This window comes from Rhinopithecus roxellana, chromosome 16 (genome assembly GCF_007565055.1).
Source record: "Rhinopithecus roxellana isolate Shanxi Qingling chromosome 16, ASM756505v1, whole genome shotgun sequence".
NCBI lineage: Eukaryota > Metazoa > Chordata > Mammalia > Primates > Cercopithecidae > Rhinopithecus > Rhinopithecus roxellana.
The window spans coordinates 22,954,983-23,015,930 of NC_044564.1; the positions used below are offsets into that span (position 1 = coordinate 22,954,983).

Here is a 60,948-nt window from a genome sequence, read left to right on the forward strand (position 1 = left end):
TGAGCACTCAAGGAGCTCTAAGTCCACTACAAAAAAAAAGTCTCTCTGATAAGACAGCAGGTTGAACACTTGCATATAGTGAAGTTAGCTAAGAAGAGAAGACACTATGTGATGCAGTTCAAGGGGAATGTGAGGGCAGACGAGGACTTTCTTTGGGGAGTAGTGGTGCAGATAAGAAAGGCTTAAAAGTGTTCAGAGAAGGAAATGCGGGGATTTGAATCCAACTCTAACTCCAAAGCCCATGCCCTTTTGTCTCTAGCAGTACTTTGCTAGGATCTGGTGGGGCCCAGAAACAAGTAAGAATAGAACTTGCTCACCTGGTATTTTAGAACAAACAGAGACAGAGCAAGCAGGTGAAGGTCAGTTATCCCATTCTTCTCCCAGAGGGGCTTTCACTGCCCAACACAGCTCGGTCCTCCTTTCACAAAACAAACTCTCAGGTGGACTCTGGCTGGCAGAGGTATATCTCAGTCCTGTTCTTTAAAAGTCGCTAAGTCAATAGCATTTTGGTAATTCCTACAGCAACTTCATGGAAGTACTAAAACTCTTCTCTACCCACACCCCATGTCCCTCAAGTCTGACTGAAAGAAAACAAGAGAGATTTGAGGCCCTGGGGCCCTTGGCAAAAAGCCTATGTGTGGCAGGTTTGTCTGCAGCTTCCCTGACTTTCGCCACACCTACTTCATAAAGACTTAACTCACTGTCTCAGAGTAAGACCCTAAGAAAAGAATTTGAGGTGTTGACTCTTTCTGACCCCTGTCATCTCAACTACATACTTATTCACATAATAACAGCTCAGTGACAACTTCTTGCCATTATGGCTTTGAAAGCTTCTACTACATCCCAGACAAGGACTCCTTTTTCTCCCCCAAGTGTAACAATGTTTTTACCCAATGACATATGCTACAAGAATATTCTGACTTTCTGATTTCAGGCAAAGACACACTCACCAACTTATTACTTGACACAGCAAGTCCCAGTCAGAGAATATCATATGAAACAAATAGGAATTATCTGCAAGAATCCAAAACATAGGCTGCATCCCCAGCCCACCGCCACGGCCACCTACAAGCTAGTATTGATCAGGTGTAGTGACAGCATGTGGAACCTGGAGAATCACTTCAGCAGCTGGTACGATGCCAACCTCATCCCAGTAGGCCATGAGGAGGCAAAGCCTGGTGGGTAGGCTCTGTGAGATGCTAGCTATGAGTTTGACATCTGCTTCCCCTCAGTGCAGAAGAGAGCGATCAAACCCTCTGGACAGTGCTAAATGCCATTGATCAGATGCAGCTGCCAGTATTGAGGACTTGGTGCCTCAAGGAATGACATTATGGGGGTCTGACTGGCCTCAATAAAGCAGAAACTGCTGCGAAGCATGGTGAGGCCCAGGTGAAGATCTGGAGGCGCTCCTATGATGTCCCACCACCTCCGATGGAGCCCAACCATCCTTTCTACAGCAACAACAGTAAGAATTGCAGGTATGCAGACCTCACTGAAGATCAGCTATCCTCCGGTGAGAGTCTGAAGGAAATAGTTCCTCAGATGAAAGAGGGGAAATGGGTATTGACTGAAGCCCATGGCAACAGCCTTTGGGGAATTGTCAAGCATCTGGAGGGTCTCTCTGAAGAGGCTATCTGGAGCTGAACCTGACGACTGGTATTCGCATTGTCTATGAACTGGAAAAGAACTTGAAGCCCATCAAGCCCATGCAGTTCCTGGGGGATGAAGCTACTGTGCATAAAGCCATGGAAGCTGTGGCTGCCCAGGGCAAGGCTAAGAAGTGAAGGCCAGCAGGCATGCTACTGTCCCTGGGAACACCCTCCCTGGCCATCCCTTCCTCTGCCCCCTGCACATGCCACACTGACCACATCTGTAGGCATCTTAAGTTGTAGCTGCAGATGGGAACCAGTGGCTCACATTTTCATTTTAGCCATTTGTCTCCTGCATCCACTCCTTTCATACAATCTAGTCAGAATAGCACTTCTAGGGCACAGGTTCTCAGTCCAAGCTGAGGAAAAGCTCCCCTTGTCCGAGAGAGTTGAAAGGTAGTGACCTGGGTTTTTGCCAGTGCTTTGTTTACTAAGGACTTGTGGAGAGGAACCATGCTAAACCACGACCAATGAGGAGACACAAGAGCGCCTGTCTGCCCCCAGGAGCCAGTTCTCTGCTCTTCTGCAGTCAGACCACTGCCTGGGGGCTCTAGTCATTCCAGTGGAAGATGAATGTAACTTGCGTGGTGATGTGACCAACAATGTTTCCTCCCTGACCCCAGAGGAGCTGGCTCTAGAAGGTTGGGATCAATCCTGAATTTAGTTTATGTGTTACATTTACTTTTCCCAAAAAAAAAAAAAAAAAAAAAAAAGTATAGCATATGTAAATAATACAAAACAATAACCCTTGTGGTGTTTCTTGTGGTGGTTGAAATAGTCCCACATGTGGTCATCAGAAAATAAGCCATCCCTCACACCAAGATGGGGTAAGCTCTGAGGGGTAGGAGCGCCTCCTGCTGTGTGTTTTAGAATCCTTCACCTGCCTTGTTTCATGGCAGTGAAATGCCTCTTCGTCCTATCCAAGTGTGTCTTTCACTGACTGATTTCTGAATCATGTTCTAGTTGCTTGGCCCTGCCACAAGGGCCCAGTGTTCATTTAAGCATAACTGTACTAAATCCTTTTTCTGCGCATGCCTGTAATCCCAGCTGCTGGGGAGGCTGAGGCAGGAGAAACGCTTGAACCCAGGAGGCGGAGGTTGCAGTGAGCCAAGATTGCACCATTGCCCTCCAGCTTAGGCAACAAGAGCAAAACTCCGTCTTCCAAAAAATAAAAATAAAAAATAAAGGAGTGATGTGCAATACAATTTTTTAAAAAAGAATCCCAAACATATTGCCATGCAAGGGGGATGAAGAGATAGGCAGCATCTTCTGTGATACGTCACTGGGCTGTGCATGTGCACTATTTTTTACATTGTTTGAAGCACTCACATACTTAGTTTTTATTTTGTCCTAAAAGTATTTTTTGTGCTGTGATATTATTTGTGGTGCCCTTTGAGTGCAAGATGATTATGAAGCCTCAAAATGTTGAAAAATCGTTGAAGAAAATAGTACAGAAAGAACACTGTACCTGCCAAAGAATGACCTCTCCAATCCCTTCTCTACCAGCCCACTCACATCTTTTCTTCCTCCCTTGAGAGTAAAATATGCTCCATTATAGTATCTTTCACATATAAATGCCTTCTACCTATGTACTTTGACCTATGTACTTTCTAACTATTGTTTCTTACATAGACTCGCTTTCATTGTTCAGTCAATAGATTTTTCTATATGTGAATATTGAGGATATCATTGGTCAAAATGAAATGCATCATACGTTTCCTGTTAAAATAAATGGAAATATTTTTCCATCTAATGATTTATTTTCCCCTGAGCAGCAGGGTTTTTCAGGAAAGAATTGACATCTTTAAGCAAAGGAAAGGTGTCTTATATTTTTTTGTATATATGATGCTCCCTACAGAGTAAAAGTGAAGTCACATTGCCCCCATGGAGCTCATGGCTACTATTTCCGGAATCAATTGAAGCAGCTGGAAAACTTAAGTCCCTGGGATGACTAGACATGTCCCTATTCCTTGCTGCAGGCAGGAAGACAGCATTCTCAACATGTTGCATTTGTGATCAGAGGGACCAAGATTTGGCCTCTCACCACTAAGAGGAAATGACCTACAGACCCACGGACTATGCCCCATGAAGTCAAGTTAACATAAGGGAAAAGGTGTGCATCAGCAAGGATTAGGCTTAACTGAAAATAATAGAGTCTCACAGAAGCGCTGTTTAAACCAGATAGCAGTTTATTTCTCTGTCCTGTGTAAAGACTGAAGCATAGGCAATCTGGGACTGTGGTAGCAGCTCTATTCCTTCAAGTCCTCAGGGTCTCAAACTCCTAGCTTACTTCTTAATCATCCCTATGATGTGGTCCTTACCTCACAGTCTAAGAAGGCAGCAAGAGCTCCAGCTCTCACACCACATTCCAAGCAGTAGGATAGAAAGAGTGACAATGAGGAAGGGATGCAAAGGCCATATACCAGCTGTTCTTTAAGAAAGGTTGCTAGAAGCCACCATGCTTTAATTCTGCTTGTAACTCATTGGCCTGAACTTATTCATGTGGCAGAAAATGCTGAAAAATAAAGCCTTAATTCTGGGCAACTATGTTTCTTAGTCAGCTTGGGCTGACTATAGGTTTAAACAACAGACACTTATTTCTCACCGTTCTGGAGGCCTAGGAAGTCCAAGATCAAGGTGCCAGCTGTTTCCATTTCTGGTGAGGGCTCTCTTCCTGGCTTGTAGATTTTGAGCTTCTTGCTGCATGCCTTTCCTGGGTGTGCAGGTGTGGGAGGAGAAAGGGAAAGAATGGTCTTGATCGGAGAGAAAGAGCATGATCAGCTCATTCTTTACCCTTGAGTCTCACTCAGGTTCTGATGAAGTGGACAACATAATTGTAATTTGGATAATGGGTACTATTTCCTTATGTGCATCTGAAATAATAAATTATGTATTTATATGTGGACTTGGATTCTTTGACTGTTTCCAGACAACGAGAATGTCTTTCATCTTTTTTTTTTTTTTTTTTTTTTTTTGAGACGGAGTCTCACCCTGTCGCCCGGGCTGGAGTGCAGTGGCTGGTTCTCAGCTCACTGCAAGCTCCGCCTCCCGGGTTTACGTCATTCTCCTGCCTCAGCCTCTGGAGTAGCTGGGACTACAGGCGCCCGCCACCTCGCCCGGCTAGTTTTTTTTTGTATTTTTTAGTAGAGACGGGGTTTCACCGTGTTAGCCAGGATGGTCTCGATCTCCTGACCTCGTGATCCGCCCGTCTCGGCCTCCCAAAGTGCTGGGATTACAGACTTGAGCCACCGCGCCCGGCCATGTCTTTCATCTTTTGTGACATGTTCCCAAAAGTTATGACAATAAAATTCTCACTTTTATATCTCTCAGAGAAGATGAGATGTTTTTACAATTGTTTTCACAATTCTCTATCCTAGGAAATGGGCTTTCTAAGATCTCACTGTGTGTTGTTCTGCATCCAACATGCAGCCAGATGACCCACGGCCTTACAAATAAGGCAGTATGCTGGTTTCATCCCCTGTTCTGCAAGCTAAGGATCAATAGTTATGACATATATTTGCACATTCATGTTTCAACTCAGGCCCAAAGCATCATTGCAGAATTCACACTATTAATTTCCTAAAACCTAAACACATAACAAATTCCAGTGAGAGAAATAGTGCAGGTACCAGTGGAAAGATACAGGCCATCGTGACACAGACAGAGATGCATGACCAACACTCCATAGCTAAAGTAGCCAGAATTCTCAGAAAACCTGCGTACAACTAAGAACTGCCTTTCCTCACAACTCTGTCAGCCCTTTGAGGGACAAACTGCCTCTTTGCAGCTGATCAGTGCACTCAAGGACAAACAGACCATCTGGAGGTTTGTTTTTTTTTTTTCAGATGGAATTTCGCTCTTGTTGCCCAAGCCGGAGTGCAATGGCACGATCTCGGCTCACTGCAACCTTGACCTCCTGGGTTCAAGAGATTCTCCTACCTTAGTCTCCCGAGTAGCTGCAATTACAGGCACATGCCACCACCCCCGGCTAATTTTGTACTTTTAGTAGAGACAGGGTTTCTCCATGTTGGTCAGGCTGGTCTCGAACTCCTGACCTCAGGTGATCCGCCCACCTCGGCCTCCCAAAGTGCTGCGATTACATGCATGAGCCACTGTGCCCGGCCAGGTTTTGTTTTCATATACTCTGCCTTTACCTTTGTCCAAAGAGATGATCTATGAAACCCTTGTCTTCTCCGTAGAGAAGTAAATCTTCAGCTGTACTCTAACTAAATGCCTGAGTTGCTTTCCTCCTCATAATGTTGCTATTGTAATAGCATAAAAAACACTTTGGAACAGAATCGATTTCACCACTAGTGAAACACTTGCATTCCTCCACTTCAGCAACCCTCACAAATAGTCTTCAAAGTGCACATTATGGCTCAACTGAATCTTCTGGTAGAAAATCCTGTTCTAAGAGACAGCTGGGCCTGAGGCTTTAATTAACCCCATTTCACCAAACTCACTGGGTAAGGGTGCTACAGGAACTACCAAGTGGTGGTTTTTGCTTGGATCACACAACTATCATCTGCACGAACCACTCTCATATTTTTTTATTACTGTGACAGTTAACCTGAACGATACAACTCCAGCAAAAACCTTGCAACATTGGGCCAGACAGCCACAGGCCCACATAATACACATGGTGGTACAAATCAACACCATCCATTTCAAAATACTGAGGATTGAGAAGAGGTTGACTCATCCCACAGGTGCTGAATGTCTGTAGTTATGGTCCACCAGCCTTACTAAGGGCTCCTATTCTATCTAGATTTATAATCCAGATTTAGTTTTAAAAGTCCCTAACCCTAAAGTACCTCCTTGATCTCTCCCAAATCCTCACCGCTAAGGGAACACAAAGTTCTCACCAAAAGTTTCCAGTGACTTCACCTTCCTGGACTGTAACAGGGATACTTGGGGGGCCAACCTTTGTTTCTCTTGGATGATCACAGGTTTTAATGCCCAAGTGACAGGCCCTGGAAAGTGCTGGGCCCTCCAAAATTCTTCTGTGGGTTGACCACACCTGGGATTTGACCTGTGGGGCAGGCAGACACTATGTTGCAACTTTAGGTGCGAGACAATAGCCCTGGCCCTACGTGCATCTGGGCTGGGGGACCCTGGGGCATGAGCACTGACAGCATCCTGCCCCTGCTTTTTACCGGAGCCGTTGACACACCTTGCTTGTGTGTTCTGTTTTTAACCATTCTGAACTGAATGAAATTTAAGAAGTTTTTAATAGCCAGCATCATCCTTGTTTAAATTAGTTTAAGGAAGTAGCTTTATGGTTTTATAGGATTTTTTTTTAACTCAGAGGAGGTCATGCATAAAAGCATTTTTTTTTTTTTTTTTTAAGACTAACAAGATTTCAGATACATAATGAGAAAGTCACTTTATTTTCTGGCTAAAATTTTCAGACAGTTTAAAGAAAACTTTTCATCTTGTGGGTTACATTGGAAACTGAGGCTTGGGAGGTTATCAGGTCGCCAGGGTCTTTTGTTTTGTTTGTTTGTTTGCTTGCTTCTACACAGAGATTAGTCATAGGAAGAAACTTAATTTTTTTATTTGTTTGTTTGTTTTTTGTTTTGTTTTGTTTGAGACAGTCTTGCTCTGTCGCCCAGGCTGGAATGCAGTGGTGCAATCTCGGCTCACTGCAAGCTCCACCTCCCAGGTTCACGCCATTCTCCTGCCTCAGCCTCCCAAGTAGCTGGGACTACAGGCGCCTGCCACCATGCCTGGCTAATTTTTTTTTGTATTTTTAGTAGAGACGGGGTTTCACCGTGTTAGTCAGGATGGTCTTGATCTCCTGGCCTCGTGATCCACCTGCCTCAGCCTCCCAAAGTGGAAACTTAATTTTTTAAACAATTTTTCATCTTCCTAAATTTCGTAGTCTGGTTACATTGACATCTGGGGCCAAAGTAGACAGTCCAAGGCATGTAGGCTGCGCTGCTCCCCAAGACTTGGGCGCCTCCTTCTTTCTTCCTGCTCCACCCTCCCCTATAGTGTTGTCCTCATGCAGATGATTAAATCCAGCTCACCACTTCCCTTCAAACTGACCAGCCCAAAGAAAGGGGGACAGGGAAAGAATGGATAGTTTTTCCTGAGGACTTGACTTGGAAGTTGAACACATTGTTTTTGCAAACATCTCATTATCCAGAAGTTAGTCATGTGGCTGTACCCAGATGCAAAGGATTGCAGGATGTATCATGTCTATCTGTGAGGTCATGTGCTCAGCTAAAATGTAGAGGATTTTATTTGTGAAATGAGGAAGTGAAAAATGGATATCGAAAGATTAATGGTCTCTGCCACAGTGACATTTGCTTCATGGATGATTGGTGGATCATGGCTAGTGGTTAACTTGGTGATTGGGAGTGCTTACGTGAAGAGGTATGATCAGTTTTGGGGGAATTGATTACTTTGTAGGATGTAATGGTTTCTAGGGGTTTAATTAGGTTTAGGGCTGTGTGTTAGTCCATTTTTCATTGCCATAAAGGAATATCTGAGACTGGGTAATCTATTTTCAAAAGAGATTTATTTGCCTTGTGGTTCTGCAGGCTGTACAAGCTTGGTACCAGCATCTGCTCAGCTTCTGGTGAGGCCTCAGGAAGTTTCCACTCATGGCAGAAGACAAAGAGGGACAGGCATGTCACATGGCAGGACAGGGAGTGAGAGAGAGGGCATGGAGATGTCAGGCTCTTTAAACCAGCTCTTACGTGAACTGACACAGCAAGAACTCATTCATTACCATGGGGATGGCACTAAGCCATTCATAAAGGATATGCCACCATGACCCAAACACCTCCCACTAGGCCCCACCTCCAACACTGGTGATCACATTTCAACCTGAGATTTGGAAAGGACAAAACATCTAAACCATATCAGGATGATTAGGCTTGAGGAGGGGACAACTGTTGAGTCTGGATTGAAAGTGATTGTATTAATATGTAGTGAGGCTGACTAAATTACATGATTATATTAGAATTTAAATAATATATATAACTCCTGGATTAATATCAAAATACAACAGGAAAGGTTCAGCTATAGTAAATTCGGTGATTTTGAGATACGACTTTTTGCTTTGCCAAATACTAAAACTTCTATGTAGAAATTAGTTAAGTTTAACAAATTAGTTTGTGTTTTTTTTAATAAAAGTGTCTAATTCTCCTCCTTCTCCCGGTGCACTATACTGCAGGGTAAATGTTCATTCCATTTAAGGCCCATTTGGTCTCCTGGAAAGCTGGCCACAAATAGCTTTCAATAGCACCTCTGGGCATACACCAAAGAAGTAAATCTGACTCTCAGTAAAATCTTGTAGCTTGCCAATATTTTCACCAGTTAGGAATTATAGGAATTCTACCATAGAATTTGAAAATAAATTGAAGTCTCCTTTTAGCCATTTTTTGTTTTTAGTAGAGACCAAGATCCCATTCATTGCCAAACGTTTTCATAGGCATGAATGCTTGTGTTTGATCCAGGAATAATAAATGATTGACTGTTACCCAGCAGCAGGGTGGGGTGGGATTCCTGGCACTTTTTTTTTTTTTTTTAAGTAAAGGAAAAAACAACTGAGCAGACATTTGCTCTTTCAACAGCATTTTGTGAAAATGTAGATTAAAGAGACTAGCTTTTAAAAATTATTTCCATAATTACAAATGTGACTGTGGAAAGTCAAGGGCAATGCTGTTTTAAGTCAATATGAGTTATCTGACCTAGACGTCGCCATTAGGGCTGTCAGCTAACAAGGCATCTTTAGTTTGCTAACTTTTTTATCTTAATGAATTCTGAATTCAAGTGTTTTCTTTTTAAATATAAATATTTGCTTTTGCTAAAGGTGAGTTGAAATTCTTGAGTGTTGACTTGAGTACGTACAGAAAAGATCAGTTTCACTGCCAGTAGCTGGAAAATCCATGGTTGGAATTTAAAAACAGCCAACGTATTATACATCATTACATCTCATTGTACACATTCCTATAATATAGAATACAATTTAAAATTATTTTTGAATGAAACCTTGATTCTAGGAATCACAAGAGAAAAGTTTGCCTCATTTAAGAAGTACTCTAAACTAATAGCTCTCAAACATTTTGCCCTGCAGGTTAGCAAAAATGAAAAGACTAGTCAGACCTGATATTGCTAAGTGTATAAGAAAATAAGTAGAGTTATGCATTGTTAGGCCGAGATACATTCTGAGAAATGCGTCATTAGACAATTTCATCATTGTGGGAATATCACAGACTGGACTTGCACAAACCTAGCCCAATATACACCTAAGCTATATAGTATGGCCTATGGTTGCTAAGCTAGAAACCTGACCAGCATGTTACTGTGCTGGACACTGTAGGCAATTGTCACACAATGGTAAGTATTTGTGTATCTAAACATAGAAAAGGAACAGTAAAAATATGGAATCATAAACTATGGACCATTGTCATATATGCAGACCACACATCATTGGCCAAAACATACATACTGATCAAAATATCACTGTGCAGTGCATGACTATATACTTACATTTGGTGCTAATTTAAACTGGGCCAATTGTTAAAATATAACGCTATAATGTTAGATAGATATACAAGAAAAGCAGGCTGAATAAGGAAAACTCAACCATATTCCAAGAAAGAAAACTAAGAGCCTAAAGGCCAAATAGTCCTCAGTTTTACAAGTTGAATCACCATGCATTTAATATATTTTTCAAATTTTTTATTATTTATTTATGTATTTATGTTGTTTTTTTTTTTTTTTTTTTTTTTTTTTTTTGAGACAGAGTCTTGCTCTGTCTCCCAAGCTGGAGTGCAATGGTGCAATCTCGGCTCACTGTGACCTCTGCCACCCGGGTTCAAGTGATTCTCCCGCCTCAGCCTCCCAAGTAGCTGGGATTACAAGCACTCGCCATCATGCCTGGCTAATTTTTTGTATTTTTTAGAGACAGGGTTTCATCATGTTGGCCAGGCTGGTCTCGAATTCCTGACCTTGTGATCCGCCCACCTCAGCTTCCCAAAGTGCTGGGATTACAGGCGTGAGCCACCACGCCTGGCCAAACAATACTTAATATAAGCATGTCTATATACTTTGTGTCATAGCTATACTTTAAAAAGTATTCATCATTTTTCTGAAATTCAGATTTTACTAAGCATCCTGTGTTTTCTCTGGCAATTCTAATTTAACATAAAACAATAATGATAACAAGATAGGAAAGTTTTATCTTAGATTGGTGGTAAAATTCCTGCCCCAAATCTCCTCTCACATTGTCCTTTACCCAGGGTATGATTTTCCAACTTTTGTTCTAGAAATTCGCTGACTAATCTTGTTATTTTATCCTTATCCTTAGATCCATCTTACAATGTCCTCCAGTATCTCTTATTCATTTTTTTCTTTCTTTTTCAGTCATAAGTCTTTTCATTTTCAAGTTGCTGTTAATAGTTCCAGGTTCATTCAAGAGACAATCTTCTTACCCATCTCAAAACTAGGCATTACTCAATTTTCCTGGAGAAGGGTAAGAAGAAGCCAAATCCAGAACAGAGAGTACAAGTAATTAACAGGCTTAATCTTTGGAGTGTCTCAACTGCAAAGGAGCAACTGTTTCACTACCTACTCTTGTTGCTTTTACAGGTAAGCAGACAGGCTGGAACAGACAGGCAAGGAAAAGATTGCTGAAAAGATTGTTTCAAGTACATGAAATTTAACTGGAGTCCGATTTTTACAAATTCTATTTATCTTGGTTTCAAACTACCCCGCTCTACTACTCAGCTCTTTGAAAGCTTAAATAGCTAGTTACATTTTTAAAAATACAATCAAATAAAAAAAACTATACAGGAATTTAGACACTGACTTGAGAGTTAATTATACTACAGACTCATTGTGAAATGTTTTGGGGCATAAAAATGGTATTGTCATTATGTTTTTAGTAAAAGCCTTTATCTTTTAGATACATCCTGAAATATTTGCAAATTAAATTATACTCCTGGAATTAGCTTTATAAGGTAGGGGATGGAGTGGATGGAAGTATAGATAAAGCGAGTTTATTGAAGCTGGAGAACGGGTATCTGGGAGTCCATTATACTATTCTGTGTTTTTATGTGTCTTTGACATTTTCCATAATAATAATTTTTAAAGTAAAAATTATTATATGTATATGATGGAATGTTATTCAACCTTAAAAGGTAGAAAATTCTGACATATGCTACAACATGGATGAACCTTGAGGACTTTATGCTAAGTGAAATAAGCCAGTCACAAAACAGCAAATACTGTATGATTCCACCTATATGAGGTACCTGGAGTTTTCAAAATCATAGGAACAGAAAGTAGAATGGTCGTTACTAGGGGCTAGGGGGAGAGGGAAGCGAGGAATTATTACAGTATTTGGTTGATACAGAGTTTCACTTTGGGAAGATGAAAAAAGTTCTGGAGATAGATAGTGATGATGGCTGCACAACAATGTGAATGGACTTAATGCCACTGAGCTATACACTGAAAGATGGTTAAGATGGTAAATGCTGCATTATGTATATTTTACCATGGTGAAAAAATATATCAATTTAATTTTATAAATAAAAAGTACTACTTTTATTATGGATAGCACAAATAAAAATGAAAAATAGCAATAAAATCTGAATACAGAGGATTAGAAACTAACTTTTATTCTTGAAGAAAAAGTACATCTTCTTTTCAAAAATAAAAAAAAAAATTAAAAAAGCTTATCCTCTTAGTCTTCCCTGATGGCAATTTTAGCTTTCTATTTTTTATTTATTTATTTATTTATTTATTTTTTTGAGACATAGTTTTACTCTGTCACCCAGGCTGGAAGTACTGGCATGATCATGGCTCACTGCAGCCTCCACCTCCTGGGCTCAAGTGATCCTTCCACCTTAGCCTCCCAAGTAGCTAGGACAACAGGCATGCATCACCACACCTAGCTGATTTTTTTCTTTTTTCTTTTTTTTTTTTTTTTTTGAGACAGAATTTCGCTCTTGTTGCCCAGGCTGGACTGCAATGGCACGATCTTGGCTCACCACACCCTCCGCCTCCCGGGTTCAAGTGATTCTCCTGCCTCAGCCTCCCGAGTAGCTGGGATTACAGGCATGTGCCACTATACTCGGCTAATTTTGTATTTTTAGTAGAGATGGTGTTTCTCCATGTTGGTCAGGCTGGTCTCAAACTCCCAACCTCAGGTGATCCACCCACCTTGGCCTCCCAAAGTGCTGGGACTACAGACGTGACCCACCACACCTAGACCTTTTTTTTGGGGGGGGGGGGGGGTAGAGACAAGGTCTTCCTATGTTGCTCAGGCTCATTTTGAACTCCTGGCCTTAAGCAATCCTCCTGCCGTGGCCTCCCAAAGTGCTGGGATTACAGGCATGAGCCACTGTACCCCATCTTTAAGTTTTGTTTTTTATTTTTTGGTTTTTTTTGAGATGGAGTCTCGCTCCGTGGCCCAGGCTGGAGTGCAGTGGCGTAATCTTGGCTCATTGCAAGCTCTGCCTCCCAGGTTCACACCATTCTGCTGCCTTAGCCTCCCCAGTAGCTGGGACTACAGGCACCCGCCACCACGTCCAGCTAATTTTTTTGTACTTTTAGTAGAGATGGGGTTTCACCGTGTTAGCCAGGATGGTCTCGATCTCCTGACCTTGTGATCAGCTGCCTCGGCCTCCCAAAGTGCTAGAATTACAGGTGTGAGCCAGCAAGCCTGGCTTAAGTTTCCTTTTAAATGTATTTTGTCTTTGAATTTACATAATAAAAAGAAAATAGAAAATGAATAAATATTATCATAGAAAATACAGCAAACACTACCATCAGACAACTTTTATTTGAACAGTTCAAGTGTGACAATTTCTGTAAGCCCACACGTCCTCCTGTTCCTAAGAACCAGGTCACAAAAGTGGGCTGTGATTTCAGCAGGGCGCCCTCCACAGCACATTCCAGTTGGTTTTCTACACTCATCTGGCATCCTAGGCACCATTGCATGTAATTCTAGCCCCTTTGGCCAAATCCCAGAAGCTTTCCCACAGAAAACAAAAACAGAAAGTGCATAAATTGACAGAGCAGCCACCCTTCAGCAATTCTAAGACAATCTAGGCTCAACGTGCCCTAGGTGGGTTCATAAACATTAGACATGTCATGTTTACATTCACTGTTTTTTCTTTTCTATTGCCTTGAAAAATAACTGGCAATACTTGGTTACTTCTAAAATGTCAAACCCCATAGAAGTAACCTAATTCTTGCACTGTTTCCCATGCACCAACCCACCACATATATCTCTAACCCAAAGCAAGCACCATGGGCTAAAAACTGAGGATTCTATGGGTCCTCTGACCTGGGCCTCCCAGGGTACCAACCTTCCAGGGACCTCACCCTTATATAGTGACCTGGCCATACTGACAGCCAACCCCTTCTGCATTCATATACCTAGGGCAAATTGTCTGGTCAATGAGCTACACACAGCACTATATGTAGCAGGCAAGACCCTGACTCGATGGGGCTGTAGCCAAGAAAAGAAGGTAGACACTGAAGATGTAAGTAACTGTCAGTGTGATGAGTTCCATGAAGGAGTGTATAGATCACTTTAGAAGCTTAGCATAGGCTATGTACTCTAGCCTGGGGTGGCAGTGGTCAGGGAAGGCTTCTCTGACAAGACACAGAATAAGGGGATCAAAGTTACAGCTCATCGTGGAGAGGAATCTTTCAGTGAAATGGCCTGACTCAGAAGGTGTCCAGACAGAAGACAGAGCACACGTGGGGGATGCCGAGGAGGACATTTGCTGCCCTAGGTGGATTGGAAGGATGTAGAGGAGCAAAGTCATCAAGAGCACAGGCTCAGGGAACAAACAGCCCTCAGGTCCCTTTCACCTTCATCACTTACTAGCCACAGAAACAGACAAGTTGCTAGACCTCAACATTATGCACAGTTTTAAACATACATGAAAATAGAATAATTTGACTAACAACCATGTTCTATTCATCACTCATCCTCAGCAATGACCAACTCATAGCCAATCTTCTTCTATTTATAACCTTATCCAGCTTGTACAACTCCATCATTATTTTGAGGCAAATGGCAAACACTGCATCATTATACCCATAAATATTTTATTATACCCATTAAAAAGGTATTTCTAGAAGATAATGACTTCTTTTAACATATTGCACAATACTATCACCATGTGTAAATGTTAGTAGTGTCTTATTGTCATCAAATATCTAGTCATTTCTAAATTTGAAAATAATAATTGTCTCATAATGTCCTAATGTTTTTTTTCCTCTCTCTCTTAATGGTATCTTTGTTTGAATTAAGATCTAAATAAGGTCCTCTCATTGCATTTGGTGCTTTGCCTCTTTAAGCCTTAATTTCCTCATCTAACTGAAACCTCTTACCATACCCTTAATTTCAGAAGGGTAAGGCAGTAAAGACCATAACTAGAGAAGAGCATCTGTCTGAGGATTAGCTAGGTAGTCACTTGCAAGAAGTTCAAGGATTCTTTCCTTGGGTTCCAGTTGCCTGTTGCAATGTCCGTAGCATCCACCATAGAGGAAGGATTAGGGGTGGGTCCTGTGCCCTATTCACGTTGTCCCTCATGTTCCTCAAAGGTCTTGGCAACCTTTGTTCTCAACCCTAGCTGGTGCCCAAGCAGTTGCCCCTCTTTCAGTCTACCTGGGAACCTCTTGACTCTAACCTTCTTCCTTCACTACCAAGCTCCAGCCCTAAGCCTCGTGGGCTCTTTAAACTCTCCCCCCAACTCACCTTTTCCCACTGGGGTGTTCTCCTTCTCCCATGCATCTGTCCATGGTGGTCAGTCACTGGGTTCCGTCTTGTTTTCTCCTGAATGGAGCCAGAGATGATTTCAAATAGGTGAACATGAAGGAGGTGATGAAAGAAAACAACCCAAGCCTCAAGCACCCAGAGACATTCAGCCTTTTAGCACAGCCCCAGTGATTGTCTCGTAGTACATCACTTAGATTTACATCATTATGCCCCCAGCATCTCTGTCTCTCTCTGAGCTTTGAGTTGTCTTACAGAAGGCAAACTTCTGTTATCCAAGCTTGGTGTGAATCTCACTCATCCCAAAAGCAGGAGTTGGTGTGCGTCAGGCCCTACAAAAGGGAAATTCTGCCACATAACAATGAATTTAATAACTCCACTACACAGGTAGATACTGGTGGAATTCATGAACAAAATGAGTAAAAGGCATCAATCCTGACACTTGTGAATTTTCACTAAATATAACTATAAAACAAGTATTATTATCAGGTGATCGCTGAGGTCTCTCCCATCTAACTACCAAGCCCTAAGGCACGAAGGAGTCAAGACTGGGCTCACATGTCATGGACACTGGAAGACCCACCTCCTAGGGGACCCTGGACACGATGCCCAAAGAAGCTGTGAACTTTGCTCCCCTTCAGGTTCCTTCCTGGACTAACTGTGCTCTTCAGGAAGCAGGACATCCTGGAACTCTGGGGCGGACACTTCACATTCCAAACTCTGAACTGTGTCTGTGATCAGCCGCTTGGCTGACGTAACCACTGAATCTTTTCACCAACCCCAAGGGGGAGACAGGGCAGGATTCCTGTTCACATTTTGCAGGTGAGAAATCTGAGGCTTAGAGAAAGAATGGCATTCCCTCTGCTCAAAGCGGGAGGGAAGGCAAACCAGGACCACAGGCCCAAATCCCAGGCCAAATCTAGTTCTATTTTCCTGTTTCTTTTTCATGGTCTTCAACCCAAATGCTGGATTTTTTTCAGAATACTAAATGATACATGCCCATGATAGGAAGATTGGACAAAATACAAGAAGGAATTCCATCCCCTGTGGTTAATAGCTCTAAACATTTTGAAGTCATTTACCTCTGTCTGGTCATTTTTATACATGTGTATTTTTATGTAATTGAGATCATATTGTATGTGCACATTTATATCTTATGATTCGCTTAATTTTATATCATAACTATACCTATCATGTTACTAAAAACTTGTTGACATCATTTTAATGTGTGAATAATTTTCCATTTTACCAATATGCCATAATTTTTTTTTTTTTTTTGAGATAGAGTCTTGCTCTGTCGCCCAGGCTAGAGTACAGTGATGCAATCTCGGCTTATTGCAACCTCTGCCTCCTGGGTTCAAGCAATTCTTCTGCCTCAGCCTCCCGAGTAGCTGGATTACAGGCACCTGCCACCATGCCTGGCTAATTTTTTGTATTTTTTAGTAGAGATGGGGTTTCGCCATGTTAGCCAGGCTGGTCTTGAACTCCTGACCTCAGGCGATCCGTTTGCCTCGGCCTCCCAAAGTGCTGGGATTACAGGCGTGAGCCACTACACCCATCCTATGCCATAATTATTGATTCTACCATTTATTGATGGTTACTCTGTTTCCAATGTTTGTTTTACAAATAATGATGAGATGAACATTTTTGTTGAGAAAATGATCCAGTCTTCGATTATTTCCTTAGGGTTGAATTCTAGAAAGAGACTGTTGGCTCAACAGGCATCTGTACCACAAAGCTCTTACTGGTGGATCCTCAAGGAAAGCTCTATCATGTTGATACAGCTGTCATTCAGAAATAAAGTGACTTCTAAATAAGCTAAGTAAATTCAATAGAAAATCATATTCTTTAACTTTTCAAAATATACTTTCCGTATTTTGAAATGTATTGGTCTAATATCTGATAGTTTCAGTAGATGTAGAATTTAATAAATATTCCAGATGAAATGTAGTGAAGGTATTAGGAGATCATGCTAAATTTCTAGGTGCCATTAGAATAAGTTAAATGGCTTCTATTGTATCTAAGCTGACCAGGCAGCAGAGATCCACAAGGATGGGTCTCATAGCAACTTTGCCAGCCCTAACCCATCCTTCTTAAGTTCAGACTTGAATAACCACCTGCCTATCTGACATCTGTAATTGGATGTGTCATAGAATCTTCCAATTTAATTTAATATTAATCCAAAGCATTTACTCTTAGTTTCTCAAGTCTCCTCTTCTAATGTATTCCTTCCCAATTTTTCCCACGTAAGTAAATAAAAGCATCACCACTCACCTGGCTGCTCAGGACAAAACTCTGTGGAGCATTCTACATTCCCCCATTTTCTACATGTAATGCATCAGGTAGTCCTTTAACATATATCCTAACTGGGCTGGGCGCAGTGGCTCACGCCTGTAATCCCAACACTTTGGGAGGCCAAGGCAGGAGGATGACCTGAGATTGGGAGTTCGAGACCAGCCTGACCAACGTGGAGAAACTCCATTTCTACTAAAAAAATACAAAATTAGTGGAACACAGTGGCACACACCTGTAATCCCAGCTACTCAGGAGGCTGAGGCAGGAGAATTGCTTGAATCCAGGAGGCGCAGGTTGTGGTGAGCCGAGATCCTGCCATTGCACTCCAGCCTGGGCGACAAGAGCAAAACTCCATCTCAAATATATGTATCTCCAAATTGAACTCATTCGGTCAGTGTACCTGCTTCCCTGCAGGCCAGACTTCACATTTCATGGCATGTCTCTCCCCAGCTCAAAACCTTCCGGTGGTGTCCCATCACACTTGAGAATCAAATCCATACTCTCATATAATCTGCATCCTGTCCACCTCTTGAAATTATCTCCCACCCACTCATCCCACCTTCCCTGCCCTCCAGCCACACTGATATCACTGCTGATTCTCAAATAGCCAAGCCCCTTTCTGCTACAAGACTTGGAATGTGCTTCCTCCAGTTTGTCACACTGTGGCGATCCTTCACATTGCCCAATTCTCCGCATGAGGGCTCCTTCTCATGTCCCTAAGATTGACATCCTCCCATTGCTTCCCAGCTCCTACTGTTTTATTCTTCCCCATAACACTCATTACCCCCGACAATCTATTTATTTATTTGTTTATTGACTAACGCCCCATTAGAATGTTCATTCCATGGGGGAAGGGGCTCCATCGGTTGTATTCGTACCTAACACACAGTGCCCAGCAGCACAGAGCACAGTTCAGTGCTTAACACATAATCATGCTCAACAAATATTTTGTGAATAAATGAATGAGGTAGAAAGCCTTCACTATGAAGAATGTGCATTACATTCACTTTGGCTTATCACAGAGAAGGACAATGAAAAGGTCATTCTCTGCTACTTGAACTACCATTAAGGGGAAGTAAACTATAAGGGCCTTGTAAAGCATAAGTCTCTAGACAAATAGAAATTATTATCATTACATTAATGTAGTGGCATGCTAGATGCTCTGTGCTCTGTAAAAACGGACAGGACCAGGCCAGGCGTGGTGGTTCACGTCTGTAATTCAGAACTTTGGGAGGCCGAGGCAGGAGGATCACGAAGTCAAGAGATCAAGACCATCCTGGCCAACATGGTGAAACCCTGTCTCTACTAAAAGTACAAAAATACAAAAATCAGCCAGGCATGGTGGCGTGAACCTGCAGTCCCAGCTACTTGGGAGGCTGAACTCTGGAGGCGAAGGTTGCAGTGAGCCAAAATCGTGCCACTGCACTCCAACCTGACAACAGAGGGAGACTCCGTCTCAAATAAAAAAGAAAAAGAAAAAGAAAAGGACAGGACCCAGTCTCTGCTCACGTGGATAAAGACATCAGACAGTTTAGATGCTCACAGAAGGCTTTTACCAAGAGAAATAGTTTGTTGTAGGTACACTAAATTTCTGAGAATACTGGAGGATTATTTAAAGAGAGCATTTAGAAAGGTCATCATTGCCATTTTGAGAATAGAACTTTGAAAATTAGTTTTCTTTTTAAATGCAAATAGAAAATTCATGTCTATCAAAAAGTAGCTATATGTGTCAAAACTGAATACTTAGTCAATAAAGTTTAAGTTACCGTTACAGAGAATAATAAGTTACAGAGAAATCACATTACTGATTTCTCTGATTTGTACCATGAAATTATCTAGTTGCTATAAGTACACAATGGCATCTAGTAGACATTCGAATGAACTACAAATCCTTGGAAGGTCAATTCAGACAAGCAAGTGTCATCTCATCCATATTACCATATGGTTACCAGACTTCCGGATCTTACAGCCAGTGTAAATTTTAATGGAATTATATGGGATTGCCAAGATTTTATCTTGTCTAATTAGGTTGTTAAACAACAATAGCTAATACCACCTACTACTAAAAAAAGACATTATAACACCTCCTGAAATAGAAAGAACATAATCCTGGAATAAAGAAAATGTACTTCAAATTGCAAATATTTAATTTTATTTTTAAAATGTACCACATTGCCTTTTTTTCTCATTTAGAAAATGAAACCTGGATTTTTTTTTTTTTTTTTTTTTTTGAGACAGCATCTTGCTCTGTCACCCAGGCTGGAGTACAGTGGCACAATCACAGCTCACTGCAACATTGACCTCCTGGGCTCAATTGATTCTCCTGCCTCAGCCTTCCAAGTAGCTGGGACCACACATGCACACCATCACGCCTTGCTAATTTTTAAATTATCTGTAGAGACAGGGTCTCCCTATGTTGCCCAGGCTGGTAACTCCTGGGCTCAAGAGATCCTCCCACCTCAGCCTCCCAAAGTGCTGGGATTATAGGCATGAGCCACCGTGCCTGGCTGACACCTGGAAAATTTTATAGACAGGTAGGTACCAATACATAGGCTGGTATATGGGAACTGCTGCTCAGTTAATGATTCCTTCTGCATCCTTCGATTGAATATTCCCAGCAGTGGAGAGGTGCTATCAAAAAGCTACCTCCATCCAGTTCTGATGGATAGGAGGTTTCTCTTTAATGTAGGGTAAAGTTGGCAGTCTCCACCTTTTGGTTCTGGTTTTGGCCTAGAGCCCTCCATGAAGAAGGCTAAATCTTTTTTATTTAGATGTGTGAAAGCAGCTCTCAAACCCAATCCCAACTCCTATAAGTTCTTCCTAGACTGAATCCCCAGTTCCTTCAGCCAGTTCCTAAACCATTCACTGGCAGAGCAGTAAGGTACACGTTCTAGCCTTTGAGTGGTCTGGTTCCTACAAACTAAAGATCGTAGACATAGAGGCCGGGCACAGCGGCTCAGACCTGTAATCCCAGCACTTCTGGAGGCCAAGGCAGGTGAATCACTTGAGCTCAGGAGTTTGAGACCAGCCTGGGCAACATGGCAAAATTCTGTCTCTAGAAAAAATACAAAAATTAGCTGGGCACGGTGGTGTGTGCCTGTAGTCCCAGCTACTCAGGAGGCTGAGGCGAGAGGATCGTTTGAGCCCAGGAGGCAGAGGTTGCAGTGAGCCGAGATTTCACCACTGCACTCCACCCTGGGCGGCGAGAGTGAAACCCAGTCTCGAAAAGAAAAGAACATAGTCATTTGTGAAAAGACCTTTGAAGATTAAAAATCTGAAAACTTCTTTTACCAACTTAGAGCAGTATAAAAGCTTACTTATTTATCAACCTTCTTGGCAGCTGGGAAGACAAGCATGCATGAAACCACAGCCTCTTCTATTCCAAATGTGTCATCCATTATCACTAGATGCAGTTGCCTCCCCCACACCCTCTGAGTCACTGGGTAATGCTACGGTCTTTCATTTTCACCTTCATTACAAACCTTTCAAGGATTCTTGCTAGTGGCCCTTGCTTTCACTCATTCTATAAAATAGAATGAGTATTCCAGTGAAGTGAGCAGAGAAGTTTGGCTTTACGGATAAAAGAGGGCTGAAGAAAGCAGAAACAGGGAACAAAAAGCAGATTGGTCATTTCAAAGCTGCTTCCCTTACAGGGTTAAAGCAGAGGGCACTTTTTATTGTGCTGATTCGGGGTGATTGGAATCTCCTGTGTTTTTGGAAAACTGCCTCATTTCAAAGTCCAGTTTGATGACTTGGCAGTTAGCACAGGTGACTCCGTTCTGGTTTGATCTGGTCTGCTGTGGCCAGTGTAGGAGGCTCGTCCAAAACAATGGCCTCCTCTAAACTATTTAACAGAATACAATGCATTGGTATGCTGTTTAATTTGTTTCAGCTATGAGTGATAGAAAACCACATATCAATAGTGGTTTAAATAAGACTGTTTTGCTTTGGTATAAAAGCCTAGAAGAAGTCTGTATAGGACTGATACGGGCTCCCACAGTATCAGGACCCCAGGCCTCTTTTATCTTACTGTTCCCCCAAATGTGGCTTCTACTCCCAAGCCACTCTGTTCCAATCTGACTTATGTGGCTCCAGCCATTATATCCACATTCTGGCCAGATGAAGGAGAAAAAACAAAGAAGAGTATTCCACCTCTATTTAAAGACATTTCCCAGAAGTCACACACCACTTCTATTGGCCATTCCTAGTTCCAAGAGGGACTATGTTGATGTTACTGTTGTTTTCTAATAAGGAAAAAGAGGAAAACTGAGGTTAGGAGGCAGGTAGCCCCCTGTGCACAGGGTCAGAGATAAAGTCAAATGATCACTGATGCAGCTCTGGTGATCAGCCCCTCTGAAAAATCACCAAACTTAACACCATATCCTAAGGACTCCATACCTACAACCCCCTAAAATGAAATCAATGAAAATGAGCAGTGGCCAAAATTGGGACCCGTGAGAATGTATCCAGTAGGATCATGATCAGTCAAGCAAATGGGTTTAACTTGAGTTTCCTGGATTTGTGTTTTGTTTTGTTTTGTTTGAGATGGAGTCTCCCTCTGTTGTCCAGGTTGGAGTACAGTGGCACAATCTTGACCCACAGCAACCTCCACCTCCCGGGGTCAAGTGATTCTCCTGCCACAGCCTCCCGAGTAGCTGGGATTACAGGTGCGTGCCACCACACCCAGCTAATTTTTGTATTTTTAGTAGAGACAGGTTTTCACCATGTTGGCCAGGATGGTCTCGATCTCTTGACCTCGTGATCCGCCTGCCTCTGCCTCCCAAAGTGCTGGGATTACAGGCGTGAGCTACCACGCCCAGCCGGATTTGTGTTTTTATGCAGGAATTCCTTCCCAGCATTTCTCAGAAATATTATATTTTTCCAAATGTCAGTTTCCGAGAAAAAGAAGTTAAGATAGGTTCCTAGATAGGAACCTGGTAAAAGTGTTCTCGTGTGCTAATTAAAGCTTAGCAATCAACATGTTGAACTAGATGTGACTAGTTCAAAGGAATCCACTGACACCAAATCAAAGGCGAGAGTAGAAAATACTGAGGCACCCATCAGAAAGTTAAGTTCTGAATGGAACTGGGGAGTAAAGGAGAGAAAAGGCCATCATCTAATCAGTCTTCCGACTGCTGTTGCCAGGGTAGAGGCAGTGGTGGGCTAGAGCTGGCTCAGGAAGAGCCAGTTGTGTGCCGCTCTTCCCAGCTCTCAGTGACACCACCTTGGTACCTGGGTGTTGACCATCGTGAGAGCGGTTATGCCTCCCCTCAGAATCTGGCAAACCCTACATATCAGGGCTTTTTTTCCCCCCCCCCCAGGACAGTCAGTTTACCAGCACACACTGGTTACAAGTGTGCATTTGTGACCTGGTCTGCTTCTAATGGTAAGTCATTTTTGCAAATAAAACAAATATTGGTAAGTTTGTACACACAGGATACTTATACAAGTCCTATGAGCAGTGTCGGAAAAAATAACAAATTTTGAAAGGAAAATAAGTCTTGAAATTGGCAATTCCAACAAAGTGATTCTGTGAACTTTATTAGTGAGTCTGAATGTTAGTTATTTGAACACTTCCCAATAATGATTGCTGGCATTTCGACGTGTTGAATATTCACTATAGGCTACAGTTCTTTGTAAATACTTTAACAGAAGAGATGCAAAAAGAAGACATTATTGCTGTTGTAGAACACTCCAAAAGGAAATCAGAAATTGCTCTAAAATCTGAATTAGTAAGAGCAATATTGATCTCAACGGCAAAATCAAGACCAGAGTAAGCAGACCAAAAAGTAAAAATAAAAATAAAGCATCATTTAAAAAGGAAATGAGCTTCTATGAAGCAACATGTACCCTAATGGCTAACTTGAAGACGTTAGGGGCACACTCAGCCAACATCAATGAAAAATGAAAAACAAAAAGTTTTCTACATCTAGAATATTTTCACAAAACAAGATCAAAACTATCAATTAAAGTGTTGTGTTTTAAAAGTTCATTTTAAAAATAATAACTTTTGGCCAGGCACGGTGGCTCAAGCCTGTAATCCCAGCACTTTGGGAGGCCGAGGCGGGCGGATCACGAGGTCAGGAGATCGAGACCATCCTGGCTAACACAGTGAAACCCCGTCTCTACTAAAAAAATACAAAAAACTAGCCGGGCGCGGTGGCGGGCGCCTGTAGTCCCAGCTACTAGGGAGGCTGAGGCAGGAGAATGGCATGAACCCGAGAGGCGGAGTTTGCAGTGAGCTGAGATCTGGCCACTGCACTCCAGCCTGGGTGACAGAGCGAGACTCCATCTCAAAAAAAAAAAAAAAAAAAAAAAATATATATATATATATATATATATATATATATATAACTTTTAACATTAAATGTGCTATTATTTTTCCATTTTAAGTGATTTTTATTTGGCATTTATTTTGCAATAATGTTCCCTCCTTTTTAATGTGTTCTATAGCCAGTACCTATCTCAGGTGGAGATAATTTTTACGTTATTGAAATAACCTTGTCACAACATATTGGTTCATAATAATAAACCATAAGGAAAAAGTCTGAAACTTTTAGCATCAATTTGTCACTGACAATTATTAACTATTTATTATTCTGGTCACTCATTATTTAAAAGCACGTAAATGTAATGTTATAGAAAATATGAGCCAGGCGCAGTGACTCACACCTGTAATCCCAACACTTTGAAAGGCTGAAGCAGGAAGATAGCTTGAGGCCAGGAGTTCAAAAACCAGCCTGATCACATAGTAAGACCCTGTCTCTACAAAAGAAGAAAACAAAATAGCCAGGAGTACCCTAATGGCTAACATGAAGATGTTAGGGGCACACTCTATAGGCATGTACCTATAGTCTCAGCTACTCAGGAGGCTAAGGAAGGAGGGTCACTTGAGCTCAGGAGTTCGAGGCTGCAGTGAGCTATGATGGTGCCACTGTACTCCAGCCTGGGTGACAGAGTAAGATCCTGTCTCAAAGAAACAAACAAAAAAATGTAGCGTATCGTTTCAAGAATGCTCACGAATTCCCAGAAATTTCAATTTCTCATTCCTGAATAGTGAACAGAAGTATTAGTTGGGAATTTGGAAACATTATTCTGGAGCTTTCAAACCTTTTAAAGCAGCAGACCCCTTTTTATCAAGCAAAATCTACCTGGGGAACAGAAGATATAAAAGAGGCAAAAAGGAGGCTCTGGCTGAAGGAGAGGGGAGAATAAGGTCCTGTGCTGAACTTCGCAACCGGTCTGTTGAGTGACTTGTGGTGGGGTCCGTCACTTTTGCATCTCTAAGTCTTGGTTTCCTCATCTGTAAACTGCGTTTAATTCAGCCTGCTCTACTGGGCCCCGAGCCTTGTTATGGGAGACAACTGAGAGATACCTGGGAAAGAGCGTTGTAAACTTAGGACTCCTTGAAGGCCATTATGTGCCAGACAGATGTCAATGTCGCTATTCCGAAGCTCTGCACTGACCTCAGAGGGTTTGCAGCCTCACTGAGGAGAGGGGACGTCCACACACTGGATACAACCCTTGTCATAGAAGTAAGATGGGCAGAGCTGGGACTGGAGCCCTGAACTCCAGTGCCTCCTCCCGGCCGCTCTCCTGGGACCATCTCTCTGCCAGTGTTTGTCTCTTTTATGGGCTGGGGCTCCAGGGTGTAAACAACACCTTGAGTTTAGAGTGCAGTCATTCTGTAAGTAGCCAGGATCAGGCTGTAAAACAGAAAATGTTATCCCTCACATAAAAATTATGGATTATGAAAAAGGGAGTGTGAGTTTTGAGGAAGTTCAAAGTTCACTGAAATGGAGGCAAGAAAGTTATATTTTAGTCTGGAAGTGCCATAAAATGTAAAGGAATATGTCAGTTCCCCTTTCAGAACTTCAGCTCTCACCTCCGTAGAGGCCAGCAGGGCTTGAATGACTCCACTTTTCCACTCAGAAGATCCACAGTGTCTCATTCCCCAGATGAGCTCAAGCAGAAAAAGAACTCAAGTTGGTCCATCTGCTTCCTGAGTGGCCTTGCTAAGTGAAGCTCTGGTCTCCCTCATCCCAGGGAGTCCTTTGTGCAAATAACAGTTGTTTGTCACAGAACAGTATAGTCAAGTTTGCTTTCTTAACCTGTACTATCTTAAGAAAAAAGTTATTATGTGTTAAAATAGAAGGCCATTGATTTGAATTAGGCTCCTTTACTGAGCCCAGCAGACCAAACCAATATGAAGCCATCATGCTTAATGAAACGAGTTATTTTAGGAATGTATTCTTGCAAATGGTTGAGGTTCAGTAAGTCGCACAGCTGAACTTAATGAATTACAGTAGGTCAGCTGAGTTGAATAAGGTAAGACGTTTAGATAGAACTAATCAACCAATTAAGCTGTAACCAATTAAGTTGTCTCTGTAATTCGCTTCTGTTCTCTATCTACAAATGTTGCCTAATCATGGTGTTGGCCGGAGTTCTCTGAACCTGTTTTGGTTCTGGGGGCTGATTCCTAAATTGTTTTTTGTTTCTCTTTGTTTTGAATAATTTTAATTGCTCAAGTAAACTGTTGAACTTAATTAGTCTAAGGATTTTTCCTTTTAACATTGTAATGAAAAGGAACACACGCTTGTTCAAATAAGGTCAAACAGGACAGAAAGATGTGAAGTAAAACGTAAGCTTCCTCCTTCCCCCAAGCCTGTCCCCCAGAGGCCATCACATCCTTCCTGATGTTTTCCTAGGTTCATACAAACACATATGCATATGTGTAATTTAGGAGTTTTTTTTTTTGTTGTTGTTCTTATTTTTGTTTTCTTGAGGAGGAAAAGTATTTTTGTTTGTTTGTTTGTTTTTGTTTTATGAGACCATTCTGTAACTTGCTGTTTTTTCTCTATGTATAAAAGGCAGTTTCCAAGTCAGTACATTTTTGTAATGGCTGCCTATTATTCCATTTTTTTGTGGCTGTATCATGATCTTTATATCTTTCCCAGTTGATGGGTACTTGGATTTTTATAATGTTTTGCTAGTAGAAACAATACTATAAGAACATCCTTGGACATACATGCTTGCACACTTGCGCAGGTGCTTGTGTAGGGTAAGGATAAGGATGGCTGGGTTTGCACATTGCCCGACACCTGATACAGGGCCTGACAATTGCCACATTACCACTCTCATCCTACTCAGAAAGAAGTGTAATTTCCGACTCCCATCCCTATCTCTAAGGTGGTCAGCCCACCCATACTCCAGACCCAACAGCCTTCTTCAGCTCTAAGACCTGATCCCCTCAGAGGCCACCTTTCTCTTGTTTCTTGGTGGCCAGGAATAGATTTAACTAGAGGAGCTAATTCAAGGCTAAGTCTTTGTGAGCACTAATGGTTGAGCTAAGAATACTCTGTTGCTATAACAACTTAGCATAAATATAGTGGCTTAAAACAACACAAATGCATTATCTTATAGTTTTGGAGATCAGAGTCCAAAATAGGACTCACTAGGCTAAAATCAAGATGTTGGCAGGGCTATGTTCCCATCCGGAGGCAACTGGGGAGAATGCATTTCCTTGTCTTTTCCTTTCTGGTTTCTAGAGACTCACATTCTTTGGCTGGTGGCCTGCTTCTGTCTTCAGGTCTTTCTTGCATCACCTGCCCTGACTCCTCTGCCCCCCTCCTCCACAGTGAAGGGACATTTCTTACTGCAATGGGCTTGCCCAGATAATCTGGGATAATCTTATTTAAGGTCAACTGATTAGTAATTGTGATTTCATCTGCAATCTTAATTCCCCTTTGTGAACACATTTTCTCAGCTTCTAGGGATTAGGACATGGACATCTTTGAGGGACTATTATTATGCCTACCACAGATAGCGAACTCTGAAGGTGGGAACAGAGGCCCACCCAGTAGCCCTCTAAGGAGTTAGGTCTGTGTCCAAGAAAGAGCCATCTGGCAGCTGGGTGGGCAGGGGTGAGGTGAGGCCAGGGAGGCCCCTGAGGAGATGACATGGTGAGGTCTGCGCAAGGACAGTGACAGTGGGGATGATGGAGGACATGGGGTGGGCCAGTTGACCGGCACCTGAAATAGGAGGCAACCACCCCTTGCCTTGGGCCAGGCCCCACACCAGGGCTGTGGCTGTGCTTGTATCTCAGGAGGACAAGGACAGAGGGACCCTGTATGAGCCACCACAGCCCTGGCTTCCTAAGTGGGGTCCATAAGCAGCTGACAAGGCCTCAGCCTGGAAGTCATAGGTGGTTGCCAGGAATCCCCTCCCCAGCTATGGACCCTGCTGTCTCCCTCCACTGCTGGGATGGGGAAGAGTTGCCTTGGCAGGCTCCTCAGCCTTGCCTGAACTGGGGACCCGGGATTAGGAGCCCTACCCTGTTCCAGGAGGTGCAGGCTGGGTATGGGTACAGCCAGGCCTCTCACTCAGGCTAGTGAGCCCCAGGCCGCTCCCTCTACTCTCCTCAGCCCACCCAACCTGCCCAGAAGCACCAGCAGCCACCCCAACACCCAGAGTCCAGTGTTCCTGGAAACTTGGTAAACCCCCATTCCCTGCAACTCCCCAGCCTTGCCTACCTCAGCCATGTGAATTAGGCAGAAGAGGGGTGTGTGTGTGTGTGTGTGCATGTCCTTATCATTGTATCTGTTCTGAGAAATTCATCTGCCCCCATTTTTGTGTCTGTGTCTGACTATGTTTTTGTATCTCTATCTTAGATTGGAGTTGGTTTGTTTTATAATTTTTAAAATCATTTTTGTTCCTTTGTTAGGTTATTGCTGTTTCTTATTCAAGAGCAAACCATTCATTATGAGAAATTCAGACAAACACAAAGGGAAAACATTTAAAATGCACAAATAGGCACGGTGGCTCAAGCCTGTAATCCCAGCACTTTGGGAGGCTGAGGCGGGCAGATCACCTGAGGTCAGGAGTTCGAGACCAGCCTGGCCAACATGGTAAAACCCCGTCTCTACTAAAGACACAAAACTAGCCAGGTGTGTTGGTGCCTGCCTGTAATCCCAGCTACTCGGGAGGCTGAGGCAGGAGAATCACTTGAACCCAGGAGGCAGAGGATGCAGTGAGCCGAGATCGTGCCACTGCACTCCAGCCCAGGCAAAAAGAACAAAACTCTATCTCAAAAAAAAAAAAAAGATAGTAAGAAAATAAAAAATAAAATAAAATGCACAAACAATCCCACCCACCTAGAGACAATGGCCTATCAACACCTCGGCATACAGCTCCTCCACATCGTCTTCTATGCATCTAAGTGTGCAGCCACATTTATAGTCCTCTAATTTCCTTTTAATTTACCAATACAAGATAAACGCCCTTTCAGGTTAATGAGTTTAAATTTACCTCATTGTTGTTACGCCTGCCTAGCGTTTGATTCTGTGGCTGTGCTGCGATTTGCCAGCCCAGCCCCCTCCTGTTGGTGTCGAGGTGATTTCTAACTTTTCACTATTACCAATATGCTGGATGGAGGCACTGGGCAAGGGGTGCAGGTCTCTGTCTTCAACTGAGTCTGCCTTTTCAAATGTCATGTCCTCAGGAGAACAGGGACCTGGCAAGTTACAATGACCCTTTTCTACTGCCGGGAACAACTGGTTTCCTTTAAGGAAGGTACTTTTCCAGAAAAGGTGTTATTTCAAGGCCTCCTAGATTCCGGAATAAAGCCTGTCCCAGCAAGAAACGCCACCCGGGTTTCAGGTCCAGGAATGCAGAGAAAGGGCGAGGGTTGGAGGAGGTGGGGAGGGGGCGGGCGGGGCAAGGCAGACCTCTTTCCCTTGACTGCTCCTGACAGCTGTGTTCCCAGGATCTTCACTCTCACATATCCTCTAGACAAGCCAGGATGGGATTCTCATCTTCTCCATACAGCCAGGGAAACTGAAGCCCAGCAAATGAGTGGCAGAGGTGGGGCTTGGATTAGCCTTTCCACGTCCCAGTGGGGCTGGGACGGGACTGAGCAGGGTTCTCCCTGCCCTTTGCCCCATGTAGAGCTGACAGAAGCCCCAGGAGGTGAAGGGGAAGCAAGACCCGTTGCTCCGAGAGGCACGACCTGTATCTCTGCAGGTGCAAAGCCTTAGGAAGGCCTTAAGCAGGCTGGGTCAGGACTGATGGCTGTTAACCCTTAATTCCAGTCCTCCACAGAAGTTTACTCTATGGGGGAGGCTTCCTGGACTGCCCATTAGAACTGTAGAGGGCAAAGACCTGCTTCTTCTTCAAGTCAAAGATGCAGATGGGGCCGGACATGGTGACTTACACCTGTAATTCCAGCATTTTGGGAGGCCAAGGCCAGTGGATCACTTGAAGCCAGGAGTTTGACACCAGCCTGGCCAACATGGTGAAACCCCTACTCTGCAAAAAAAATACAAAATTAGCCAGGGGCAGTTGTGTGCACCTTTAATTCCAGCTACTCAGGAGGCTGAGGCACGAGAATCGCTGGAACCCGGGAGGCAGAGGTTGCAGTGAGCTGAGATCGTACCACTGCACTACAGCCGGGGCAACAGAACCAGACTCTGTCTCAAAAAAAAAAAAAAAAAAAAAAAGCAGATGCGTAGGTGCCAGCAAGGCTTTTGCTCAGGTGAACCTGGGGCAAATCAGATCCCCTGGCTCCCTTCCTCCTGAAGATATGAACAGGGCTCCTGAGAATTGGTTGGGTGCAGATATCACTTATGGAGGAAAATGACAGCTTAGCATTGTTCTGCAGATTTGGTATTCGCCCAAAGTGGCTCACAGCGTGGGGGCTCAGTTCCCTCATCTGTAAAATGGAGGCGATGGAGTTGCTGTAAACACTCATGAGAGGACACAGAGGAAGCACGATGTGCCTGGTGTGTCATAAAAGTCCAGTAAATGGGCCGGGCACGGTGGTTCACGCCTGTAATCCCAGCACTTTGGGAGGCCGAGGCAGGCGGATCACGAGGTCAGGAGATCGAGATCATCCTGGCTAACACGGTGAAACCCTGTCTCTACTAATACAAAAAGTTAGCGGGGCGTGGTGGCGGGCGCCTGTAGTCCCAGCTACTCCGGAGGCTGGGGCAGGAGAATGGCGTGAACTCGGGAGGCGGAGCTTGCAGTGAGCCGAGATCGCGCCACTGCACTCCAGCCTGGGCGACAGAGCGAGACTCCATCTCGATAAATAAATAAATAAATAAATAAATAAATAAATAAATAAATAAATAAATAAGTCAGTCCAGTAAATGGAACCAGCAAGAGAAGTAGAATGAATGGAGAGAACGCTTGGTTTGGAAGCTCGGAGGCCTGCGTGCAAGTGTGGCTCCGCCCCAGATTCCAGGGTGACCTTGCACAGCCGCTTCCCTCACTGCCGCCAGATAAGCACTCCTGGCTTTGCTGCATGTTGGCGCCAGCCTCAGTTTTGTCCCTGCACAGCCACCTCCTGCCCTTGGGGACAGTAGAAGAGGCCACGGTCACAGAGAGAGGCTTCTGCTGCCCTGTTGCTGGGCCCCTCCCACTTCTTACACAGCAGGCTGCACTGGGGAGAATGGCAGGAGTACCTGGGACCAACACGCACCACAGCATACAAAAATACACATACACTCACTACACACATACAGCTTACACACACATCACAGCATACAAAAATACACACACACACTCACTACACACATACAGCTTATACACACACTACAGCATACAAAAATACACACACTCGCTACACACATACAGCTTACACACACACCACAGCATACAAAAATACACACACACTCACTACACACATACAGCTTATACACACACACCACAGCATACAAAAATACACACTCACTACACACATACAGCTTACACACACATCACAGCATACAAAACACACTACACACATACAGCTTATACACACACCACAGCATACAAAAATACACACACACTCACTACACACATACAGCTCACATACATACCACAGCATACAAAAATACACACACACTACACACAGCTTACACACACACCACAGCATACAAAAATACATACCACACATACAGCTTACACACACACCACAGCATACAAAAATACACACCACACATACAGCTTACACACACACCACAGCATACAAAAATACACACACACTCACTACACACATACAGCTCACACACACCACAGCATACAAAAATACACACACACTACACACATACAGCTCAGACACACACCACAGCATACAAAAATACACACTCACTACACACATATAGCTTACACACACACACACAGCATACAAAAATACACACCACACACACTACACATCTACAGCTTACACACCACATACACATCATACACACTCAAAACACACTACACACATACAACACACACCTTACACATATATACCATATACACACTTACACCGTATACACCCCACATACACTCACGCAAAACACACTAACATACAAAACACACACACTACACACATACACCTTACATACACACCACACACATCACATACACACCACAACATGCACTCACACTACACACACTACACACAGTTTATGCACACACCACACACACACCACATGCACATCTGGTGTGAACGTGTGTAGGGGGCTCCCCACTTCCCTCCACTCAAAGCGTCCTCATCACCGACACCCCTCACGCTGCAAAGCGCAGGAGCCTCATCTCGGCTCCCCTGTCCAGCTCCCTGTGCTCTTGCCCGGCGGGTCCGCCCTCTCCGAACCCTCTTCCCCTCCATAGGGTTGCCAGATAAAATGCGGGGTGCCCAGTTATACTTGAATTTCAGATAGACAATGAACAATGCTTTAGTGTAACTATGACCCAAATGTTGCATGGGACATATTTATACTAAAACGAATTCGTTACCTGTCTGAAATTCCAATTTAACTGGATGTCCTGTCTTTTTATTTGCCAAATCTGGCAACCCCACACCCCCAGTTCTCTGCTCCCCACTCTCCCCATCTTCCTGTCTCAACTCCTGTTGCTTTTCCTCGGCCCCTCTCTTTGTCAGCCCATTCCAGGGTGCTGGCCTTGGCAACCCTCTTTTTTCGAACTCCTGCTCTCCTGGGACGGCTTCTTCCACCCCTTGGATCCACCTCCACGTGGCGCTGGCCTCATTAGCATCCTCCAAGGACCTTCTCTCCAGCTCCTGATACAGGAGCCACCCTCCCTGCAGCGACAGCATGTTGCCACACTGCAAGTACCTCCAGAGGCTGGGCCTGCCAGCCTGGCGAGCAAAGCTGCCTCTCTGCTGCCTACGTCATCCACTGCCCGGAAACATGCTGGCCAGATGTGGCCAGAAGTGCTTCCCCAGGAGCCGGCTCTTGTCCAGCCTCATCTCCTTGTGCCTGGCCAAGCTGAGCTACTGACCTCCTTCCCCCATATGCGCTCAGAACCCCCATTCATGCTGTTCCCCCTGCCCGCAGTACCTCCCCCAAATTCTGCTTTCTGAAGTCCCCTCTCTTCTCCAAGTCCAGCTCACAAGGCCTCCTCCTCCCAGCTCCGCTTCCTTCCCCGAGCACCTACAGTGTGTTATCTGCAGGCTTATCTAGGTGTCCACGGGGTCCAAATGTCCAGTTGACCCCCACGTTCCCTTGGCAGGGCTGGGTACACAGTCAGTGCCCAGGCAGTGTTTACTGAATGGAGGAGTGAATGAATATGTGAATGAATGCATGGGTAAGTGAGGCGGCATCTACTCCAGGAGGAGACGGATGGGTGGGTGGATGGGTGGGCAGATGGGCAAGTGAACAAACGAAGAGCATGCCAGGCTTGGCAGACGGCCTGTCTCCTGCAGAGGGAAGCCGGGCTCCCTCCCCATGCCCACTTCATCAGCACTTTGTTTCCACAGCCCTGTGATTCCAGCCTGCAGACCCTCCCGGACCGACGTAGTGAGCGCTGTGACCACACAGTACAAGAGCAGAGCCCTGGGCCTGGCTCCTGGTGAAGGGTGTCTGAGCTGGAGCAGAGCTGACTCTGGCGGAGGAGAGTGGGAGACTGAGGCCCACTCTTCTCCCTTCCAGATCTTGCACAGCCGTCTCTCCCATCATGAATCTCCTGTGCCCAGGTTTTTCTTTGTGTCTGGACACACTCACCCACCTCTGACCAGTCCCGTTTCTTCCAAGAACAGGACCCCACTGAGTTCCTATGGAGATGTGCTGCCCAGGTCCCCTTTAAAGGAAGGACTTCGGCCAAATGCAATGGCTCACACCTGTACCCCCAACATTTTGGGAGGCCAAGGTGGGAGGATCACTTGAGGCCAGGACAGTTCGAGACCAGGTTTGGAAACATAGTGAAATCCCATCTCTACAAGAAAAGGATGTTTTAATTAGCTAGGCATGGTGGCATGCACCTATAGTCCCAACTACTCAGGAGGCTGATGTGGGAGGATTGATTGAGCCTGGAATTCAAGGCTGCAGTGAGCTATGATCACACCACTGCACTCTGGCCCAGGTGGCAGAGTGAGTGAGATCCCATCTCCTAAAATAAAATAGAAGAAATAATAATAATAAAATAGAAAGGAAGGACTTCAAGGCCTGCCTTGGCTGCAGAGAGCTGCCCTGGCTGAGGTTAGACCCTGGGGGAGGGGAAGGACTCAGACGGAGCAAAGCTGTGGAGATATTAAGGGCCTGCATCACGGTTTGACTTCTTCCTCCACCCAGTCTTGCTTCTTCCCTCTTCCCCTTAAAGGTGTTAATCCCTGATAAATATCTTGCACCCAAACTTTGTCTCACTGTTGCTTTTAGAGAACACAGCCCTCAAGTTATCTTCCCTCCATCTCCAGGGCCTCCCCACACATGCCAGTTCCCTTCTCTGTGCATCTCTGAAGGCCCTGTGTGGGGGGCTGGTGTCAGGAGTGTCCAGGACATGGTCCCAGGACCTCCTGGACCTGGGCTGAGCCCCGCCCACCATGCTCCTCCACTTCCTTCTCTGTCAGCTTCACTGTCTCCCCGCCCCTTCCCGCCCCCTGCCCCCACACCTCTCCAGCTCCAAACCACTCTCTCTGAGAGCCCTTCCCCTAGCAGCCACATGGCAAGGGCAGCCTGTCTGGACACCCTTAGAGGCCAGAGCCCCCCTAAAGCTCAGTCCTGCCCTCCTCAACAAACAGGTCCTGGGAGAGCCATCTATTCAGGGCTGGATACAGACATAAGAGCCAGGAGGCTCACAATTTTGCACCCTTCCAACCAAATTCCTTAAATATAGCACAGCATTTATTCCATGGCCACGGGAGAATGGGTTTTCTGTTAATAAAAACTGAATATCTCCTTATTTGTGATGAAAACAAGAGCTCTGAATGTAATATAACATTTTAACTTGTCTGGAATTATCTTTCGGTTCCCGATTTTTCTGTCACTCTGAAGTGACACAAGTCATTCACATTCTCTAAGAATAAAAGTGGAATATAGCAATAAAGTCTCATTAAAAATATGTTTAAAAAATCTTATTTCTGGCTTTCCTGTCAATAAAACATATTGTACTTTCTGTGGCTCTTATTTTCTCTTCTGTTTCCTTTTGTGGTTTTTCAAATCTGATTTGGAAAGGCCCATAAAAGGATATACATTTTCAAATCTAAAGTAAATCACTTGTTCCCAGGAAGCACCTTTTTGGTTTCAGAATTTTAGGGCTGATTTCAGGCAACTGGCAGGGAGCAGGCCTCGAGGTTGGGTTCTGTGCAATGTGCAAAAGTAATCAATTAGGAGAGCAAGGAAGCAGCGGTTTCTAAAAATGGCCACTCGAGGGTGCTGCGTGCTCAGGTGGGAGTCATAGGCACACCGTTTCCAATACATCCCAGTGATATTTCAGTGGTTGGTGTAGATCAGCAAAGCCAGCCGACTGTGCAGTCCAGCGCCGTGTCTGTTCACTCACTCCTCAGACCCCTCCTAAGCCCCATCCTGTGGGTGACCCTGACTGGGCTGTCAGGGGTCCCAATAACAAGGATCCCCAAGCCTGGAGGGCACAGAAGGCTAGAATGGGGGGAGACAGGAAGTTCACAGTACAGGAGGGGAAGGACAGGGAGAAGGCCCTGGGAGGAGGGGAAGGTCCGGGAAGGCCTGCTGAGGGGCGAGTGAGTCTGACCCATCGGCACAGCAAATCCTGGGCACTCAGGCCTCACATGAAGGTCCAGAAGTCCCGGGCACTCGGCACTGGCTGGGCATGGCGACCAGGCCCTGTGAAGAGAGAAACCTCCTGGCGAAATGTGGCCACCGTGAAGCTGCGGCCAGGGCCCCCCTGAGGATCCTGGGCCCTCGAGTCACAGCTGAAGCAGCAGAGGACGCAGGTGATGGCCACAGTCACCACGAACAGCACCACCACCACCCCAATCACTGCCGTTTCCATGGCCCGCTAAGCAGCCTTAGGTCCTCTCAGAGCCTTCGCTCCCATCCAGAACAGGAGGCTCTTGGTGATCGCAGTTGCCCTGTGCTCCTCCGGCGGCTCTCCCTCTGTCTCCTAAGAAGATGCTGCTCCGAGTCCCTGGGTTGCTCCTGCTCCAGGCCATCGGGCGCTGCCACGTGGCCCCACTGCTCAAATCTCAGATGATCTCTGTCTATTTTCTAAGCCTCAGGCCAGGCCTCCAAGAGCTGTGGTCAGCTCCATGTCAGCTTCTAGAAGAAGCACCGTCCTGGAAGACGTGAGCACAGACTCCCTGGACATGAAGGAGGTGGAGAGGAGGGGTCAGAAGACGTCACACAGAGACAGCCTAGCCAGCCCTGGCCCTCCCGTGACGCCTACGGATTTCAAGAGCAAGTTACACTCAGACCAAAGACAAAATACTCCCCCTACTGTGAATGCAGGAGTATCCCGGCTCCTCCCCAGGAGGGACCTTGGGCCAGTCCTTCAGTTGGCCTATCTGCTGCCTCCCCAGCCCTTGGGGGCAGGGACATGAGGAGGGAGGAAGGCATGCGCCAGCTCTGGGCAAGGCAGGGGACACTCACGGGTCACCCCAGGTGCCAGGGCCTTCAGCGGGGGCTGGAGGCAGGGGCAGGTTGCATTTGGCCTCCTTTTCTGCATGGCGCTGGGATAATGCAGTTTAGATAGAGTATCATGTTCTTCCCCGGGAATCCCTGCCCTGTCCGTGACTGTAGGGCTGTTTACCCAGAGGTCCCGGAAGAGCCTTCTTAGGTGCTGGCCTCACCCGCCCCCTTTGCTGCCTGCTCAGCCCGTTGCTCACACTCTTATACGATGAAGACTTACCCTGGGCTTCCCAAGGGCCAGCCCTGGCTGTACCTGGTGCTGCAGCCTCCTGGACTGGTGGCTGTCCCAGAGACCTTGGCGTTCCTCCCTGGGTGCTGCAGCCTCCGTCCTACTTGGAACTTGGCTCCAAGATGTATGAGCAACTGTGAGCACTTCCTGAATTCTTTCCTCCAATTGTGAGCGAGGGCCTAGGATCCACACTGCAGCTGTCCAACCCCCGCTCAGCAGTTATCCTGCCCCACCATGCGCACCCCAGGCCATTTCCACCCTGCTCCCTGCCAGGAGGTCAGGGGAATAAGCTAGGCCCAGGCAACTGAGTTAGTCTGCCAGGTCAGAGCCCTTTCACACCCAACACCTCCTGAGACCCCCACCACTTCCAGAAAGGAGACTGGACTATTAGCCCCACTTTGTCCATATTCTGGGAAACAGAGCCATGAGAACAATAACTCCAGGCATGGGACCTCACCAGACATGATCTCATATAACCTCCCCAGCACCCCTGCATAGTGATAGCAAGACAGCCTCCATTTTATAGATAAAGATCCTGTGGTCATAGAGGTTAAATGACCTGCCTGTAGCCCATTCTGAATTAGCCATGTTAACAGAAGTGAGCAATGGCCCAGGAGGGACCGCCCTCCCTCCACTCCTACAGTGCACTTTTCAGTTACCATGGGACCACAGAGCAACCATCTGATTCTGTGATTTTACTGATCTGGGTGCAAAGTGCCAGAAAGGGCAGAGGGCTAGCCCAAGTTCACACAGCCTGGGTCCTTTTCAGTTTCTCCAAGGCCCAAGGGAACTTGCTTTAGAACCAGTATTAGGAAACTGGCACTTTGCACAGAATGGGAGAGCAACTTTTCAGAGCAAGCAATGGCCTATCGTATCCTCAATCTGTCCCTTTTCTGAGATGATGAGACCAGCTGGGCCCTGGGCTCCTCCTCCACATGGAGCAGGCTGTGGGCCACGACAGGAAGCCAATTCCTTAGATTATTTGTATTAACTGGGATGGCCAGATGGAAGGAAACGATGGGCTGATCTGTGGGGCCTGTGGTTTCAGGTTGAGTTACCAACATCACCTCCTTAACTGGGGTGATAGAGGGCACCAGGGGACTATGCCTCAAGCTTGAACATTTGTTCCTTTGATTTCTCATTGCCTGTTCTTCCTGTGTGCACGCAGCTGTAGGCCGCCTGCGGATTTGCGGATTGTCTGAGTGGTTCCTCATTTTTAAACTGGAATAAAGGCCGATTGCTCAGCGGGTTATCTCCTGCCCTGCATAGGCTTCCTTTCCCGTTTCCGGCTTTCAGGGAACCTCCTCCCCGTCTTTGATTCATCTGTGAAATCAGCCTGGAGATACTTGGGAAAGGGGCAGGGCTGCAGGGAGCAGCCAGAGGAGTCATGGCAGGAATCCAGGAAGGGGATGGAGGGGACTGGGCTAGGCAGGGCATGGGAATGGAGAAGGGGGTGGATTTGAAGGACACTGCAGAGAAAATCAACACTGCACGGCAGCCTAGGGTCCACTTTCCCAACCCAGAAACCTAAGGTGGAGGAAATCAGTGTGAATTTGCCTCCTTCTCTCCCTCACACCCTCCTCCTCCAGCCCTCACAGAGAATCCACTGGGAAATAGAAAGGAAAGAGGACATTCTGTTCCCGTGAGTCACCAGGCCCCTGACTCTCTGGCCTGCTCTCCAGCCCCTCCCCACCGCCTCTCCTGGCCCCCAGTCCTCGTCTCCCCCCACTTCCCACCTCATCTCACAGGCACAGGCTGAAGGCCTCAGAGCCAGACTTCCTCCCTCGCTGTGGATCCCACCAGCTGTTCACAGAGCATATTCCAACGAGCCTCCAGGCTTTGGCAAGGGGGCATCTCTGTTATCCAACCCATTGGAGAGAAGAGGACAGTGAGACCCCAGCATTCTCCCAAGGCCATCCAACACCCTGCACCCCAGCACCACAGACTCCACTTTAAAGAACTCCACTCGCTGACTCCCAGCCCTCCCACCATGCACAGGCACCAACTGGAGCAGTATGGCTGAAGACACAAGCCTTGGAGAAGAAACCCTGACCCAGTTACCAAGGAAAGTGGATTCAAGGCAGCCAGTGGATGGGGCTTCCTCGAGTTTCAGAGCTCAGTCTGCCCTGGACATGGGCTGAAAAGAGTACAGGGGCAGAGCTCTGGGAAGCGAGCCTCGCAGTGACTCCAACCTTCCTCTCCCCAAGGCCCTGGACTGTCCCACGGAAGGCCAGAGCCCTGCTGGTGCACACAGGACCTGCTGTGGGCAGGGTTTTGTGCAAACCCTGAATCCTCCCTCAGAGCTCAGAAAGAGCCCACCCAATTCTTCCCACTCCACAACCAGCCCCTAAGACCCAGACAGAAGCCGCCTGCTCCAGGCACACACTTCCCATCAGAGAGGGAGGTCCCAGGGCAATGAGGACGCAGGCTGAGCAGCTCCCTCCCTCCCGCTGTGCTGCAATCAAGAGCCTCTTCACAAAAGCTTCTTAGTGGTTTTTATTTTCTTGGACTAAGGCACCAATGAATTGACTGTGCAGCCTCGTACTGCCTTCTCCAAACCAAAAGGACATTCTCAGGGCCTCTCCCAGTGCCCCGCCCGCCAGAGGCCTTTCAGCGGCCTGATGAGGAGGTCAAGACGGGCACTTCACATCCACTTGTGTGCTGGCTCTGCCAAGACACCCTTGTCACTTCTGGGGCTCACTGGTAGTTACAGTCACAAGGTGGGCTGTCCAACCCCAAAAGAGCACCCTTACTCTCCACTCCCCAAACCCTTCAGCACTTCAGGCCCCAGTGTTCTTCCGTTCTCTGCAGCCATAGTACACTGGGGCATAGCATGCAAATGCAGCCAGAGCAAGCCCCAGGCCATTGTTCCCCTCATTCACCCCAGAGATGCATCCTTCCACATGGAAACATGGGGTCCACTTGTCCTGGGAACAGATGGCAGGGCAGGGGCAGCTGCTGTCCACAGGCACCGGCGGCAGCAGCCTCAGCGAGCATGGCGGGGGTGGTGGCGGTGGGGGTGGTGGTGGTGGTGGTGGTGGTGGTGGAGGTGGTGAGGGGTGTGGCGGGGGTGGTGGTGGTGGAGGCCCACATTCGGCACGTGAGATACGTGGCCAGGATGATGGTGATGGTGGAAGATTCCCAGGTGGCCCCGCCGCCGGAAGGGCCAAGGCTGGGCCCGTCGGACTCGGTTTCCCCCTGCAGCTATACGGTTCCTCTCCACGTCACAGTCCTGCCGTCCATGGAAAAGGCAAGTGGCCAGCAGCAGCAGTAGCAGCAGAACCGCCACAGCAGCGCCTGTGATCCATCCCACGAGGGCCGTGCTCCCCAGGAGGTCCAGCATCTCGGAGCCAGACAGTCCTTCTCTCCCCAGCAGCTCCTCACTCCTTTCTCCCCTTCAGCAGCCTCCGCTCAGCCCTCTCAGTCACTGAACTTTGTTGTCTCCGCTGCGGGCTGGAGAGCAGCCAGGGAATGTGGGCGAAGCCTGTTTGGACTTGCAACTGCTGGCCAAGGGTGAAGCCAGGCTGCTGTTAACTCTGAGGAGGCCTGGCAGGGAGGCCAGGTGGAGACAGAGAAGCTGTCAGGATGGATCTGGTTGAGGGAGGAACACTGAGTCTAGAGGAAAGGAACCCTCCTGCTCCCTGGCTCAGTGACTTTCCCTCTCCGGGTTTCAGTCCCCTCTCAGAGACTGTGTGGAACAGAGATGAACAACACGGGCTTTGGAGCCAGACAACTCACTTGCTGTGAGATTGTGTACAAGTTACTTAACCTCTCTGTCCTCTGTTTCCTCTTCCGTAAAATGGCTGCTAACAGTTCCTTCCTTAATAGGGTGTTCTGAGGACTAAAGGAGTTGAGATGCATAAATCAGCAACACCAGCTCCTGTCACACGTTTGCCATTGATATTACTGCAATGGACTCCATGGCTCAGGAGACATTGTCGTCTGAGAGTCTGTGATTCCCTGTCCTGCAGCCTGCAGACCTCTCCAGGGCTGAGTCAGGCTCTGTCAGATGAGTCATCCTGAGCTCAGTGAGCTTGAGAAGCTCAGGGAGGCACCACAGGCAGATTTTGCCATCCAGGGAAGTCCTCCATCCAGCTTGTTCTGGGAGGCAGGAGGGTCTGGGTGTCCGCCCAAGTTTGCTGGGAGGCAAGAAGGAGGCCACTGAGCTCAGAGAGGGCAGGCACAGGCCCAGCCTCCTGGTTCCCAGTTCAGCAGTCTCAAGTGGCCATAAACGGCATGTTCCTTGCTCTGTCACACCCCCCCTGCCCAGCAGTGGTGAGTACCATTCCTACCTAGTGGAGCATTTACAGAGCAGCAGGATCTGAGCAGTACTGACTCTCCCTCCAAGTCCACCCGCTAGGCTCAGATCCTGTGTTCCTCCCGCGAGGCGCCGCCCCATCCTGCTGACAGGCCTCAGCCACAGGTGCTCATTGTCTCTCTGGCAACCCTTTCTGCTGTGGGCGTGCTGGGCTGTTCTCCAAGCCCTTCCTCACATGCAGCGGGGCTCCCCAAAGCCCCAGCTCTGTGTCTGGCTCTGCAGGGTCCCTCCAGGCTGAGTCCCCAGCCCCTCCCTCCAGGCTCACTTCCCTGCGCCTGGAGGAATGTCTGCAGACACCGCAAGGCTGGTTCTCTGAGTTCTGGCAGCACCTCCACCCTGTGATGTTGGGCAAACCCCTCGCCCTGACCCAGCCTGTCTCCTCTGCAGAACTCCCAGAAGTAACCTCCAGGGACCCTTCCCCCTCTGACCTCAATCTGAGGTGAGTTCTCTCAGGGAGGCCTCAAACCCTTAATGAAAACCCTCAGCAGATGAAAAGGCTAAACATTCTCTTCAACAAAATTGGGCTCAGGGGGCAGCAGGTTTAATGATTCCTGGCACTTCTTCGGCCCTTGGGGGAGCCACTTGAACTTTTAATGATGCTGGAATAAGAACTCCTCCTGCAGACTCCTGGGGCCCTGGGAGCCTGGCTGCCTTCCCTAGGGAAGTTAGGGAGGGAAGTCTGCTGTGAGGAGGAGGAGGAAGCCAAACAGGGGATTTTCATCCTCAGAACTTCTCCAAGAAGACTCCCACCCCACACCAGCCGCTGGCAGCGGGGCAGGACCTTACTACTATGAACCTGAAGAACTTCAATCAGCAAAAAGGGCCCTTGGAATCACCCAGACCCAGCCTTCACTGACAGATGGAGAAACTGAGGCCAGAGAAGGGAAAGACTTCCCTAAATTCCCCCGGCCTTGTGTGCTAATCTACACAGCAGGTACTCAACAGAGTACTGTCCCTGCAGTGAGGGAGCCATCCAGAGTGAGAGCCTGAGATCAGCAGGGCCTTCCACAGAGACAGTGGGAAGATGAGGTGGAGATGCGAATAAACCTGGAGGGTGCAGGGGTTGGGGGGCCCCCTAACACATACACATACACATGACATCTGTTTCATTAGGTGCAGATTCACTCCCCATCTGGGTAGTAGGATCCCAAAGTGAACATTTGATTAGATGCTTTGGGCACTCATGGGGGCAATGAGGGACAGCCATTGAGAATACAGTCCTCCGTGACTTAACCCATTTATGCCTAAGGTTGCAATTTTTTGAATTTTTGCACTCAGACCTTGGCAATGACCTTGATCAGTAGGATAAAAATAACTCCCACATGCTTAGCGTTCCAATAATGGAACACCAGGCATAAATGTTAAGAAGTGACACAGCCAGGTGCAGTAGCCTGTAATCATGGCATTTGGGGAAGTGGAGGGGGGTGGATCATTTGAGCCCAGGAGTTCAAGACCAGCCTGGGCAACATGGCAAAACCCTGTCTCTTTAAAAATTACAAAAGATTAGCTGAGCATGGTGGCACATGTCTATAATCCCAGCTATTCAGGAGGCTGAGGCAGGAGGATTGCTTGTGCCTAGGCAGTTGAGATAGCAGTGAACCAAGATCATACCACTGTGCTCCAGCCTGGGCAACAGAGCAAGACCCTGTCTCAAAAAAAAAAGTGACAGAGACCTTCTTGGAGGCTTGACTGTACACTGTACACAAGCATTTGCAGGACTGATAACTTTAAGGACACTGTGGCTGTGTTTCCTGATCCCCCGCCTCAGAAAAGCTTGTCATTGTATTTCTTCCCCAGGGTTGGGACTTCCTAGCCAACGAACGGGAGTTCTAGACCACACAGCTGATGGGTAAGCTTTTCAAAACTCATATTATTTAGCGTCATGCCCATATTTCCAGGGTACACAGACTCATGCACATGCTTGTAAATCAATATTGCTCTGTAGGAAAACTCATACACCAATAATTGTGTGTGCACATGCACATGTAAATATGCACAGGTGAATACAAGTTCCAGACCACTCAAACTTGTGCTTGTAGTAGCTGCAGGTGGTTCTTGGAAGTCTACCCTTAGCAACCACATTGTTTTCACTAATTGGTGGCACCACCTAGTGGTGACACTGTAAATAAATCAGTTTTGTATTCTGACCTGTCAAAAGTTATGGTATCTGATGGATCATAATTTGGACCCATGCATTTAAATCCTCTCTATTCCAAGTTCCTATTAAAATAGACAAAGAGGCAAAAGAGGGAAAATCCTATTCCACACCAGAAATCCATTTAAAAAATCAAATTACTGGCCCACAAACTTTAAGGAATTTCAACAAGATACAGTACAAATGGAGCCAAGCTGATGGGTGTATTGACTAAAGAAGGACATTCCTGAGAAATAATGGAGGATACGCCCCAGGAGAGTCTCCCTAAAGCCCCATAGTAGACAGCCAGGACTAGGAACAAGGCTGAGATGGGCGTAAGCGAGAAACAAATTGAGCAACCTTGGGAACTGCGACTGCCTACTCACAGAGAAGGTAGCCAAGGCTCAGTTCGTCTTTTGGTTTGCACAGAAAAGTAGGGACATTGGCCAGCAGGTTTCTAATCCAGGTGCTCGTGCCAGTTAGAGAAGGGGGGACATTCTGCCAGCCAACCTTGGACTACCTCAACAAATAGTGAAAAGAAGTTGCATAGCAGAACAGCAAATTTCTCTCCTGTTCTCAGAAGCTCTCCCTGCCCTAATCATGGTCGATGGGATCTCCCAATCTAGAAAACTAAACTATAAATATTCCATTTTTCTTCTTTTCCCATTGCCTGGAACCAACATGTTTGAAAATGATCTACATATCTTTCAGAGGACCCATTTCAAATCTCAATTCCAAACGTATGTAGATCTAGGTCCCTCCATAAAGTGAGCAAATATATAATAATATCTAGACATACAAAAAAAGATGTAAGTTATTATATCTTTATCATTAGGGTTACTAGAATCTAAGAAACAAAAACAGTAAAATTCCATAATTTATATTGTAAATACAATTCCAAAAGTCAGTCTATATATGAATATGGAAAATATGCAAAAACAGGAAATTTATTTTCCAATTAAAAACCAAATCTGGAAAGATTGCTTTGAGAACCTTCCCTATAACTCAGAAATACATAAATAAATAAATAGATTAAGAGAGAGAGAAAGAAAAGAAAAATCCAGAAATCAAATATACCTATATAATAGGCATTCCAGAAATGGAGAATAGAGCCCATGGAGAAACAATCATGAAAGAAATATAAAGAAAATTGCCTGACTTGAAGAATTAACTCCTTAGATCAAAAAGTGACTTAGTACTCAGCAAACTATCTATCTACCTATCTATCTATTTAGAGACAGGGTCTCATTCTGTCACCCAGGCTGGAGTGCAGTGGCACAATCACAGTTGGCTCACTGCAGCCTCGACCTCCTGAGCTCAGGTGATCCTCCCACCTCAGCCTCTCAAGTAGCTGGGACTACAGGCGGATCCCATCATGCTGGCTAATTTTTTTTAATTTTTTTGTGGAGACAGGGTTTTGCCATGTTGTCCAGACTGGTCTTGAACTCCTGGGTTCAAGCAATTCTCCCAACTTGGCCTCCAAAGTGCTGCGATTATAGGTGTGAGCCACCACACCCCGCCTAAGGAAACTATTTAAAGAGGCCAGATCATCTAGTTATATCCAGGCAAAATTTTAACATTAAAACAATAAAGAGAAACCAAATGGTAAAACCATCGTGGAAAACACTTTGAATTTTCATATAAAACTAAACACACTCTACCAGCTATTTACTGTTTCTAACTATTTACCAGCACTCACACTCCTTGGAATTTACCCAAATGAGCTGAAAACTTTTGTTCACACAGAAATCTGCATGTGGATGTTTATAGCAACTTTATTCATAATTGACAAAACTTGGAAGCAACTGAGATGGTGAATGGAAGCAGCAGGTGAATGGATAAATAAACTGTGGTACACCAGACAATGGAACATCATTCAGCACTAAAAATAAATGAACTCTCAAGTCATGAAAAAACATGGAGGAAACTTAAATGCATATTGCTAAGTGAGAGAAACCAATCTGAAAAGGCTACATATGTGTGATTCCGTCTATTTAACATTCTGGAAAAGGCAAAACTATGGAGACAGTAGAAAGATCAGTGGTTGCCAGGGGCTGGAAGGAGGCAGGAGGTAGAGCACAGGGAATTTTTTAAGGCAGTGAAACTATTCTATAAAACACTATGATGGTGGATACATGTCATTTTGAAATTTGTCAAAATCTGTAGAATGTACAACACCAAGAGTGAACCCTAACGTGAATGATGGCCTTTGGGTGATGATGTGTCAACATAGAGTAGATTACAGCAAATGTACCTCTGTGTTGTGGAACGCTGATAATAGCGGAGGGGGGATTCATATGGGATATCTCTGTAGCCTCTACTCAAATTTCCTGTGAACCTAAAACTGCTCTAAAAAACAAAGTCTACTCTTTTAAAAAACAAAAGGAGTAAAGAAAATAATCCTACAAACCACAACACGAGCTGTTTGAACTGTTTCAAAAAATAGAGACCCTTTTTTATTTTTTAAATTCATAAAACTTACTTCATAAAACTAGCATAACCTGATACCAAATATAAGAATCATATCACAAAAACACTACAAATCTTTTTTTTTTTTTTTTTTTTTTTGAGACAGAATCTCACTCTGTCATCCAGACTGGAGTGCAGTGTCATGATCTCGGCTCACTGCAACCTCCGCCTCCTGGGTTCAAGCAATTCTCCTGCCTCAGTCTCCTGAGTAGCTGGGACTACAGGCACATGCCCCCACATCCGGCTAATTTCTTGTATTTTTAGTAGAGATGGGGTTTCACTGTGTTAGCCAAGATGGTCTCGATCTCTTGACCTCGTGATCTGCCTGCCTCGGCCTCCCAAAGTGCTGGGATTACAGGCGTGAGCCACCGTGCCTGTCCCAAATCTCAGAATTCTAACAAATTTATATTATATCCCTAGCAGAACATTGGGAGATGAATACTCCATAAAATAAATTTATTCTAGGAATGTGAAGGTGGGTTCATATTTTTAAAATATGTTGCAATTAATTATATTAATAGGTTAAAAAAGTAAAACCATGTGATCATCTCAACAGATGTCAAAAAGTATAAAATAAAATTCACTATGCATTCCTGATAAATACAGGGATACCTCGTTTTTATTGTGCTTCACAGATATTGCTTTCTTTCTTTCTTTTTTTTTTTTTTTCTCCTTTTAACGTATTGAAGGTTTGGGCTGGGCTCAGTGACTCATGCTTGTAATCCCAGCATTTTGGGAGGCCCAGGTGATGGATCACTTGAGGTCAGGAGTTTGAGGCCAGCCTGTCCAACATGGTGAGGCCAACCCCATCTCTACTAAAAATACAAAAATTAGCCAGGCATGGTGGCTTGCACCTGTAATCCCAACTACTCAGGAAGCTGAGGCACAAGAATTGCTTGAACCCGGGAGGCAGAGGTTGCAGTGAGCTGAGATTGCACCACTGCACTCCAGCCTGGGTGACAGAGTGAGACTCTGTCTCAAAAATAAACAAAAACAAATCGAAGGTTTGTGGCAACCCACTTCGAGCAAGTCTTTCGACACTATTTTCCAACAGCATGTGCTCACTTCATGTCCCTTTGTCACACATGTTAGTAATTCTCACCATATTTTAAATGTTTTCATCATTGTTATATCTGTTATGGTAGCCTGTGGTCAGTGATCTTTGATATTACTATTGTAATTGTTTTGGGGCACCATGAACTGCACTCATATAATATTATTCAATAAATGTTGTGTGTATTCTGGCTGCTTCACTGACTAGCCCTTCCTCCATCTCTCTTCCTCTCCTAGGGTTTTCCTATTCCCTAAGACACAACAATATCAAAATAAAGCCAATTAATAATCCTATAATGGCCTCTAAATGCTCAATGAAAGGAAAAGTCACGTCTCTCACTTTAAATCAAAAACTAGAAATTCTTAACCTTAGTGAGGAAGGCATGTTGAATGCCAACACAGGCTGAAAGCAAAGCCTCTTGCGCCAAGCAGTTAGCCAACTTGTGATTGCAAAGAAAAAGTTCCTGAAGGAAATTAAAAGTCCTACTCCAGTGAATACATGAGTGATAAGAAAGCGAAATAACCTTATTGCCGATATGGAGAAAGTTTGAGTGGTCTGGATAAAAGGACAACCAGCCACAACATTCCCTGAAACCAAAGCCTAATCCAGAGCAATACCCTAATGCTCTTTATTTCTATGGAGGCTGAGAGAGGTGAGGAAGCCGCAGAAGAAAAGTTGGATGCTAGCAGAGGCTTAAGGAAAGAAGCCATCTTGATAACATAAAAATACAAGGTGAGGCAGCACTTGTACTTTTGGGATGTTGAAGCTACAGCAAGTTATCTAGAAGATCTACCTAAAATGCTCGATGAAGGTGGCTACACTAAATAACTGATTTTTAATGTAGATGAAGCAGTCTTCTATTGGAAGAAGATGGTATCTAGGACTTTCGTAGCTAGAGAAGTCAACGTCCGGCTTCAGAGCTTCCAAGGACAGGCTGACTCTTGTTAGGGGTTATTGCAGCTGATGACTTTATGTTGAAGCCGATGCTCACTTACCATTCCCAAAATCCTAGGGCCCTTAAGAATTATGCTAAATCCACTCTATTGATTTATAGATGCCTGTGCTTTATAAAAGAAAAAACAAAGCCCAGATGACAGCACATCTGTTTACAGCATGGTTTACTGCATATTTTAAGCCCACTGTTGACACCTACTACTCAGAAAAGAAGATTCTTTTCCAAATATTACTGCTCATTGACAATGCACCTGGTCATTCAAGAGCTCTCATGGAGATGTGTAAGGAGATAAATGTTGTTTCCATGCCTGCTAACACAACTTCCATAATGCAGCTTATGAATCAAGGAGTAATTTCAATTTTTAAGTCATCTTATTTAAGAAATGCATTTTGTAAGGCTATAGCTGCCATACAGAGTGATTCCTTTGATGAATCTGGGCAAAGTAATCTTTTGTGAAAGGAAGGCTCAATCGACATGGCAAAATTTATTAACAACTTATTTTAAGAAATTGCCACAGCCACCTCAACCTTCAGCAATCACCACCTTGGTCAGTCAGCAGCCATCCACGTGAAGGCAAAGTCCTCTACCAGCGAAAATATTACACATCACTGAAGACTCGTGATCATTAGCATTTTTTAGCAATAAGGTTTTTTGTTTTGTTTTGTTTTTTTGTTTTTTTTGTTGTTTTTTTTTTTGAGATGGAGTCTCACTCTGTTGCCCAGGCCAGAGTGCAATGGTGTGGTCTCGGCTCACTGCAACCTCTGCCTCCGGGGTTCAGATGATTCTCCTGCCTTAGCCTCTGGAGTCGCTGGGACTACAGGTGCATGCCACCACACCCGGCTAATTGTTGTTGTTGTATTTTTAGTAGAGACGGGGTTTCACTATTTTGGCCAGGCTGGTCTCAAACTCCTGACCTCATGATCCACCCGCCTCAGCCTCCCAAAGTGCTGAGATTACAGGCGTGAGCCACTGCACCCAGCCAATAACGTATTTTTAAATTAAGATATGTACTTTTTAGACATAATGCTATTGCACACATAATAGACTATAGGAAAGTGTAAGCATAATTTTTTATGCACTGGGAAATCAAAAAATTGATGTGACTCACTTTATTGCAGTGATTTGGAACTGAACCTGCAATATCTGCAAGGTACTCCTGTGTTGCAAATGAGTAAAACAAAAAAAAAAAAGTGTACTATTAGGAGGATACTCTCTTAACATTATTAAAGGAAAAATATCTCAAACCAGTAGTGAACATCATGATTAATGGTGAAAAAAAAATAGGCCTGTAATCCCAGCACTTTGAGATTCCCAATGAAACCAGGAACAAGCTAGAATGCTGACTTCTACCATTTTTAGTTAGCTTAATACAATAACAACATATAATAAAAGGTAGAAATATTGGAGATGATCTGATTATGTATCTAGAAAACTTGAAAGAATATGCTGGAGAACTATTAACACTAATAAGAGTTAATTTAAAAATTCAAATTTTTAAATAAAGCTTAATTTAAAATTTTTACCAGGAGCAGTGGCTTATGCCCACAATCCCAGCACTTTGGGAGGCTGAGGTGGGCAGATCACTTGACGCCAGGAGTTCAAGACCACCCTGGCCAACATGGTGAAACCCCATCTCTAAATAATAATAATAATAAATTTAGATTCTAAAATTTAAAAAATACAAAATCAGTGATTTTCCTACATAACAGTAATAACTAATTCAAAAACAGAATGAAGGCATTATTGATATTAAAACAAAAAATGTAAAACTTCTAAAAACAAACAAGAATAAACTTAACAAGAGACGTGGAAGATCAACATGAACAAAAGAAAAAGCAGCTCTTCACTGACAGCTGTGAAAGAAGACCTAACTGAAGCGCCACACCGTGTGTCTGAAAGGGAGGAGCCCGCATTATAGTCCAGGCTACACTTCAGTGGATATGGCTCCTGTGAGACTTGCAAACAACCTGCCACAAGCATCTGTTAAATAAATTCTTATATGCTGTAGAGGTAATATTTTTGAAAAGTATTAATATACTTTTTTCGAGATAGGATCTTGCTCTGTTGCCCAGGCTAGAGTGCAGTGGCATGATCACAGCTCACTGCAGCCTTGACCTCCTGAGTGCAAACAATCCTCCCGCCTCAGCCTCCCAAGTAGCTGGGACTCCAGTTGTGTGCCACCACGTCTGGCTAATTTTTTTATTCTTTGTAGAGAGGTGGTCTCGCTATGTTGCCTAGACTGATAACCTACTTTTTAAAGTTACTTTTCCAAATATGTAAGTTTCTTCCTAGTTGTTGCAGAGCGTTCGCCTGGAGAGAGAGTTGAATTATTACAAAAGGAATGCAAGGAGGAGTTTAATATGCATGCAATCTTTGACCTTCAAAATTGGCCTTTGCCCTGCAAGTCAAGCCAGTTTCCTAAGAGGATTTTCCAAATTCTTTTTTCTCTCCTTTTCGACATACTGAATCAAGAACCAAATGAGGATCCAGCCCATGCAGATCTCCCATAATGTAGAAAGCTCCCCTATTCCATATGCGACAGCCATGTAGCTGAAGTTTGAAGCTCTAAGGTAGATGGAGGCCATGATATCCAGGCCTGGGAGAAGCCTGGTTCCTTCTGGCCCCAAGGGATGATGGGAAGGAGAGAGAAGAGAGGCATAAAGTACAAAATGTGTGTGGTAGTTACTAGGGAGCTTCAAAAATAAATGGAGAAGGCTACAGGAAGACAGGGCTACAGGTGAATACACTGAGGCACTGATGTTATTTGGATGGGGAGTATGGTCTACAAAATCTAGGTATTCATGAAAATGTGACCACATTTGTACATGCAGGGTGGTTAGTGCTGGCAATGTTTGTGTTACACATATAAACATACACAGACAGAAGTCTGAAGAGCTACATGATGCAATCTTAACAGGGCTTCCTCTGAGCAGTGAGTTTGCAGGTGACTGCTTTTTATTTGGCATTTCTACATTTCTAAAACTTGCAACAATAAACATTTTACTTATATAATAATGAAAGCAACAAAAGTGATAGCACCTTTAGAAAAATATTCAGAAAGTACGCCCACCAAGTAGAACAGGTCTGCATCCCAGCCAAGTGATCCACCCCTTCACCAGCGAAGAGAGCAGCTAGACCCCAGAATAATAAGCTTCATTGGTGTCATTTTAAAGATGCCGACCGGGTGCGGTGGCTCATGCCTGTAATCCCAGGACTTTGGGAGGCAGACGGGGGTGGATTGCCTGAGCTCAAGAGTTTGCAACCAGCCTGGGCAACACGGTGAAACCCCGTCTCTACTAAAATACAGAAAAATTAGCCAGGTGTGGCGTCGTGTGTCTGTAATCTCAGCTACTCGGGAGCCTGAGGCAGGAGAATTGCTTGAACCCGGGAGGCGGAGGTTGCCATGAGCCGAGATCGAGCCACTGCACTCCAGCCTGGGTGACAGGGAGAGACTCTGTCTCGAAAAAAAAGAAAAAGAAAAAGAAAAAAAAAGATGCCAACAAGTGGAAGAGGTGTCCTAGATTCGCTGTCCTTGGGGATGTGTGGGAGCTGATTAATCCAAGGAGACTGCTTCTCCCACCCTCCCTGGACAGCGTGTCCATGAGCTTTGAGACACGTACATGCAGTAAATGCAGTGAACTTTCTTGAGCCTAAGTTTGCCCTCATGCACAAAGAAGGAAGAACTGGAGACAGATTGAATCTGTGTAGTCTAAGGTTTATTGCTCTCTGGATTTTCAAGTCTCTGTAATTTTCTGAAATCATCTAAAGATAATCGTGACACTTAGAATTATATTCATTGATGTGACTAACATCTGTTGAACTAGACGCTGTGCCTGGTGCTGAGGCTGGGTAGAAAAAAGAAAATCCATGCCTTCCAAGAGCTTTTTACCTAGGACAGGAGACAGAAATGTAAATTATTACAACACACTGCGTAAATTCTGGGACCTAAGTGTTCACAAGGAAAGCACAAAAGGAGTCATTCATAAGCAATAATCTCTTTTTCTTTTCCTCCCCAACTATTTTAATAATTGCTAGAATAATTACACTTTCAAATGTATCTCATTTAAATCTCACAACAAACATATTGTCCTGATATTACATAGGAGGCTTAGAGAGTTAAAGCTCTCACTGCTGCCAGGCACGGGGGCTCACACCTGTAATCCCAGCACTTTGGGAGGCCAAGGTGGGTGGATCACCTAAGGTCAGGAATTCGAGACCAGTCTGACCAACATGGCGAAACTCCATTATCTACGAAAAATACAAAAAAATAGCCGGGTGTGGAGTCGAGCACCTGTAATCCCAACTACTTGGGAGGCTGAGGCAGGAGAATCACTTGAACCCGGGAGGCAGAGGTTGCAGTGAGCCAAGATCGCGACGCTGCACTCCAGCTTGGGGGATACAGTGAGATTCTGTCTCCAAAAATAAACACATAAATAAATAAAGCACCCACTCTGGGTCACGCAGTAGTAAACGACAGAGCCAGAATCAAGTGCAGACCTGCCTGACCCCAAAGCCTACCTCTAACCCAGAACAACATTGTGCTAGAGTGAGAGATGTCACTGAACATGATGCTTCACTCAGAAAGCTTGCTCTCTGATGGGAAAGAGAAGTCATGTCTCTGAGAATCCACAGGAGAGAAAATCAGGACACAGGCATAAGAGGATAATAAAGAGGAAAAGGAGAGAAGCTTTCAAGTTCTTTTGCCCTGAAATTTGAAAAATCTCCCGATTAAGCTTTTGTAGAACAATGTTCAAAGAGATAATAATTTCCTGAGTGGGTTTTCAACCTATCCTACACACACATAAAAAGAAACACTTCTAAAAAGTAGACAATAATCAAAAAATGTTATGGGGAGATGATTGGATAGACAAATTGATATGTGATAAATGTAGCAAGCAGTTAGCAATTGTAGAGACTAGTGTTAAGTATATGGCTATTCAACTGTACAATTCTTTCAACCTTTCTGTGTGTTTGAAATATGTTTGAACTTTTCCCTATGTTTCAACCTTTCTATATGTTTGAAATATGAAGAAAACACACAAAAAATATTGGGAGAAAAAAGTAGACAATAGTTGTGGGAGAAAGTAAGTAAACAGAGCTTTCTAGTGCTGTCCAATATGGTACCCACTAGCCACATGGCTATTGGTCACTTGAAATGTGGCTAGTCTGAGTTAAGATTTCTGTAAGTTCCAAGTCTTTGCTATTGTGAATAGTGCTGCAATAAACATACGTGTGCATGTGTCTTTACAGCAGCATGATTTATAATCCTTTGGGTATGTACCCAGCAATGGGATGGCTGGGTCAAATGGCATTTCTAGTTCTAGATCCCTGAAATGTCCAACAATGATAGACTGGATTAAGAAAATGTGGCACATATGCACCATGGAATACTATGCAGCCATAAAAAATGATGAGTTCATGTCCTTTGTAGGGACATGGATGAAGCTGGAAACCATCATTCTCAGCAAACTATTGCAAGGACAAAAAAACCATACACCACATGTTCTCACTCTTAGGTGGGAATTGAACAATGAGAACATTTGGACACAGGAAGGGGAACATCACACACCAGGGCCTGTTGTGGGGTGGGGGGGAGGGGGGAGGGATAGCATTAGGAGATATACCTAATGTAAATGACAAGTTAATGCGTGCAGCACACCAACATGGCACATGTATACATATGTAACAAACCTGCACGTTGTGCACATGTGTCCTAGAACTTAAAGTATAATAATAATAAAAAAAAGATTTCTGTAAGTATAATATACACTCCAGGTTTCAAAGACTTAGTACACAAAAGAATGTAAAACACGTCATTAGTAACTTTTAAGTCTTGTCTACATGTTAAAATAATCGTATTTTTGATATATTTAGTGAAATAAAATGTTATTGAAATTCATTTCACCTGTTTCATTTCAATTTGCTAGTGTGGCTACTAGAAAATTTTAAATTCTGTTGCTTGCATTGTATTTCTACTGAACAGTGGCACATCTCACACCTAGATGAATCAAATGTAGTCACTGATCTCAGAGAGCAGAAGGTCTAGGTCCTGTAGACAAAGCAAGCCTAAAAATCATCAGATGATTTCAGCACACTGTAATCTCAGTGACTTTCTTGCTTGTGGATGTCCACTAGGTGTGTTTGGATTAGGCTTGGGGCATAACTACCTTCCTAGAGAATATTTGGAAATATGTGGGGGCATCTGGCGTTATTGGGATGACTGGGTAAGTATTTAGTGTGCAGGATCCAAGCATGACAAATATCCTACAATGAGTGTGATGGCCCCGTTGGAGGAAGACTTGTCCTGCCCAAAACATCAGTAGTGCATCTGCTGAGAAACCCAAAAGTAGAGGAAAAGTAACACTCCCCTTTCTTTCCTCTGGTTGAGGACTCCGAGGTCTGTTCTCCATCCCACATTGGGGCAATATTTTTATTTCTTTTTATTTATTTATTTATTTTTTATTATTATTATTATTATTATTTTTTTTTTTTTTTTTTTTGGAGATGGAATCTCGCTCTGTCCTCCAGGCTGGAGTGCAGTGGCGCGATCTCGGCTCACTGCAACCTCTGCCTCCTGGGTTCAAGCGATTCTCCTGCCTCAGCCTCCCGAGTAGCTGGGATTACAGGCACCTGCCACCACACCTGGCTGACTTTTTTTGTATTTTTAGTAGAGATGGGGTTTCACTATGGTTGGCCAGGCTGGTCTTGATCTCCTGACCTCAGGGGATCCACCCACCTTGGCCTCCCAAAGTGCTAGTATTGCAGGCGTGAGCCACCGCACCTGGCCAGCAATATCATTATTTCTATGGAGTCAAGAACAAGGAACTTCTTGGGATACTGAGTCACATAATCCAATTCCACGCCTCCTTAAGGGTAAGAAAAACACCTGGGACAGTCAGGGACACCCAAGGGATTGACTTGCAGCAGGAAACCTGTCTGATTATGGAGATTGCCAATAGCAAGTTTCAATTAACCTAGACTAATTGGGCTTCTGGGAGGCTGTCCCCAGAGCTCAGCATGCCAGCCTCCAGCATCAGACCCTAAAGTGCCACGGTGGCAGAGCATTTCTGGGGATGGTACCCAATGAAAATGAGTCACTTCTCTGGTCTAATCTCAGGAGCTGGAGCTATGGGAGTTGGAGAGTGTGTGGGTGTCCCGTGTAACTCAGGTTGAAGGACTTGGAGTTCCCAAACCTCAGGAAATCCCAGAAAGCTTTGGTTGGGGAACAGGCAAGGGTGTGAGGATTCAGAGAGGAGAAGAGGATCAGTGTCAGCTTGTGAAAGGATCAGAAATCCATTCCCAGGAGGAGGTTCAGAGGTCCAGGCAAGAGATGGTGGATACCCATGTCACAGCAGTGGCAGAGAGAGCAGCAGGTGGAACAGATTTCAAATCCATATCTATTTTGGAGATGGAATTAAAAAGACTTTCTGAGTCATTTGATGAGGAGAACGGAAGCAAGAGCCAAGCATAATTCCTACGTATCTGGATTGGGCAACTGTGTGGTAAAACAGGCAGGAGTAACTTTTTGAGAAACTTGCCAGTGCAGGCGAAGACAGAGATGAGGCAGCAGCTGAAAGAGAGAATTATGCCAAAGATTTTTACTTTAAAGATGCAAGAAGATTGAGCTTTATATTCGCAGTAGAGTCACCAGAGGAGAGGGTCAGGACTCGCAGAATGAGGTCCCCACAGAAGGGAGAGGGATTAGAGTCAGGGAGAGGTGGAGTAGGATGTTTTGAGGTTGATGTTTTGTCTCAGTACCCAATGTCATGAGTCTCCTGTTCTCTAGAACCTTGACACGACCCTCCTTGGGCCTCACTTCTCTCTCTCTTTATACCTATATTGATTTTTTTTTTTTTTCTTGAGACAGGGTCTTGCTGTGTCACCCAGGCTAAGTGCAGGGGCACGATCATGGCTCACTGCAGCCTTGACCTCCCGGGCTCAAGCAGTCTTCCCACCTCAGTCCCCCGAATAGCTGGGACTGCAGGTGTGTGCCACCATGCCTGGATGTGTGTGTGTGTGTGTGTGTGTGTGTGTGTGTGTGTGTGTGTATGTGTAGATAGGGTTTCACCATGTTGTCCAGGCTGGTCTCGAACTCCTGGGCTCAAGCGATCTGCCGCCTCAACCTCCCAAGGTGCTGGGATTACAGGCGTGAGCCACTGCACCTGGCCAAAAAAAAAAATTTCTAAGCCTATGTGCTATGTACTAGAAAAGTCTAAAACACAAGACTAGTTACAGAAAAGTGGAAAGCAAACGGATACAAAAGATATATAATGTAGGCTGAGTGCGGTGGCTCATGCCTGTAATTCCAGGACGTTGAGAATCTGAGACAGGAAGATCACTTGAGGCCAGGAGTTTGAGACCAGCCTGAGCAACATGCCAAGACCCTGTCTCTGCAAAAAAAAAAAATTTTTTAATTAGCCAGTCATAATGGCATATGCCTGTAGTCCTAGATACTCAGGAGATGGAGGTGGGAAGGTTGCTTGAACCCAGAAGGTCAAGGCTGCAGTGAGACATTTTCATGCCACTGTACTCCAGTCTGGGCAACAGAGCAAGGCTCTGTCTCAAAAGAAAAAAAAAAAAAAAAGGAAAGAAAAGAAAGAAAAAGAAAAAATAAATATAGAGCAAATACTAATGAAAACTGGTATGATTATATTAATAATAAACAAAGTAAATTTTAAGGCCAAATGAGATAAAGGGAGTCTGTATGTAAATATAAAAGACAGTTTTCACCAGGAAGATATACCAATTCTAGTCTTATATGCACCTAAAACATAGTCTCAAAATATGTAAAGCAAACACTTATAGAACTATCAGGAGAATTTGACAAATTCACAACGAATAAAAAAATTCTAACACATATCTTTAAGTAATTCAGAGCCAAAAAGTCAGTAGATATTTAGATTTAAACAAATTAATTATAAAGTTTGATCAAATGAACATATACAGGAACATTACCCTCAACAAACAAGACACATTATTTTCAAGCACACAGAATATATTTACGGAAAATGACCAGAAATCAAGTCATTAAGCACGAATAAAAATGTTTTTTCCTATTGCTGCTGTAACCAATAACAAAAAGAAAAACCTTTTTAAAGATGGGTATCATACAAACCACATTCTCTGACCACAAAGAAATTACATTAGAAATTCAGCTAAAATCAATTTTAAAAATTAAAAAGTTTACACAAAAATATTATTTGTTGGGAAATTAAGAAATAAATACTTCTGAAATAATTAAAAGAAGTAATAATAGAAATTAGAAATTACTTGGAACCTGACAGAAACAAAATACTATATATCAAAGCTCATAAAATTAAATGAAATCATCATTTATATTGGGAAAAAAGAAAGTCTGGGATTTAATGAGTTTAAAAATTGAAAAAAGACCAACAGAATAAATACAGGAAAATAAAAGAAAGGAAATAATTAAAATAAGAGCAGTTAACAAAACCAAAAATTGATTCTTTGAAAAGACTAATAGAATTAAGAAAGTTCGGGAAATATTTATTAAGAAACAAAAAGAAACCAGGCACAGTGACTCACACCGATAATACCAGCATCTTGGGAGATAGAGGTGGGAGAATCACTTGAGCCCAAGAGTTCAAGACCAGCCTAGGCAACACAGTGAGACTCCATCATCACAAAAAAAATTAAAAAAAAAAATTTTTTTTTAATTAGCTAGGCATGGTGGCACCTGCCTGCTGTCCCAACTACTAGGGAGGCTGGGGCAAGAGGATCATTTGAGCCCAGGAGTTTGAGGTTGCAGTGAACTGTAATCATGCCACTGCACTACAGCCTGGGTGAGAGAGCAAGACCTTGTCTCAAAAGGAAGAAAATAAAATAAAGAAGGAAAGAAAATAAACAAAAAGAGTGAAAGCACAAATAAAATTTTTTAAAAAGGATATCACAGATACTTCATATATTTTAAAACAAATGAAAAGATATAGCAAGAGGAAGGAAGGAAATAAACACTGGAGTAGAAACTAATGAAATAGAGAATAGAAAAACAATAGAGAAAATTAACAAAATCACAAGTTGGATTTTTTTTTTCTTTTTCTTTTCTTTTCTTTTTTTTTTTTTTTTTTTTTTTTTTTCTTTTGAGACAGGGTCTCACTCTGTCACCCAAGCTGGAGTGTAGTGGCACAATCTCAGTTACTTAACCTCCACCTCCCAGGCTCAAGTAATCCTCCCACCTCAGCCTCCTGAGGAGCTAGGACTATAGGCCTACACCACCATGCCCAGCTAATTTTTGTATTTTTAGTAGAGACAGGGTTTTGCCATGTTGGCCAGGCTGGTCTCGAACTCCTGACCTCAGGTGATCCACCCACTTCAACCTCCCAAAGTGCTGGGGTTACAGGTATGAGTCACCGTGTCTGGCCAAGTTGGATATTTTTAAAAATTAACTAAATTTCAAATCTTTAGCTAGATTAACAGAGAAAAAAAGAGAAAAGACTCAAATTACTAGAACCAGAAATGAAAGACATCACTACCAATCTTACAGATACAAAAAAAATTATAAAAACACTATAACGATTGTGTACCAAAAAAAATAGATAGAGGAAATGGACAATTTTCTAGGAAGGCAGAAATTACCAAACCCAACTCAAGAATAAATTAAAAATCTGAATAGACCTATAAAGAGATTAGATTAGTAATTTTAAAAACTACCATACAAAGAAAAGCGCAGGCCTACATAGCTTCACTGGTGAATTTTACCAAACATTTAAAGCATTAATATGAATGTTTCACAAACTCTTCAAAAAATTAGAAGCAGATACCAAGAACATTTAATGGAAAAAGAACAGTGTTTTCAAGAAATGGTGCTTGTACACCTGGATATCCAAATGCAAAGAATAAAGTTGGACACTTACCATACACCAAATACAAAAATAGAATGAAGATCTAAATGTAATAGCTAAAACTATAAAATTCTGGGAATAAAACATAAGCTCAAATCTTTATGATCTTGACTTTGGCAATGGAATCTTAAATATGACACCAAATACACAAGAAATAAAAGTAAAACTAGATAAACTGGACTTCATTAAAAATAAAGTTTTGTGCTCCAAATACACTATTAAGAAGTGAGAAGAGGCCGGGCATGGTGGCTCACGTCTGTAATCCCAGGGAGGGATATTTCAGGAGGCCGAGGCAGATGGATCAACTGAGGTCAGGAGTTCAAGACCAGCCTGGGCAACATGGTGAAACCCCATCTCTACTAAAAATACAAAAATTAGCCAGCAAGGTGGCATGCGCCTGTAATCCCAGCTACTCGGGAGGCTGAGGCACAAGAATCGCTTGAACCCGGGAGGTGGAGATTGCAGTCAGCCAAGATCGTGCCACTGCACTTCAGCCTGGGCAACAGAGCGAGACTCTGCCAACAAAAAAAAGAAAAAAAAAAGTGAGAAGAGAATCCAAAGAATGGAAGAAAATATTTGCAAATAATATATCTGATGGCCGGGCATGGTGGCTCATGCCTGTAATCCCAGCACTTTGGGAGGCCGAGGTGGGTGGATCGAGACCATCCTGGCTAACACGGTGAAACCCATCTCTACTAAAAATACAATAAATTAGCCAGGCATGTGGCAGGTGCCTGTAGTCCCAGCTACTCGGGAGGCTGAGGCAGGAGAATGGCGTAAACCCGGGAGGTGGAGCTTGCAGTGAGCCCAGATCGCGCCACTGCACTCCAGCCTGGGCAACAGAGCGAGACTCCGTCCCAAAAAAAAAAAAAAAAAAAATATATATATATATATATATATATATATATATATATATATCTGATAAGGGACTTATATGTAGAATATATAACTCTTACAACTCACTAATAAGAAGACGAACAACCCAACTTAAAAACAGGCAAAGGATTTGAATAGACATTTCTTCAAAGAAGATATAAAAATGACCAATAAGCACATAAAAAGATGTTCGATGTCATTAAACATCAGGATGCAAATCAAAACCACAATGAGATACCACTTCACACCCATTAGGATGACTAAAATCAAAAAGTCAGGTGATAGTAAGTAATGACAAGGATGTGGACAAGTCAGAAACCTCATACTCTCCTGGTGAGAATATAAAATTGTGCAGCTGCTGTAGAAAACAGCCTGGCAGTTCCTCAAAAGGTTAAACATAGAGTTACCACATGACCCAACAATTCCACTCCTAGATATACACCCAAGAGAAATGAAAATCTATGTTCACACAAAAACTTGTACACAAATATTTATAGCAGTACTATTTGTAATCGCTGAAAGTGGAGACAGCCCAAATATCTATCAACTAATGAATAGATAAATAAAATGTAGTATAGCTATACAATGAAATATTATTCAGCCATAAAAGGAATGAAGTATTGATACATGCTAGAATATAGATGAACCTTAAAAACAACATGCTAAGTGGAAAATCAGTTACAAAAAACCACATAATATATGATTACATTTATATGAAACTTGAAGAATCAGCAAATTTATAGGGGTAGAAAGTAGGTTAGTGGTTGCTTAGTGGCTGCTTAGGGATGGGGGCACAGCAGGATAGCTACAGGGTACCAAATTTCTTTTTGAGGTGATGAAAATGTTCTAAAGTTGCTTGTGGTGATGGCAGTTCAACCCTGTGAATATACTAAAAATCTTTGAATTATACTCTTTATTTTATTTTATTTTATTTATTTGTTTGTTTATTTTTGAGATGGGGTCTCACTCACTCTGTTGCCCAGGTTGGAGTATAATGGCACAATCTTGGCTCACTGCAACCTCCGCCTCCCGGGTTCAAGCGATTTTCCCACCTCAGCTTCCTGAATTGCTGGGATTACAGACCACCATACCTGGCTAATTTTTGTGTTTTTCATAGAGACAGGGTTTCACCATGTTGGCCAGGCTGGTCTCGAACTCCTGATCTCAGGTGATCTGCCCACCTCAGCCTCCCAAAGCGCTGGGATTACAGGTGTGAGCCACTGTGACCAGCCCTGAATTGTACACTTAAAATGGCTGAATTGTATGGTATATCTCAATAAAGTTGTTCCCCCCTAAAAAAAACAGAAAAGAAAATATAACAAATTAACTTAAAACCCTAGATGAAGTAGAAAAAGTCCTAAAAATACATAATTTGCCTAAACTGATTTGTGATGTGACAGAAAACTTATAACCATTTAAAAAATTGTCAGTAGTTAAAATCCTCCCACAAGGTGAACACTAGTTGCAAATAGGTCCAACTTGCACAAA

General features: G+C 44.2%; 2 protein-coding genes and 1 pseudogene across 3 annotated transcripts; 1 reads left to right on the forward strand and 2 right to left on the reverse strand.

Moving 5' to 3' along the window:
- Positions 1 to 1,784, forward strand: part of LOC104672621 — a 2,373-nt pseudogene extending 589 nt beyond the window's left edge.
- A 33,005-nt stretch (positions 1,785 to 34,789) lies between these two features.
- Positions 34,790 to 36,910, reverse strand: SPAAR (small regulatory polypeptide of amino acid response). 2 transcript variants are annotated; one of them, XM_030919920.1, is made up of 2 exons: positions 36,784 to 36,910; positions 34,790 to 36,235 (listed from the first exon to the last, which is right to left on the reverse strand). In XM_030919920.1, the coding sequence occupies exon 2, from the start codon at positions 35,926 to 35,928 to the stop codon at positions 35,701 to 35,703; it is 228 nt and encodes a 75-aa protein (XP_030775780.1). In that variant the 5' UTR covers positions 35,929 to 36,235; positions 36,784 to 36,910; the 3' UTR covers positions 34,790 to 35,700. The 2 variants fall into 2 exon arrangements, with proteins under 2 accessions (XP_030775780.1, XP_030775781.1); XM_030919921.1 differs by having other exon boundaries at positions 36,817 to 36,889.
- A 2,360-nt stretch (positions 36,911 to 39,270) lies between these two features.
- Positions 39,271 to 40,274, reverse strand: HRCT1 (histidine rich carboxyl terminus 1). The gene has a single exon (XM_010376115.2). The coding sequence runs from the start codon at positions 40,133 to 40,135 to the stop codon at positions 39,779 to 39,781; it is 357 nt and encodes a 118-aa protein (XP_010374417.1). The 5' UTR covers positions 40,136 to 40,274; the 3' UTR covers positions 39,271 to 39,778.
- Positions 40,275 to 60,948: the final 20,674 nt, after the last annotated feature.

Excerpts from the sequence above, each read along its gene's own strand:
- SPAAR (XM_030919920.1), bottom strand. The coding sequence starts at position 35,928 with ATGGAAACGGCAGTGATTGGGGTGGTGGTGGTGCTGTTCGTGGTGACT.
- HRCT1 (XM_010376115.2), bottom strand. The coding sequence starts at position 40,135 with ATGCTGGACCTCCTGGGGAGCACGGCCCTCGTGGGATGGATCACAGGC.